This window comes from Benincasa hispida, chromosome 5, assembly GCF_009727055.1.
Source record: "Benincasa hispida cultivar B227 chromosome 5, ASM972705v1, whole genome shotgun sequence".
NCBI classification, from domain to species: Eukaryota; Viridiplantae; Streptophyta; class Magnoliopsida; order Cucurbitales; family Cucurbitaceae; genus Benincasa; species Benincasa hispida.
In genome coordinates, this window is record NC_052353.1 from 22,435,162 (window position 1) to 22,507,250 (window position 72,089).

General features: G+C 34.6%; 2 protein-coding genes across 3 annotated transcripts; one reads left to right on the forward strand and one right to left on the reverse strand.

The window, feature by feature from the left end:
- The first annotated feature begins 30,360 nt into the window (after positions 1-30,360).
- Positions 30,361-37,066, forward strand: LOC120077828 (ankyrin repeat-containing protein At5g02620-like). Its single transcript, XM_039031890.1, has 4 exons — positions 30,361-30,753; positions 30,877-31,642; positions 32,534-32,943; positions 35,579-37,066. The coding sequence occupies exons 2-4, from the start codon at positions 31,192-31,194 to the stop codon at positions 36,440-36,442; spliced, it is 1,725 nt and encodes a 574-aa protein (XP_038887818.1). The 5' UTR covers positions 30,361-30,753; positions 30,877-31,191; the 3' UTR covers positions 36,443-37,066.
- A 4,987-nt stretch (positions 37,067-42,053) lies between these two features.
- On the reverse strand, positions 42,054-48,688 carry LOC120077742 (bZIP transcription factor 12-like). 2 transcript variants are annotated; one of them, XR_005481833.1, is made up of 4 exons: positions 47,713-48,687; positions 47,395-47,466; positions 45,094-45,194; positions 42,054-42,707 (listed from the first exon to the last, which is right to left on the reverse strand). XR_005481833.1 is itself a non-coding variant. In XM_039031724.1 (4 exons), exons 1-4 carry the CDS (start codon positions 48,343-48,345, stop codon positions 42,633-42,635), a joined length of 810 nt encoding a protein of 269 aa, XP_038887652.1. In that variant the 5' UTR covers positions 48,346-48,688; the 3' UTR covers positions 42,054-42,632. The 2 variants fall into 2 exon arrangements, 1 of the variants encoding a protein (XP_038887652.1); XM_039031724.1 differs by having other exon boundaries at positions 45,094-45,123; positions 47,713-48,688.
- Between the last annotated feature and the right edge of the window lie 23,401 nt (positions 48,689-72,089).

Here is a 72,089-nt window from a genome sequence, read left to right on the forward strand (position 1 = left end):
TTCGTTTGAGAAGGGAGCTGGGTACTCAACTACAAAAGATGAAATTCACTTCTTCCCATTATTAGGGTAAGTAAATGAATTATTCCCTTAAGGATTAATTATGCGTCTTGAACAATGAGGGCCCTCACCCTCTCATTGGCTAGAGAGGGATCTAGTTATAGTGGGACTATGGCTAATTGTTCATTAGAAGGATAAGTGGTGCTTAAGGAGTTAGATGTAACTATAGGGATAAAACAGTAATTTTGATCCAGCTGTACTTACAAGCAATTTGTGAAGGGTCAATGCATTGTTGATTGGTTAAATCTAATAGACACAGAAATATATCTACAGTACAAAGACTGTAGTTGTCGGTCTTTAGTGGAGTAATCGACAGTTAATGAATGGAGATTAATTTTAAGGAGTTTAATTAATTAATCTCGTATCATTGAAGTTCTAATCTATAGGTCAGTAAGGTCCCCTTATTAGCTCAATAATGATTAATGAGAATCAATTAATTTTGGATTAATTTGAATTGTTTAAATTAATTAAAGGAAAGTAATTGTGTGAGATACAATTAATATAATGTATGTGGATACATTATATTATAAAGTTTAATGAGAGATAAATATTTGAATATGATTCATGTATTTAATATATGAATGAGATTCATATAAAAACTATATATTAAAATTAATATGAATATGATTCATATTAAAACTACACAGTTTGATGAGAGTGATTGTTATTTAAATATGATTCAATTAATAATTATACAAATGAGATTCATATAAAAACTATAGGTTAAGATTAATGTGAATTTTGATTCATATTAAAACTATAGGCTATTAGAGAGTATAGTTTGAATATGATTCAAACACATGGCATTTATATTATATATGATATAATATAAAGTTTTATGTTAATATAAAGTTCTTTAATTAAATCAATTTTTAATTAAATTAAATTAATGGGAGTTATTCCATTGGATTGATGGAGGAGTTATTGGATGAACCCCCCCCCCCCCCCCCCCCCGCCCCCCACATACAAATAACCAAAACAGAGGATTTTTTATGATAGTACGTGAACTTTTTTGTTGAAGTTAGTCTCAGCATATTGGTCTCTCCCTCTGTAACATCTCTCAAGATATCTCTCTTCGTCCCTAACCAAAAATCATAGGTAAGGCCGCACATTCTACCTTTGGTTCTCTCCTTGAGGATAGCAAGGAAGACTTCTTGGTGGTGTCCAAGACGCAAGGTGTTGTTGCGTTTGTGCATGAGGTGTTCGAATAGAAGAGAAAAGATCATGACCACCGAAGAGGAATTCATGAAGAAAGGTTCTTCAACAGTTAGTTCCCTTTCTCCTTTTCTCTCTGTAATTTATGTTAAAAAGCATGCTTTGGTTTATGATGCTTATCCTTTCTTTCTTTATTCTTTATTTTAAAGAGTTCCAAATTAAATTCTAAGACACGAAGGTGTAGTACGTATTCGATGTGCGAATTCCAATCCCTTTAATTAGTATCAAAGCCAAGTTGTGTCTTTAGAACTTAAATTCAGAGAATTGGTGGGTTGTTTCAATGCATTTTGAATGTATAGATGGTTTGCACTTTGGATGTTTCAGAAATTGACATGTAGATTTACCGCTTTAAAGTGTTTAAAGTGTTAAGGGCCCAGTGTTTTAGGCAATTAACTATTGCTATCGAGTCTGTAAGTCCATGTCAATCGTGATATAAGAGTTGTTAAGGAGAACGGTGCGAATTGGAGCAATTTTGGCCAAGGAGCGAAGCAAGATTTTTGCTTCTATGTTTAGAGTGTAACGGGCAGCATAATTGTGTCGTCCTTTACGCTATCACACAGAATGGTCAGCATTATTACGCTGCTTGGACTATAATGCTACGCTGCAAAAACTTTGAGACCAGTGTAATTACGCTCTTGGCAACGTATCGTTATGCTATGGTAACTTGGAAACCAGCGTAACTACGCTGCCAACGAGCGTCATTACGCTTCGAGTTGCTCTCATGTGCATGCAAAGGGCTAATAGATCATGGGTTCAAGGCTTGGGCGGTTTCTTGAAGTAGTTTTTTCATGTAATTTTATTGTTTTTTAATTAATTAAATTAATATAAGTTTTATATTATTTTAATTAATTGCTTAGGATGCCAATTTTTGGTCCAAAGTTGTTTTTTTATTAATTTATACATTTGATGTATGATTTATTTATTATATAGCATAATGTACACCATATAGATTTAAAATCCCACCAAGGATAAACATATTATCATGCATCATTTTTAATATGAGTGTTATATTATATAGTTGCATGATAAGCATGCTCATGCATCATATTAAATATAAATGTTATATTATATGATTGCATGTATTTATAACATATCCATGCATCATACTATATTATAAATATTATATTATATAGTTTAGAAGGTGGATGTGTTTATTTTCATTACTTTATAATATAAGTGTTATGTTATGTAATAAAAATGAAATTGTATGAAGCATGACATTGCTTATAAATTATAAATGTTATATTTCTTTAATGTCATCTAGATTCATGATTATAGGTTTTAATTATTTTATTAACTTTATAAGTGTTATGAATGTAATGAATTATACTTAAAATCTATAATCAAGAATTGCATGCAAACATAGGTTGAAATTACTTTTAAATGGTTTTAAATTTATTTCACCTAGACATATGTTTATAAACATAGGTTAATCTTTATTTTCTTTTTAATAGGATTAAAATGAAAATAAAAAAGATTAAATTTTGTAAAAATAATTTTCTATAAGGGACCTTTGTCTAAGGAAGATTCTTTTTAAGACTAGGGTATTTAAGCTAGTGGAAATGGAACACCTCTTCTTCAGAACTGACTTGGAAGGTGAATTAGACAAATATTTTATAAGCATCCAATATATGATTAAGTTTATTAAAGTGTTTAATAAACAAGAATCATATATTGTTAAACTATCTAATATAAGTGTTATATTGGGTCAATTTAGCAATACGCGTAGATAAATTTATTAGTCGGGTTTACCAGGTAATAAATCATCGGTTTTAAAATACTAAGTGGGAGGAAAAGAGGTATATGATATGTTGTTTTTCCACTCACGTTCTCCCTTAAAATTCATAACGTGAGACTTATGCTTGACCTTCAAGCTCCTTGGGAGCATCCCCCTTTGGATGATGTTTGTATGGAACAATATCAAGGTGAATGAAAAAAGTATTTATAGTAAGTGGAAGAAGGATGTTCATCAACATGTCTTACAGTCTCCTTCATTGGTTTGCATCATGAGATCTTCTTGCACGATCTCGAGGTGCTCTGAAAGCGTCCCCCTTCAATTTTTTGTACATTAGGTCAATATTAAGATGAACTCCAGAAATGGATATGATAACTTTAATTTTTGTCCCAAACGGTTTTTCCCTTTGGTTAGCTCATTGGGGTGGAACTCTAGGGTCTAAAATGGAGGGTTGTACTTACAGAAAATTGTTAAGCAAGTTAATGATTTCTTGACCAAATCAATGGTGACTAGTTATTATAGGAATAAGAGTTATTCTGGTGTAATGATTGGTTGAGAGTGTATCATTTTAGTGAAGGGGTAATTGACCACCATTAAGTGGCTTTTATCCTAACTCACTGAAGCATCATTGCAAAATTAGATGTAAAATGAGGTTCATTAAAATTTTTCTAAACTTGATTGGATTTATAAGAGTTGTGTTAAAATCTAATATAGATCAATTTATTTTATTTCAATAATATGTCAAGTTTAGTTATTTTAATGCTAAACTTTATAAATTTGACCAAAGCTAATTATACAATATGGAAAATTTTGCTTGAAACTATTTTTGTGGTTGACAGCCTAAATTTCGTCTTGACTGAGGAATGTCCTCCCGTCCCAACCCCTTATGCAATACAAAATGTTCTGATGCATATGAAAGGTGGACAAAGGCCAATACTAACGCTCGAGTTTACATTTTGGTGAGCATACCTAATGTCTTAGCCAAAAAATATGAAAGCATGATCATTGTACTTCAGATCATGCAATCATTGAAAGAATTGTTTGATCAAGAGTTCTCACAGTTCAATTAGGATGAGGTTGATTTTGATGAAACCAGTAATGTCAACCCCCTAAATTAACTCAAGTCCATATTGCATGTAAAGGGACTAATAGGGGAGGCAAATGCTGCCAACTCTAGTGAAGTTTATCAAAATGGTTCGACTTCTGAGATAAAGCTTGGAGTTTATGGTAAGAGGGTTGAAGCTGATCCCACTACTTTCCATAAAAGGAAGACATTCAATGATAGTAAATCTAATTTTCTTGTCTTGGGAATTCGTTTATTGGAGAATGATGATTTTTTGTTGGATAATTGATTCAAGGACCACTAACCGCGTCTATTCTTCCTCTCAGGGAATTAATTCCTAGAGATAATTGGAAGCTGGAGAGATGGCTCTTCGAGTTGATAATGGAGAGGTCGTTTCAACTATTGTCGTAGGTAGACTCAAGATAATTTTGAACAAGAAACAATATATGTTATTAGATGGCGTATATATTGTTCCTAATATTAAGAGAAATTTAATCTTCATTTCTTGTTTGATTGAACAAAAGTATTCTCATTTCTTTTCTGAACATAGAGTGCTTATTTTTAAGAATGGAATAGAGATAGGCTTTACTTCAATGGAAAGTAAGTTGTATGTACTAAGGCCATTAGTTACAAAGGTTGTCCTAAATACTGAAATGTTCAGAATAACAACAAAAATCAAGAGACAAAGAATTTCTTCTAAAGAAAATGTCCACCTTTGCATCTAAGGTTAGAACACAATAATCTCAATAAGACTGAGAGATTAGTTAAAAATGGACTTACAAATGATAAGAAAACTCTTTACCTGTGTGTGAGTCTTGAAGGCAAAATGAAAAAACGAAATTTTACTAGAAAAGTTATAGTACCAAAGAGACCTTAGAGCTTATATATTCAAATCTCTATGGTCTGATGAATGTAAAATTAAGAGGAGGGTATGAATATTTCATCTCTTTCATAGATGACTATTCAAGATATGAGTATCTTTATGTAATGCAACATAAGTCTGAAGCTCTTGAAAAGTTCAAGGAGTATAAAACTGAGGTTGAGAACTTACGATCTGATCGTGGCAGAGAGTATATGGACGTGAGGTTCCAGGACTACATCATAGAATACAGAATAACGTCCCAATTCTTAGCCCCTGGTATACCTCAACAAAATGATGTATCGTAAAGGAGAAATAGAACCCTGTTGGACATGGTTTGGTTTATGGTGAGTTATGCTCAACTACTCTTTTTGGGATATGCGGTAGTGATTGCAGTTTATATTTTGTACAATGTTCTATCAAAAAGTGTTTCTGAAACACTTTTTGGGCTTTGGAGAGGTCATAAAGGTAGTTTACCCCACTTTAAGATTTGGGAATGTCCGACACATGTGCGAATAACAAATCCCAAAAAGTTGGAACTTCATTCGAGAGTATACCTATTTGTAGCCTACCCCAAGGAAACGAGAGGTGGGTACTTCTTTTATCCTAAAGAGAATAAAGTATTTGTATCGATAAATGCTACCTCTTTGGAAGAAGCCCCATGAGGGACCAAAAAACATGAAGATGAAGGAAATCACAAACAGAGATCTCCATGAGCTGCAGAAGGGATCGTTCCAAATTCCATTTAGAATGAAAACAAACAATTACAGTCTTAAACACAAACAAGTTATGCATAAACCAAAATTACAATATGTTATAAGAGAATACAAGGGATAAATTATGCGTATCTTTGAAGAACCATTCTTCAAGTATCCCTCGATCAGTGGCCAATGCGTCCAACGAAGCAGCACTCGAATGCAACGAACAGAACACGAACAACACGAATGTCTGAATACTCCTCGAACCCAATCGAGTCCAACTCAATTCACGAACAGATTTAGAACACCACCCCAAGTGTTACCTTGGTATTCTTGGTATGAGAATCCAAGAGTTGTGGGCTCTGTATGATCTTGGATTGAGGAAGAATGGGGTATGCAATCGAGTAGAAAATCGAGTAAGTGAGAGATATAAACACTATCTATCGCATAGACGATGTACTCGATCGTTTATAAAATGCAAGCCTATCGCATAGACTTTGCTACTCGATTGTGTAGCAATGAACAACTGAGTAACTATCATATAGTCACCACTAAGCGATCATGTATGCTCTCAACGGCTATCGCTTGGTAAAAACACTTTTTACTTGATAGCCTTTTCGTGAGAATTTCCTGAACGGGTTAACCTCTAAATTTGGAAAATAATTTTCCTTTTATCTCACGATTACCATAAAACTTCCAATAACCTCCCACTCAAATCGGTTATTAGAGAAAAAGAATTAATTAATATATTATAAATAAATATGATAACCAACTTATCATATTATATTTATAACCTATAGTTTTAATATTTCATCATATGAAACATATAAACCATAGTTCTTTTTCTATTTTATGGTACTTAATATAAATCATATTTATATTAATTCCTCCAATAATGTATCTAATACATCACACCAATTATATCACATATAATTGAATTTCCTCTTGTTAATTTCAACACTTCAAACTAACCCAAAATCTGATTCTCAACTTGAACCCATTGAGCTACCAAGGGAACCTCATGGACCTACAGTCTGAAGCTCCAACGGTATGTGAATAACTGACTAAACTCTTTAGTCACGAGATCCACCATTGGTTAATTGTCGAGTACTTCATTAAAGACCGACAGTTGTACTCTTCTTACTACAGATATATTTATGTGTCCATATATCCAATCAACAGTGCGATAACTCTTCACAAATCGCTCGTAACTACAGCTGGGCCAATTTACCGTTTTTCCTTTGTAGTTATATCTAACTCCTTGAGTACCACTAATTCCTCTAATGAACAATAAATCATAGTCCTACTATGACTGAGTCCTCTCTTTCAAAGAGGGGGTGTGGCCACTATGTTCAAGACCTGGAATCAACCCTTAAGGAAGTAATTTATCTACTTACCCCTACTTTGGGGAAGGAGTGAATTCTGTCTTGTGTACATGAGTTCTCAGCTCCCCAATCAGACGAATCCCCAAAAAGGTGGGTTTGTTGAGTTCATCTGGCCACTCACACCCATACTAATCAAATGATCGCCCTCATAGGCAGGAGTTTCCAGAACATTCAAGATTAAGGTCATGTCACCTATGGTCATTTTAATGAAATGTAAGTCTCAATTATCAACGACGTTATATAAAGAGACTAATCATCTCGTGGTCTGGTCTTATACAAACTCTTTGTATAGGACACCCCCACTCATAGTCTCCATATGAATGGTCAGGATTAGACCATTTGTAGCACTTTACAACCCTTGTAAATATCTACAAAGCAGGTCATATCCGTAGTGTCACCAGGATAAGGTATCCTTCCTTTATCCTTATACTATAGACCATTTAGTTTATTACTTAAGACATGATCCACTTGTATGTCTCACATACATGCTTAAGTTACATGAAATAAAAATGGATTGTAGTTTATTGAATATGAGTAAATGCAAATAAAATAACATTTATTTTATTAATAACAATGCGTACAAAATGTTTACAAACTACGAGATCACTGAGAGAATTAGGATGCCAATCCCAATAGAAGAAATATAGTATTAAGTGAAAATTCTAGTGGAACTACTGAACTTTAACAAGGATTGTTGAAGAGGCTACAATAAGAGTTGTTGATGTCGGTTCATCTAGTCAAGCACATCCATCTCAAGAGTTGAGATTGCCTCAACGTAGTGGGAGGATTATGAACCCACATGTTCATTACATGGGTTTACCAGAAGCCCAAGACATCATATCTGATAATGGGGTTGAGGATTCATTGTCTTACAAGTAAGCAATGAAAGATGTTGACTAGAATGAATGGATTAAAGCCATGAATCAAGAAATGAAGTCTATGTACTTAAATTCTGTATGGGAGCTTGTAGATCAACCTGGTGAGATAAAACCTATAGGTTGTAAATGGATCTACAAAAGAAAAAAATGGTGTAGATTGATAATGGGCAAAAATGCACGTTATTACAACACAAAGATATAAAACAACGTGGGAATGCGATGGTAAAAACATGCAAAATCGTGTCCAAAAGCATTAAGTTGAGAACATTGCGATCACATGCGCCCATCGCATTAAAGTAGCTAAATTACGTATTTTGTACAGGAAAATGCCTTGGCGCAAAGCAAATTGCAATCCAAGGAATTCGGTGCCCGAGCGAATTAGAAGATTGCAACTGCAAAGCTATGCGATCGTATGCGCTCGCGAAGATCTACTCAAGAAGGTGGCCGCATAAAGACGGCCATCAAGGTGAAAGTTTAATAAATCATGATGGGACAGAAAGCTGATGACGGTCGAATCCGAATTTAGTTGACAAGCCGTTAACGACACACTATAGCAAGTACATTCAACTTTTCGGTGACCATTAATCGGTGCATCAGACAGAGATTTAATGACCTCCCATCATTGCAATCATTTGAGAGAAAAGCTCTTCACCCTAAAGCTCTATAAATACCGAAGGCCACCTTTGTTAAAGGGGTTCAAGTTCAGAATTTTGGAGTTCGTAATATACATAGTTCGCCATATGCATAGAGATAGATCATAGATAGCCGTTAGTCTGTAATTATGATACTTAGAAGGCAGAGGCAAGCGAAGAGAGAAGACGTCGAAAGATCATTCCTGGTTAGCTCAAGAGACTGCTAGGAAGCACTGAGAACGGAGAAAGGGTCAACTTTTGCGAAAGCAAGAACATTCTTTTGGGCAGAATAGAGTAAAACACAATGTAAAAGCCTCGGGAAACAAGACATTGCTATCAGGCTCCCTATCCCTACTTTCCATTGTCGTTCTATATTCTGATTTTGTTTATAAAATGGAGTTTTCACCTCTACATCTGTTCAATCTCTTCACAATGTGCATGAGTAACTAAACCTTTGAATGGGTTGAGAAGCACTTAGCTAGCAGGACCTAAGATCTTCATTTTATGCGATCATCTTGTCTTATAAATGCGTCCATCACCCTTTAGAGATACTTGAGAGAGTAGTCTAAAGAAAGAACCTAAACTTGAGAGAGTTAGGTTAGAATCTAGGCTTGAGAAAGTCAGATTAGAACCACATAAGCAAGAGATAGAAACTTAGAGATAAGTTCTGTTTGCTATCATGCATCGCATGCACCCTAGAAATAGGATATGATAGTATGCGGTCGTCTTGTGTATGTGTGTATCATTCATCATCGCATAGACAAGAATAGAGGCTTAGACATAAGTCCTATAGACATTATCATATACATCGCATGCGTCCTAAAATTAGGAACTATGGCTTTTGCATTGAGAGATGACATGCTGTTGTGTGTGTATAGCATGATCGCATGACTTGAACGCAATCTTAGGAAATGTTAGCTAAATACCTTCTCAACCTATTCCCCGCATACTCATTGTAACTTTCGTTGTTATACTCTTTACTCAATTCTACCGCATAGGATTTATATTTTAAACAACATACCAACCAACTTATTATTTTTTTCACCGCAAAGGAATCCAAATTTACCAATGCATAATATCTCATGTGTTCAACCCTGGACTTACCACGAAACCTAGTAGGATTTATACTTGGATTTTACTAGGAAAACTTGTATTCACCACCATCACAATATACATCATTATTTCATCATATTCACAACGCATCATAGATGGAAAGGTACATACCTTTAAAGTTAGACTAGTGGTAAAAGGTTATACCTAGGTTGAGGGAGTGGACTATGAAGAAACTTTCTCACCTGTTATCATGCTAAAGTCTATTCGAATTATCTTGTCCATTACCACATATTATGACTATGAGATATAGTAAATGGGCATCAAGACTGCCTTTTTAAATGTTAATCTTGAACAGCTCATCTACGTGAATCAACTAGAGGGATTCATTGAGCAAGGTCAAGAGCAAAAGGTTTGCAAACTTCAGTCCATTTATGGATTGAGACAAGCATCTCGATCTTGGAATATAAGATTTAATATTGCAATCAAATCTTATGGCTTTGATCAGAATGTTAATGAACCTTGTGTTTACAAGAAAATCATCAATAGTTTAGTAGTTTTTCTTGTGTTGTATGTGGATGATATCTTACTCATTGGGAATGATGTAGGTTACTGATAGGTATAAAGAAATGGCTAGCCACCCAGTTCCAAATGAAAGATTTGGTGAAGCACAATTTGTTTCAGAGATCCAGATCATTAGGAAAATATTGGCCTTGTCTCAAGCATTTGATAAGATGCTTGTCAAATATTTGATGCATAATTCCAAGAAGGGTTTATTACCTTTCAGGCATAAAATTATCTTGTCTAAAGAACAGTGTCCTAAGACTTCTCAAGTGGTTGAGAAAATGAGGCGAATTCCCTATGTACCAGTTGTTGGCAACCTTATGTATGCAATGTTACGTACTAAACCTGACATTTGCTATGCAGTAAGTATTGTCAATAGATATTAATCCGATCTAGGATTAAATCACTGGACAACAGTCCAAACAATCCTCAAGTATTTACGGAGAACAAGGAACTATTTGTTGTGTATGGGGCTAAGAATTTTATCCTTACAGGATACACGGACTCTGATTTTAGACTAATAAGGATTCTAGGAAATCCACATCATGATCAATGGTCATTCTTAATGGAGGAGTTATAGTATGATGAAGCATCAAGCAAGAATGCATCACAAACTCCAAATAGAAGTTAAATACATAATTGCTTGTGAAGTTGCTAAGGAAACTATTTGGCTGAGGAAGTTCCTTACTGATTTGGAAGTCGTTCCAAATATGTCTTTGCCAATCACATTTTATTGTGATAATAATGGTGTTGTGGAAAACTCAAAGGAACTTAGAGTCATAAAAGAGGCAAACACATTGAGAAGAAATATCACTTGATCTAGGAGATTATGCAACGAGGTGACCCCACGCTGATTCGTGGCTCTCACAACTTAAGTGTTTGAGAGTCATCTAGAAAGTCTAGTGTTGGGATTGGTGTCCTAATTCTCCCGGAGTCTCGTAGTCTGTAATTTATACACATTATTATGAAGAAAATAAGAGTTATTTTATCTGGCATTTACTCATATCCAATCAACAAAGCTCCATGGTTATTGTATGTAAACTTAAGCATGTATATGAGATATACAAGTGGATCATGCCTTAAGTGATAACCTAAATAGGTCTGTTGTATAAGGATTAAGGAGGGATATCTGACCCTGGTGACACTACGGATACGACCCGTTTTGTAGAGGTTTGCAAGTATTCTAAACTACTACAGATGGTAGATCCTGACCATTCATGTGGAGACATGCGAGCGGCAGTGTCCTATACAAAGAGTTTGTATAAGATCGGACCACGAGATGATTCGTCTTTGTATATAACGTCGTTGATACTGGAGACTTACATCTCACCTAAACGATCATAGGTGACATAACCTCAATCCTGAGTGTTTTAAAAACTTCTGCTTTTTAAGGTGGTACTTTGATTAGTATGGGTGAGAGTGCCTAGATTTCCAACTCAACATGCCTACCTTTTTGGGGACTTGTCTGATTTGGGAGCTGAAAACTCAATTACACAAGATGAAATTCACCCCTTCCCCAAAGTAGGGGTAAGTAGATAAATTGTTCCCTTAAGGGCTAATTCCAGGGCTTGAACATAGTGGCAATAGCTTCTCTTTTGAAGAGAGGACTCAGTCATAGTAGGACTATGACTTATATTCATTAGAGGGATCAGTGGTACTTAAGGAGTTAGATGTAACTATAGGGGCATAACGGTTATTGGCCCAGCTGTACTTACAAGCGATCTATGAAGGATTATCGCATTGTTGATTGGTTGATATGGACACATAATATATCTATAGTAAAGAGAGTTCAGCTGTCGGTCTTTAGTGGAGTGCCTGGCAGTTAACAGATGTGGATCCTATGATTAAAGAGTTTAGTCAGTTATTCACGTACCGTTGGAGCTTTGAGCTACAGGTCCATAAGGTCCCCTTGGTAGCTCAATAGATTCAAGTTGAGAAACAGTTCTTGGTGTTGATTTGAAATGTTCAAATTGACAAGAGGTAATTCAATTATATATGATATGATCGATGTGATGTATGAGATACATCATGTGGAGAATTAATGTAAATGAGATTTACATTAAGTACAATGAAATAGAAAAAGAATTTTGGTTTATATGTTTCATGAAATGAACTATTAAAACTATAGGTTATAAATATAGTATGGTAAGTTGGTTATCATCTATATTTATAATAATATTAATTATTGGACAATTATCTCTTTTTCTCTAATAACCAATTAAGTGGAAGGTTATTGGTCGTTTCATGGTAACTGTGAGATAAAAGAAAAAATTGTTTTCCTAAATTTAGAAGTTATTGTATTGAGATTTCTACTCTCAGAAAGATCTCACGCAAATGTTGTCAAGTAAATACGATATACTAAACGACGGTTGAAGAGAGACTAGACGATCGTGGAGTGATTCTATACAATAGTTCACTCAGCTGGCCTTTAGCTAAATGATCGCGGAGCTGCTTCTAAACGATTGGGCATCATCTATACGATAAACCTTGTCATCTCCCATTTCCTGAATCGTTACACGATTGTTCTTCCTCCAGTCACGTCCTCTAACCAAGTCCACACAGAGCCCACACTTCTGGATTCTCACACTGAGAATACCAAGGTAGTCATTGTGGTGGTGTCGTACTCAATTTGACATTGTCGAGGTTTTTGGAGGTCGTTCGTTGTGTTCATGATCTTGGAGATCGCTATGTTCATGGTCACGTTGATCGTGCAGAGTAGCGGTTGAAGTGTTTGAGCGTTCGTGGTTGCAGTCTTACTGATCGATCGAGCATTCGTGATCAAGAGAGATTGAAGATGAGTCTTCAAAGGTATGTGTAATTCTATCCCTTGATCTTTAGAAAAGCATGCTGTAATTTCGTATGTTGCATGACCAGTATGTTTCGTTTCTTGATTGTAATTGTGTATGTTCAAATACGGCTGAAATTTGGAACAATCGTTCCACTGTTCATGGAAATCTTCATGTATGATTTTCTTCAATTGGTATCAGAGCAAGGTTGTTCTGGTATTCCAAATTTCACTTATGTTTTGAACTTCCTTTACAGTCGTGGTGGGTTTTCTACATTGCGTTTAATTGTTAAATGCGTTTGTGGATGGCGTTATTGAATGTTTACGGGTTTAATTGCCTCTGTTTAAATCTTTCTTTAAATTACAAAGTTTTAATTTGTAAGGGCCCCTGTGTTTTTGGGCGTAATTAACATGCAATCGAGTCTATAATTCAAAGTGTTTGAGTTAGTCGAGTCGTTCGTGATGAAGTTTCGAAGCATGGAGATGTGGTTCTCAGCGAAGAAGAGGACCAAGTGTTGGTCGTGTCGAGTATGAGATACAATTAATGTAATGTATGTGGATACAATATATTATAAATTTTAATGAGAGAGATAAATATTTGAATATAATTCAAATATTTATTATATGCATGAGATTCATATAAAAACTAGGTTATGCGAGAGAGTAAAGTTTGAATATGATTCAAAACATGTGGCATTTATATATGTATGATATAATATAAAATATTATGTTAATATAAAGTTCTTTAATTTAATTACATTAAAATTAAGTTTTAAAGTAAATTAAATTAAGGAATAACTCCCTCGGGAGTTATTTCATTGGACTGGTGAAGGAGTTATTTGGGATTGGTGTCCTAAATCTATTCTCGTAGTTTGTAAACATTGTATAGAAAAATTGTTATTAATAAAATAATTGTTATTTTATGAGCATACACTCAATCCAATAAACTAAGATCCTAGGTTATTTTATGTAATTTAAACAAGTATGTAGAGACATATAGGTAGATCTTGTTTAAATAATAACCTAAACGGTTTATAGTAGATGGATAAGGCTGGATACCTTGTCCTGGTGACACTACGGATACAATCCGCTTTGTAGATATTACAAGTGTTGTAAAGTGCTACAAATTATTTGATTCTGATCATTCATTGAGACATGTGAGCAGGGGTGTCCTATACAAAGAGTTTATATAAGACCGAACCATGAAATGATTAATCTCATTATATAACACCATTAATAGTAGAGACTTACATTTCACCAGGATGATGATAGTGATGGAACGAACACATGCACAACATGGATCTAAAGTACTCTAGTTATGTTAATTTCAAAGAATAATCATGCAATTAAAATAAGTAAATAAGGATAGAAAAAATACAACCTTTGTACACTTGAATCTTCTCCAAAGTAACTCTAATATCCTCACAAACGGTTCGTAGACTACCACGAGAGTCTTCTCGACTATTCTCTAGCCTTAGAACGGGATGATGGGATCTGGTGAATGACTAAATTGGAGAGGAAAAGGTTAAGTATTTGGGAGAAAAAAATTATGAGATTATCACATAATCTCATAAATTTTCACTTTGACCAAGAGAATTAAAATTCAATAAACTCTTCTTTTTAAAGACTATTTCATGCAAAATATGCAACTTTGAGTTTGATGAGAATTTGACACTAAAAAATCCACTAACTCAAAGTGGGATTAGTGAGGCGAGTGTCTTCAAATTGAAGACAACACTTAGCAATGCAAAAGTTGGCATTTCTACTCACAATTGTTGGATCTTTCCATTAACTTGGTCAATGGTCAAAGTTTGACTCTTAAAGTCCAAAGTCAACAATTTTGAAATTTTTAGTCTCAAAGTCAAAAGTATTAATTTGACTTTCATTGCATTTTTTACCTAGTCAACAAATTTGACTTATATTGCAATTTTGACCAATTCCATTTAATTTCATAATTAATTCTAATAATTAATTTTAAAATTAAATTAATATCAAATAATTAATTAAACAGTTTAATTAATTTTATTTAATATTAAATCCAACACTAATCCCAATCAATATGAATCCCTATCATAATCTTGATATTTAAATTTTATTTAAATATCTCATAATTTCACTTTCTTTATGTTAATTAACAATTAAGACATTAGGTTAAATATATTATATATATTTACTACTTTGATCCAAAAACCGAATTTGAACACTTCAAATTCGTTCATCACACTATTCTAAAGTTTAGTCTAATATGAGCTAGTAGGGGGACCTTATGGACCTACAGATCATGGGCTCTAATGATCCGAGATTAACCGGCTAAACTCTTTAACCTAATTAACTACCATTCATTAACCACTGGGTCACTCCACTAAAGCCCAGTAGTTGCACTCCCTTCACTGTAGATATATTATGTCCACTTGATATAACCATGATTAGTAAGTCAACTCTTCAAAGGTTGTTCGTAATAACGGTTGGGTCAAAATTTGTTTTACCCCCGAGATTACATCTTGCTCCTTAAGTCCCACTAATCCTCTAATGAACAATTGGTTTATGATCAAATCACTAAACCTAGTTCCTCTCGGGCCAATGAGAGGGTGAGGCTCCTTGTTCAGAACCTGAAGTCAGCACTTAAGGGAACAACCTCTTTACTATCCCTAAAAGCGAGTAGGAGTGAATTCTGTCTTGCACCCATATTCCAAGCTATCTACCTAATCTTACCCCTAAAGTGGTAGGCTTATTGAGTCGGCGCTATTGAGCCAACCCTCACCTATGCAAATCTAAGAATAATCCCGAATAAATAGGAGTTTATATGTTTACCATTACAAGCTGCAAGTTTTAAGGACATACAACCCAACACATCGGTGACATGACCTGAATCTTGAGTGAGTTATGAACTCCTGATCATGAAGGTGTTCCTTTGACTTGTATGGATGAGAATGGCCAAATTGCTAACTCAATAAGCCCACCATTTTGGGGATTCATCTTATTGGAGAGCTGGGAACACAATTACACAAGACAAAATTCACTCCTTCCATGATGTCGGGGTAAGTTGATAAATTGTTTCCTTAAGAGATGATTCCGAGTCTTGAACAATGTGGCCACACCCTCTCTTGGCTCGAGAGAGACGGTCATAGTTGGACTATGACTTATTGTTCATTTAGAGGAATCAATGGTACTTAAGGAGTTAGATGTAACTATAAGGACAAAACGGTAATTTGGTTGAATTGTAGTTACGAGCAATTTGTGAAGAGTCATCACTTCGGCTACCAACTGTCTCCAGGAATTAAATCCTTGATAAGAAGAACATACGAGATTAGTAGCTCCAGAATCAACTATCTAGGCAGAATCATCATTCTCTACTAAGCACGTCTCCAAGGCAAATAAATCAGATTTCTTTTCTTCGAAGTTCTTCCTTTTCTGGAAAGTAGTGGGACAGCTCCACAAGTCATATCATAAATTCCAAGTTTCATCTTAAAGGATGATCTTCGTTGATAACTTCATTAGATTTAGCAACAATTGCTTTCTCTATTTATCCATTGACATTCAATGTAGACTGAATTTATCTAAGGAGTTGACATTACTAGTGATGGAACATGCAACGAAAGCAAACAGAATCAATAAACACTCTAATTACATTTAATTTGAGTTCTAAAAGCATGCTTTTGCAAGAAAAACACAAGAGGGTTTCTATTCACATACCTTTGATGAAATCTTCCAATTCCAAGCTGCTCTTCACTCCAATTTAGCTCCAAATCAATAGTGAACCACCAAGAGGTCTTCTCTACTATTCTCAGCCTTAAATTTGAGTTGTGGAACTCAAATTTGAGTGAATTTGGTGAAGGAAATTGAAAGAGTTTATGAGGAAGAAGATGAAGTAGCTGAAATGTTAACTCGAATTCAAGTATTCATATAATAATCATAGATCTTAGTTTATTGGATTTAGACTTGCAATTAATAGATTCAATAATAACTTTATTGAAGAAATGTTGAATAACATTTTTATTGATAATATAATATATTTAATTTTACAAACTGCGAGTTTTAGGACATAAAACCCAATAATACTCCCACTTGGACTAAAACTCTAATAAATCAATATATATAAATATATACAATGTTGAGTTTTGTTGGGTTTTATGTCCTAAAACTCGCAGTTTGTAAAATTAAATATATTCTATTATCAATAAAGATATAATTCAACATTGCTTTAATAAAATTATTATTGAATCTATTAATTGCATTCATAAAGTCTAAATCCAATAAACTAAGATCCATGACTATTACATGAATACTTGAACTTTATGTAGAGACATAAAGATGGATCAAAGTTCAAGTAAATAGCCAAAATGGTCTATAGTACATGATTAAGATTGAGTACCTTATTCTGGTAACACTATTGGATGCAGCCTACTCTGTAGCTGTTACAAGTTGTTGTAAAGATACTATAAATGAAGTGATCCAGATTTGTTCATGTATTGACATGAGGAGTGGAGGCGGCCTATGCAATGAGTTTGCATAAGATCGGACCAATAAATAAGTCACTCTTACTTTATAACGTCGTTTACTGTTTAAGACTAACTATTTTGCTTGGATGACCTAGGTAACTCGATCTTAATCCTGAGCTAACTATGCACTTCTGTCTATTCGGGATTATCCTTAGATTTGCATGGGTGAGGGTTGACTCAATAGCACCAGCTCAATAAGCCTCCCATTTCACGCCTACCCAATTTAGGGATAGGAGAAAGGTTGTTCTCTTAAGTACTGTATCCAGGTCTTGAACAAAGGACCCCACCCTCTCACTGAACCGAGAGGGATCCAATTTAGTGATTAGATCATAAACCAATTGTTCATTAGAGGATCAGTAGGAACTTAAGGAACAAGACGTAATATCCGGGGTAAAACAACATATTGACACAGCTGTTATTACGAACAAACTGTGAAGGGTTGACTTATTGATTATGGTTAAATCATATAGACACAAATATATCTACAGTGAGGAGAGTGGAACTATCGAGCTATAGTGGCGTGACTCAATAGTTAACGAATATTGATTAATTCAGACTAAAGAGTTTTTAGCCAATTAATCTTAATCGTTGGAGCTCATGATCTATAGGTCTATAAGGTCCCTCTACTAGCTCGTAAAACATGAACACTTTGAATTAATAAATTGAGTAAATTTGAAATGATATCAATTTGAATTATTCAAATTGAATTAGGGTTTGAATTTGAATAAATTCAAAATCAAATTAGGGTTTGTTTAATTATATTCGGTATAATTAACTTTTAATTTATTGAAATTAAACGAAATTGGAGAGTTTATAATATTTAAATATTGATTTAAATATTAATTACATGAATAGGATTCATGTTTTAAATTAAGTGTGCGATTAATTTGATATTTAATTAATTAATTAATTAATTAAATATGTTTAATTAATTAAAAATCAAATTAAATTCCTTTTTTAAATTCAATTTAAGAAATTGGATTTTTATATTTTGGATTTGATTAATTATGAATTAATTAAATCATTTTTTAATTAATTTTTGAATTAATTGATTTTTGAAATGAAAAATTAGAGAAAATGGATTGAGTGGGTTTTGCCCACAAGCACCTCAAGTAGGAGGTGTTCTTCCTACAAGCATACACAAATCCCACCTTTAATTGAAGGAGGTGCTGGCGATTTTGATGGCTAAGGAGTGCTTGCATGCTGAAGAAATAGAAAAACTCTCACAATTTTCTGAATTGAAGGAGCCAAGAAGAGGTTCAGTTGGAAAAATTAGTTTTCAACTACTTCATCTTCTTCCTCACAAACTCTCACAATTTCCTTCACCAAATTCACTCAAATTCGAGTTCCACCACTCAAATTCAAGGCTGAGAATAGTAAAGAAGATCTCTTGGTAGTTCACTGTCGATCTTGAGCTGAATTAGATTGAAGAGTAGCTTGGAATTGGAAGATTTCATCAAAGGTATGTGAATAGAAACCCTCTTGTGTGTTTTCTTGCAAAAGCATGCTTTTAGAACTCAAATTAAATGTAATTAGAGTGCTTATTGATTTTGTTTGCTTACGTTGCATGCTTGTGTATTCCATCAATTGGTATCAGAGCGTGATTTAAGCACTCAATTAATGTTAATTTGAGTTTTGCTGGGTGAATTTCTGATATTGCATGTTTTGTACTGATATGGATGGTTTTCCAGCTTTGGCATTAGATTCCTCTTTGATTTCCAAGTTAAATTTGTACTTGGCTCTTGTTTAATGAGCTTATATGTATGCTCAAGAGTCTGAAATTTATTTGAAGTCATTAGAGTTGAAATTAAGTTGTAATTGAAGAAAGAAGTGAAGAAGGTCGAGCAGCAGGAACTAGATTTTCAGCATCTGCCTAAAACTCGATGCTCGATGTCCAAAACTCAATGCATGATGTCATACTCGATGGTACTTGATGCTTTTATTTAATGATTTCATGAAATACTCAATAGTACTCGATGCAACTCGATGGTATTTTGTGAAATACTCAATCCTCGATGCCATACTTTATGGTACTCGATGCAATTTGATACTCGACAGTTCTTTACCTGGTTTAACACAGTTTTGAGCATTGGGGATCCAGTTTAAGATGGTTCGAGCGATCCATACGTGTTTTAGAGCCAGTTTGACAGAGCGAGGATAATCGAGGAGGGTTGGTTCGACCAGTTTTCTTCAGTTCCAGTCTGATTCAGCCCCAATCTGGTCCAATTCAACCATCTTTGGACCGGTTCCACCCATTTTGATACCTTGAAGGTTCGGTTCGAGCAATTTGGGTCTGGTTTGTCAATTCAAGCAGTTCTACACTAATTTGAAGTTGTTTCTGAACCGGTTTTGTAATAATTTAGTTATTATGCTTGCTTAGGATGCCAAAGTTGAACCATATCAGTATTATTTAAATAATTATGCATGTGATGTATATTGTATTTAAATTTAAACATGTATGTGCATAAAGTATGCCATGTAGATTTAAAGTCGTACCATAGGAAGCATGTTACATGCATTAAAAATATGTTATAAAATGTTATAATATATAGTATGCATGTTTAGGGTTTCAGTTAGCTAATATAACTGTTCTATTAAATATTGAATGCCTTGATGTATGTTGTGAATGTAATAGCATGTCTAATTTTTATAAGTTGTTATAAAATTGAATTAGACATTAAAATTCATAACGAAGATAAGTTGCATGCTCACGTAAGTTAATCACCCATAAAACATGGTTACAAACTCAACCGGTATATAATCTTGTCTAAGGCTGGAGGTACTTAAGTTGACAGTCTACGTAACACCTCCTACCTGAAGATTATGGCCAAATAATTTAGCGTTGTTAACCGGTTTTATAAGCATACGTGGGCGTTGTGAGGTAATAAAACAGTTTATCACCTAGACATCATAGGTTTAAAATCCATTTATAAACGTTATACTTGGATAAACCACATAGACTTAGGGATGTTTTAATTAGCCAAAATGAACCTAAGTATAATTTTACCCAAATAATAGAACACTTCAGTTGGAGTTTAATAAGTTATATGCTAAAGTTATTAGAACACTTCAGTGGGAGATTAGTAACATATACAATATGTTATTTTTAGCTCTCACATTCTTAAGAGTCCACAAACGAGACTTAAGCGATACTTCGTGTCACCCTGGGAGTGACCTTCATTCGGAAAGTATTTGCGTAAATCCAGATTTCGATGAAAAAGGAAAGTCGTTCAAAGCTAAATCAAATATATGATAAATAGATTTCACTTCCACATCTTCATATAGTTCACACCGTGAGATTCATATGACGCTCCGTGTCACCCTAGGAGTGACCTCCATTCGAAAAGTGTTTGTTGAGTTAATAACAAGGTGAATGGGGGAAGTAGTTCATAGTAAGTGGGTGAAGGATATGTGTCAACGTATCCTGCGGTCTCTTCTGTTAGTTTGGACCGTGAGATTCCTATGTTGCACCTGCTGGTTTACTTTAGGCGGCCCTTGCTAGTTGTTTAACGACGACTATCCGGGTTGTAACATAGATTCGAAACAACTTAAACTCCAGAAATGGATAAGATTTCTTAGGTCCATTCCCAACCTTGATTCTCCATTTTGGTAGCATAGTTGGGGTCGACCTCTAACATCGGAAAACAGAGGGTTACACTAACAGAATTACTAAAGTGTTAGTAATTTCTGACCAAAAAGGGTAACTAAAACAACTATAGGAATATGAGTTATTTTGGAGATAGTGTTTGGTCAAAATTGTTTTGCTTTAGTGAAGAAGTATTTGACTACCCCTCAGTAGCACGTATTCTGACTCATTATAGTATCGTTGCAAATAAATAATGGTTATGGGTATATTATTACTTGTTTTTCTAAAACTTGACTTTGGATTTAGTTGCAATTTGCTAATTATAATTTGTTTAAAATTTTTCAACATGTCGAATTCTTCTAGAATACTTGCTTCCAAATTAACTAACAGCAAAATCGAATCAACGTACAAATTACTAGCGGTTAATGGTTCTAAAAGAGTTTTATCAGAGGATTGTCTTCTATCTTCTATCTCACCTAAAGTTTTGCACAATATAGATGAGAATGCAAAATTCAAACAACAAAATAAATTCGAACAACAAAATAAATATGATTTACTTGTTATTGAAGAATGTTTAGTGGAAAATGATAAAATCTGGATAATTGATTCAGGTACCGCTAATCATATCTGTATTTTCTCATAGGAAACAAGTTCCTGGAGACAGTTAACAGAAGGCAAAAAAATCTTTAAGGTAGGGACCGGGGAGGTTGTTTCAGCTAAAGCAGTGGGAGATATGAAGTTATTTATAGGAGATAAATACAATTATTTAAAAAATGTTTATTTTATTCCTTTTATGAAAAGGAATGTAATATCTATCTCTTGTTTGCTAGAACAAAATTATAAAGTTTCTTTTGAAAATGATGAGATGTTCATCGATTCAAGAAATAACCAAATATGTTCTGAGAAATTAGAAAATAACTTGTATTTGTTAAAACTGACTGAGGTTAGAGTCGTTTTGAACATAGAGATATTTAAAACAGCTGAAACTCATAATAAGAAAAGGAGAAACGGTTAGAGTCATTTTGAACATAGAGATGTTTAAAACAGTTGAAACTCATAATAAGAAAAGGAAAGTTTCTCCAAATGCCTATTTTTGGCACTTAAGACTTGGTCACATAAATCACAACAGGATTGAGAGATTGGTTAAGAACGGTCATCTAAAACAGTTAGAAGACAGTTAATTACCGTTGTGTGAATCATGTCTTGAGGGTAAAATGACTAAAAGATCTTTTTCTGGAAAAGGTCTTAGAGTCATAGAACCCTTAGGAGCTGGTAAATTCAGATCTTTGTGGTCCTATGAATGTTAGAGCTAGAGAAGGGTATGAATATTTCATCAGCTTCGATGATGACTATTTTAGGTATGAACATATTTACCTAATACACCAAAAGTCTGAAACATTTGAAAAGTTTAAAGAATATAAGATTGAGGTTGAAACCCAATTAGGTAAAAAGATTAAAGCAATTTGATCAGATCGAGGTGGTGATTATATGGACTTCTAGAACTATTTAATAGAACATGGAATCTAGTCTCAACTCATAACCCCTAGCACACCTCAACAAAATGGTGTGGCAGAAAGAAGAAACAAAACCTTGTTGGACATGGTTCGTTCCATGATGAGTTATGCTCAGTTACCAAATTCTTTCTGTGGACACATAGTTGAAACTGCAGTGTGTATTTTGAACATGGTTCCCTCAAAAAGTGTTTCTAAACACCTTACGAGCTCTGGAGAGAGCGTAAAGGAAGTTTACATCACTTCAAAATTTGGGGTTGCCCAACACATGTATTGGTGCAGAATCCTAAAAAGTTGGAATGTCGTTCAAAAGTATGCCTATTTGTAGGCTACCCAAAATGAATGGAAGGTGGTTTCTTATACGATCCTCAGGAAGACAAGGTATTTGTATCGAGAAATACAACCTTCCCAGAGGAAGAACACATGAAGAATCATTAACCTCGCAGTAAGCTAGTACTAGAAGAAATGTCCAGAGAAATGACAAATCCATCAACAAGAGTTGTTGATGAAATTGGTACTTCACATCCTTCTCAAGAGTTGAGAATGCCTCGTCGTAGTGGGAAGGTTGTGCAACTGCCTGACTGGTACATATGTTTAATTGAAACTCAAGTCATCATACCAGATGACGGATTAAAGGATCCAATGACCTTCAAACAAGTAATGAATGATGTGGATGAAGACCAGATTAAAGTCATGGACCTTGAAATGGAATCTATGTATTTCAATTCTGTCTGGGATCTTGTAGAACAACCTGAAGGGATAAAATCCATTGGTTGCAAATGGAACTACAAGAGAAAATGAGACCAAGCAGGTAAGGTACAGACCTACAAAGCTAGACTTGTGGCAAAAGGGTTTACCCAAAGAGAGTGGTAGACTATGAAGAAACCTTCTATCCAGTTGTCATGATAAAGTCAATTAGAATACTCTTGTCCATAGCTGCATTTTATGATTATGAAATATGAAAAATGGATGTCAAGACAACCTTTCTGAATAAATATCTTGAAGAGAGTATCTATATGTCTCAACCAGAAGGATTTATTGAACAGGGTCAGGAGCAAAAGATTTGCAAACTTAATCGATCCATTTATGGGTTGAAACAGGCATCTAGATCTTGGAATATGAGATTTGACACTGCGATCAAATCTTATGGCTTTGAACAAAATGTTGATGAACCTTGTGTTTAAAAAAAAGTCATTAACAAAACTGTCGCTTTTCTGGTTTCGTATGTTGATCATATTGTACTCATTAGAAATGAAGTAGAATTTCTAGGTGACATTAAGAGATGGTTGGCTACGCAATTCCAATTGAAAGATTTGGGAGAAACACAATATATTCTTCGGGATCCAAATAGTTCGGAACTACAAGAATAGAACTTTAGCACTATCTCAAGCATCTTATATAGACAAAATGTTGTCTAGATATAAAATGTAAAATTCAAAGAATGGAACTTTGTCTTTCAGACATAGAATTCATTTGTCTAAGGAACAAAGTCCTAAGACACCTCAAGAGGTTGAGGGTATGAAACGAATTCTATAGGCATCAGCAGTAGGGAGTTTAATATATGCAATGTTGTGTATTCATCCCGATATATGCTATACAGTTGGAATAGTCAGCAGGTTTCAGTCCAATCCTAGAAATGATCATTGGACTACCATTAAAAACATTCTCAAGTATCTTCAGAGAACGAGAGATTATATGCTCGTGTATGGTGCTGAGGATCTGATCCTTACTAGATACACTGATTCTAACTTCCAAACCGATATTGATTCAAGGAAATCAAATTCAGGGTCAGTATTCACTCTCAATGGAGGAGCAGTTGTGTGGAGAAGCATCAAGCAAAGTTGTATTGCTGACTTCACAATGGAGGCTAAGTATGTCGCTGCAAGTAAAGTAGCAAAAGAAGTTGTATGGCTCAGAAAGTTCCTGATTGATCTGGAAGTAGTTCCTAATATGCACCTGCCTGTCACCCTCAATTGTGACTGAAGGAACTCTTATCAAAGAGAACCTATGAGCAGAAGCATGATCGATCCAAATCCAATGTGACAGAATTAAAGGCATTCACAAACATACAAACTAGTTATGCATCTTAGAACAAATTATGACATGCTTTAGAAATTAAATACAAAAGGAACGAAAGACATACCTTTGAAGAACTTTTCTTCTACTGATCTCTCGCTCTCGTGAAAAACTTGGACAACAATATCTCGCTCTCGCCCAGATCGCCTACCTAGTCGTCTGGTCAATCTTTCATTGTCGCCTAGATCACGAACAAACACCCTCTTAGACACCACCACTAGGTGACCTTGGTATTCTCGGAGTGAGAATTCAGGAGGTGTGGCTCTATTGGATTTGATAAAGGGATGGAGGAAACAACGGTCGAACTATATGGCCAAGCAAGTGGGAGAGTATATTATCTATCACATAGACTTTGTGTGCTTGATCGTTTAGTAAAACTCAGCAGGTACACAATCGTTTAGAAAAAACAGGCTTGATCATTTACACGATCGTTTAGAGAATCTTGCTATTTACACGATCGTTTAGAGAAAGGCACGTTACACGATCGTTTAGAGAAAGACACGTTACACGATCGTTTAGACTCTCGCTTAGAAGGATATCATATAGTCTCTAATCAACTAAATAATTGGTAATACTCTTAATGAAGCAATCCCTACAAAATAAAAACGTTTTTCATTTAATCCTTCAGTTATGAAAATTGATCATAACCTCCCACTTTCACGCACGGTTAAAGAAGAAACCACCCACAATTATCATATAATTGTTTTAATTATAAATAAATATAATAACTAATTTATCATATTATATTTATAGCTCATAGTTTTAATATCACATCATATGTAACATTTAAACCATAGTCCTTTTCTCCTTTACTTAATAATAACATATTTATATCAAATTCCTCCAATTAATGTATCTCATAACATATATCATATATAATTGAACCAGTTTATATCAATATATAAAATCTTTGTCAATTTGAACACTTCAAACTGACTCGAAAATTGATTCTCAACTTGGAATCCATTAAGTTTACCAAGGGGACCTTATGGACTTGTAGCTCGAAAGCTCCAATGGTACGTGAATAGCTGACAAACTCTTTAATCGCGAGATCACCATTCATTAACTGTCGACACCCCACTAAAGACGGACAACTGCACTATTCTCACTTACAAATATATTATCCATATATAACCAATCAACAGTACGATAACCTTTCACATATCACTCATAAGTACAGCTGGGTTAATTTACCATTTTGCCCCTGTAATTACATCTAACTTCTTAAGTACCACTGATTCCTCTATGACAATACATCATAGTCCTACTATGAGTGGACACCTCTTTAGGCAATAAAAAGGTATGTGGGCACCACATCGTTCAAGCTCGGAATCAACCCTTAAGGGAACAATCTATCTACTTACCGCTGCTTCGGGGAAAGAGTGAATTCCATCTTGTATAGTTGAGTTCCTAGCTCCCCAATCAGACGAATCCCCAAAGTGGTAGGTTTGAGTCGGCAATCTAGCCACTCGCACCCATGCAAACCATAAGACCGCCTTTATAGGCAAGAGTTCCCAACTCACTCAGGATTAAGGCCATGTTACCAAGATTAAGGTCATGTTAGCAAGATTAAGGTCATGTTATCTATGGTCACCCTAGTAAAATGAAAGTCTCTGTCATGAACGACGTTATATAATGAGACTAAACACTTCATGGTCTAGTCTTATACAAACTCCTTTGTATAGAACACCTCCCCTCGCATGTCTCCACATAAATGATCAGGATCAGATCATCTGTAGTACATCACAACACTTATAACTATCTACAAAGCGGGTCGTATCCATAGTGTCACCATGATAAGTTTTTCCTCTTATATCCATATAGTACAGACCATTTAGGTTATCACTTAAGGCATGATCCACTTGTATGTCTCCACATTTTTGCACAAGGACCTTCATCTATTCCCCACACTCCGGGCTCCAACAACCACCTCCAGGCTCCAACAACAACCTCCAATGACAAACTCCAACGACCAACTCCAATACGACCAACTTCGGGATTCAAACAACCACCTCTGACTACAAACTCCGATGAAAATCATCTTTGATAATCAACTTCGACAACTACCTCCGACTATTATAAGACTACTGACTCTTAAAGCATATTGTAGGATTGTTGATTATATAAATAATAGTATTTTTTCTACATTAAGTACAATATCTATATAATTCACATATTAAATGAGTGTTAATAATATTTGAAAAAGTATTTATGTAGTTGAAAAGTATGTAACAAATAGGAAAAAACATAAAACAATTGTGTGTGTATGTATATTTATTTATTTATATATAACTAGTTGCCCATTTTTTAAAGGGGAAATAGACTTAAATGGTCCCTCATTATCTTTTCATTTGACACTATCTTCATTAAGATATTAAACTTCACGCATGAACCTTCATAGTAAAAATAAACAAATCAATTTTATAAAAATAAAAAAGGGGGAAATTTTCAATTCCCATATCACCATTTCCGTCAAAGAAGTTAAATTAAATGAAACAAATCTGTAAAACAAAACAATGAGTTGGTTGTGTGTGTTAGATCAACGACGATGTCTGTTAGTGAACGACATTTCTACTATTGTGGGGTGATCTCTAAGATTTTTCTATTGACATCATCTCCTCCCAAGAGTTGGTTGTGTATGTTAGAGCGATGGGTTGCCACCACTCAAAATGGAGATAGAAAACAATTTTTATTTAATCCCATGTATAATCTTTTCTATATGTAGTAGAAAAATATCTTAAAAAATCTATTAAAAAAAATAACACATGATAGATTTTTATTGAGTATTGTATGGGCTGCACAATAGATGAGTGCAACCTCACCCAAATTTCTTTTTATATATCGGTATAACGGGTCAAGAAGGAGAGAGGGAGGAGAGAGGAGAGAGAATGGAAAGATGAAAAGTTGATATATCCATTTTTTATTCTAAATGTCACATCAACATTAAAAATACTAAAAAAAAAAAAATGCATTCCAACTAAGTCAAGTTAAAAAATAAAGTGAGGAACCATTTAAATCTATTTCTCAAAATTTGGAGATGAAAATAGTTCATTTGATAAGTCAGAAAATATGAAACTATCATTGAAAACTCACCAAAAATGTTATTTTCTCTTCTTAAAATTATGAGGTTCAATAATATGAGATTGAATAATTATATCGCACATTCTGTATTCAAGTTTCTCTTTAAATATATATTTTTCGTTTAAAAATACTATAGCAATAATTAAATTGACGTAATATTTAAACAATTTCACATGTTAACCATTTTATTTATAATATTTATATTAATATGTTCCAATATGCAATAAATTCTTTTTGATAATTGGTAAAGGTATAATTTTTTTTAAGCATGCTAAAGATATAATTTATTATTTATTATTACAACAAATATCAATTCCTGCTATGTTATGTTTACTCGAAAAAAAATAAACTTTTTTAAGTATAATTGAATTAGTTACTGAAAAATAGTTTCGCTTTACCTCAAACAATTAATTTCATCAAATAGAATTTTAAAATAAGAGAAACGTTGTACCTTCCGTTTGACTTCACCTACTCAAGGAAAAACCTTCTAGAATTTATTAATTTCAAGAAAATCAAATCTCAGCCATGTTAATAAGGATATAATTTGTTGTTTTTTATATTTGGTTTGACTTTACTGTTCATCAGTTTCTTTTATTATTTAAAATCTAAATGCAAAATGAACGAAGAAGGTCTAGACTAAATGAATTTTTTGTCGAAACGAATATATTTCAATTGATATAGTATTTGTATTATACATATTGAAGTCAAAAGATTTTGTTCTCCATAATAAATAAAGAAATACCGAGAATGTTAACCTATAAACTTTATGCCATAATTATCCACAACTAAAAAGTATACATGGATGTAAATATGAGGTTTTTAATAAAAAAAAATTAGGTATTCCACCTTTAAATTCTATTGTCTTGTTGTCTTTTAGAGATGTCTAATTTTTCTATGGAACGGCCCCGCAGGATTCCCCAATTAGGCGGGGAATGAATTCTCCGTCCTCGCCTCGTTCCTGCCGATTAGTTTCTACATATTTATTTAGTATAGTTATCTAATGTTATGTTGTTATTATTATTATATGAATATTACATTTAAATTTCAAATTTGATTAATCATTGCGAAAGATAATAAATATGTTTAAACTGAATATTTAAATTTAGATTATATATGTGAATAATTTGATTTATATTTATTTCTTTTTACTAAAAAATTTTAATTAGTTTTTTAGGCCAAATTTTGAATAATTTATCTCTAAATTCAAATTGTAAAAAAAATAATGGAGAAAAATTTCCGTGGGAAACTCAATCCCCGCAAATTCACTACAGGAATTCCGCTCGATCCCCATGAGGAATTTCACGAGAATAGGGAATGAAATGGGGAGCAGAGATGGGAAATGACATCCCCGGCTCCGACCCTTCCCGTGGACATCTCTTTTCTACAATCTTAAAAAATTAATCTAAGTTTTGAAAACTAAAAAGTAAAATTTATTTTTAAAAGTTTGAAATTTAGTTAAGAATTCAACCTTAGAGAAAGATAAATTTTAGTTTAAAAAAATGGTGAGAAAATATACCTAATTTTTAAAAATTAAAAATCAAAATAGTTGGTTGAATCAAAAGAGTAAAATAGTAAGATTGTTTGTATTTTAATAAACCCAATAAGTATTATTGTTGATAATATTGAAGTCAGACAAAGCTTTAATATATAATGGAGGCTTTGAAGCTTGAGTTCATTAATTGAAGTCCTATTTAATTTGTCTCAATCAATGGTGAAAAGTGATACAAGTTTGACCAAACTTGTCTAATTTGTATGTTTGGTCCTTTGTTTGTTGACCATTGAAATAGTTGGATTCATATCCAATCATCTCTCTTCCTTTTCTTTGTTTTTTTTTAGTAACTCACTTCTTGAAGAAAGTGAACTTTAACCACAAACAAAAATGTGCAACACTAACATCAAGACCGTATTTGAATTGATTTTTGAAGTGCTTGTAAATATATTTTTCACTTTAAAAATACTCTTCTAAAGTACTTAACAAACCAATAATCAAACAAGTCCTAAATCTTTACTAAAAAATTATGGTCATGTGTTATTGATTAGAACGAGAGAGTATTGTATTTATTTAACTTAATTATACTAGTATTGTAGGTGTACTCGTGCTCCTTGTCATATTTTACTATTCTATTAATAAGTCAATATTAAAAAGAGTAAATTATACCGATATGAGAATAGCTCAACTTATTAAAGGAAACATATGACCTTGACTAAGAGGTCAAATGTTCAAATACCCTCACATCAAATGTTGCATTGAACCGTATATATATACTCACACATAAACTTTAAATCTCTCCATTCATAGCTTCTATAATCATTTACCTAACTTTCTCGACTCTTACAAAAAAAAAAAAAAAGAAAAAAAAGAAAAAAAAATCAATACTGAATACAATTGAAAAACCAAACTCGAACAAAACAATTTGACATTTGATCAGAACATTGTACAATGATTTGAATACTTTAGTAACAATCTTAGAAGTCTATCTAGTATCTTTACGATGTTGTGTTAGTTGACTTATACTCACTTTAATAGTGTTTAATAGTAGTTAAAGAACCAACCCACATGCGAAAATAAAAGTAAAAAAATAGTAAGATTAATTAGTAAAACATGGTTATGAACATAATGATAGCTAAACACAAAGACAGAGAGAAAGACATGGATGGTAGAAAGAAACCCAAAATCCCATAAATTGAAATCCCTTGAGAAGGCGTGTTTGGCTGAAAAAGTTGAAAGCTACAGTAACAGAGTGATGCGTGCGATTCATGTGGAAATGGTGGTTTTGGTCTGTGGATGATGATGGTGCTTCTCACTCTGTATTTGGATATTCTTCATTTCTTATTACTGACAGTATCTATCATCTTTCTTCCCCTTTTTCGTCTCTCTTTTTACTCCTTCTTTGGATGTATTTGATTGGTTCCATAAATTAAACAAAAAACCAAGAACGAAACCCCTTCATCTTCCATTTCTCATCATCTGCTGCGACCTCAAAACGTGTTTCCTCTTCTTCTTTCTGTCTTATCTGATTTTTCTTCGTTTTTTCAATCTGGGTTTATGATTTTTGGCTGTTGGAAGCTCCAAGTCGAGGTATTGGGTGTTCGATTCTACTCTCTGATACTCTGATTGTGGGTTTTTTTATTTCTTGTTTTGAGCTGTTTTGCTTTCATGGGTTGCTGTAATTTTTGAAGTTGAAAATGGGTTTTATTGCAGGAAGGAGATTTTGAACTGGAATAATTTGAAATTTGGAATTCTGAAGCTTAACAAGGGTTGTTCAGGAAAGTACCAAATCGATTGATTTTGAAGTTTTTCTTCAATTAGTTACTAAATTAAGCGATCTGAGATTTTAACTTTTGAGAATCGATCGTTGATTGATCTCTAGTGTTGGGTTTTCTCCGCCCACCATGGGCAATTAGCGTTAGGTTTTGAGGCTGTGAAATCGAATAATCGGTTTCAACCGAAGAGAGAGCTGGTTTAGTTCAGATTTACTTGTAAACTGATTTGCTCGATGTTCTTCTGAATACGATCATGGAGAATAGTTTGAAAGAGATATCGTTAGAGAAGCAGCCAAGCTCTCGCGTGGTCATGGAGAAGCAGAAAAGCTTTAGAGGATTCATGGAGAAGCAGATGAGCTTTCGGATGGTGATGGAGAGGCAACTTAGTTTCATGGGCGGCGAGAGGAAGAAGACGAAGGAATCGCCTGGGAAACGTGGGGATTCACCACTTCACTTGGCAGCACGAGCTGGAAATATAGCAAGAGTCAAAGAGATCCTTCAGAATAGCAATGATAAAAATGAGTCAAATGCTTTATTGTCAAAGCAAAATCTCGAAGGTGAGACTCCTCTTTATGTAGCAGCTGAAAATGGGCATGACTTCGTCGTTGCAGAGATGTTGAAATATTTGGACCTTGAGACTGCATTTATGGCTGCCAGAAATGGATTTGATGCTTTCCACGTTGCAGCAAAGCATGGCCATCTCAGTAAGAACCTCTATTAGATTAAACTATTGCGAACAGATATCACATTCGATCATAATAACATGTCTTAATGTCAATGACCATAGGGATATGCCAATTGCTTGATAAATGTGTGTCTATGTTGCTGACCTTTTATCAACTGTCAAATAGTCTTTGGGTTTATGATTCATCAAATAGCCCTTTACTCCTTTTTTTTCCTTCTCAAATTGAAAAAGTATATTTATTCTTTTTGTTGATTATGTAAGCAGTGAGGTGTCTTTATTAGTCTTGCATCTCAATAATGGTTTACGAAGAGATCTAAGAAGTACAAACGCTTTAGTTTGGGTAACTTATTGTTTGTGTTTAAACATAATAGACTAGTGTTCGACTCGTCTCATGAACAGATGTCAAACCCTTGTTGGATACACAACTAGAGTTTTCAATCTTTTATTTATTTATTTATTTACTTTTAAAAAAAGAATTGTCATGCAAGAAATATAGGGCAAAAAGCATATCTGATAGAGTTTTTCACCTTAAGGTTTATCGTTGTTTTTGGGTCATCATAGAAAGCCCTTTCCTCTGTGTCAGAACTATATTCAGCTATTGGATTTTTGAAAATAATTACCTATACCTTTTATTTTCTGGTTTTTATTTTTTGACTGCATAAGATTTTTTTTTTATCAACGTTTTACTTCTAATAGTCTGCTGGCCCTTTTTCTTTCCTGTTTTACTTTTTTTACTTTTCACAAGGTTTTATCACCTTTTCAAATTTATCAACAAAAAAGAGCTGAAATAATACGAGGAGAATCAGCAGATATCTTCTTCCTCAGGATATTACACTGTGATATCAACCTTTTGTTGTTTTCTTTATAGTTATCTCTTCTTGATGTCCTTCTGATTGAACAAATATTTCAGAGGTGTTGCAGGAACTTCTTGATGTATTCCCCAACTTGGCCATGACCACAGACTCGGTCAACTCAACTGCTTTGCACACAGCTGCTATGCAGGGGCACATCGATGTGGTAAATCTCCTACTTGAAACAGACTCAGAACTAACTAAGATAGCTCGAAACAATGGTAAGACTGTCCTTCATTCAGCTGCCAGAATGGGTCATGTTGAAGTAGTAAAATTATTAGTAAGCAAGGACCCAACCCTCGGTTTCCGAACGGACAAGAAGGGCCAAACCCCACTGCACATGGCTGTAAAAGGGCAGAACGATAGGATTGTGATGGAGTTACTAAGACCTGATCCTTCAGTTTTGACTTTGGAAGATAACAAGGGTTATACAGCATTACACATTGCAGTTTTGAAGAGACGTACTGAGGTAAACAATCTATTTTGTTTATTTCATGGACTGCAAAATTGTTCAACTGATGCAAGTTTCTTTATTTGTTTGATATCGCATGGATACTTACGAAGGACCATGATTTAATGAGTCATTTTTTTCTCTGATTGTTTTCCATGACTTGTCAAAATGATACTAGCCTACCTTCTATTGTCAACATAATCGGGTTCCCTGAGATTATGTTTAGCGATGGGTAATAATTGTGTTCAGTGTCTTGTAAATGTTTTTTAATCTTGAAAATCCCATTACTTGGGTGGATGCAGGTTGAATCTTGATTAACTTCAAATGTACTTTGGTATATGGTGTAGCCCATGGGTATAATTTTGTTATCATTTGGACCCCGTTGGGTAATCATTTTGGTTTTGCTTTTTGAAAATTAAGCTTATAAGCACCACTTTCATCTATCAGTTTCTATGGTTTGTTGTCTATATTGTAGGAGCATTTTCAAAATCAAAGCCAAAATTTTAAAACTAAAAAAAAGTAGTTTTCAAACACTTTCCTTTTGTTTTTAGAAATTTATTTTTCTATTTTTAAAAAATCTATATAATATAATATATATATATTATATATTTTTTTTTTTTGGGGGGGGGGGGGGGGGGCGGGTGCTGGGATCTTAGGTGCGCTTGCTCATTACAAGAATCCATAGGAAGCACCAACACCTATAAGATTTGAGTGTGCAAAACTTTAAACCCTCCTATTCCTTTCTAACTAAATGAACCAACCCACATGCATAATGACACCGAGGGGCCTTGTAAAAGAGCCACCCACATTGAAGTCAGAAAAGGACAAAGCCACAACAGATGATTCATATCCTCCAAAACGTTTTGCACAACACTTCCCAGTTTGGACTCAACCTGATAGTTAAAAACCTTTGATGACATCAACAGTGTTGATCAGGGGTGGATTTAGTTAAGGCCTAGGGCGGCTCGAGCCCCCTCAACTTTATGCTCTCTATATAATATTAAAATTATTAGTTAGCCTAGTGGTAAATTTATCTTCTAGCCCTCTCTAGACTCATGTTCAAATCTCACTCCTTTACATTTTTTATCTTTTATTTTTTACTTTTTAATATAAAGCCTCCCGTCGACAAAATTTCTGGATCCGCAGTGTTGATTCTCCCACGAACTACCAGCCAAGGAAAAAACAACCGAATTGTCTTTCAGACCTCCAACTTCAAATGATAGGTTATAGGAGAAGGAAATGCACAAAGATTGTCATTAGAAAGCACATCATCAAAACCTAAAATCAAAGTAGCCCAACAGAAAAGATAAGAATATCAATAGAGAAATAATGCCTGGTAGAGAATAAAGATGAGTAACAGAACTGGATAGAGGAGCATTGTTATCCCATGATCCTTCTAGAATCAACATCATGAGTTCCATCCCACCTGCAAACTAAAGAGAGATGCAAAACCCAATTAGTCAAAGAGATGTTCTTTCTTAGCAAGTTCCAAATATCCAGATGGCCCTTGTTCATTTTCTTTTCACCATTGACCACATGAGGCCAACCTTTTTCAGACACTCCCTAAAAAAATTGTTTATCAGTTTCCAATCCTTCTAGAACAAAGGGGTCATAAACGTTGACATGAAATAGTGAGAATTCCACTCAAAGCTAAAGAAGAGTTAACCTACCTTTTGTAGAAAAGAAGGCATTATTTTTTGGAAAAAAGATGCTTCCTACAACTTTTTTGGCATTAGTTCAAACATAGGCTCCCGGGATTTTAACCAAGTGCAACCCATATACACTGGGAGCTTGTCAATTGCACATTAAATCTTATTTGCTGGGCTGTCAACCTTATCTTATCAGCTTCAACTTTGACACTGACTTAGGAACATTTGTATCTAAAACTACTATAATACGTGAGGGCCCTCCCAAAGTTGTCAAGGACTACATTAAGGCACCTATATGACTCAATTTTCCGTCAAGGATTGAAGATTGTATTATCAATAAATTGCAAGTTGCACTTTGTACCTGATCTGATTGATCCTAAATACTCAGGCGTGGCCCATTCTCTTTCTTTAAAAGCATTCTTTTGGGAGCATCCACAATCAAGGTGAAAAGAAATAACTTCCTTTTGCTAACATGATTGATAAATCCTCAACAGTCATTTTAGCACATGAGAACTTGTTCGTGGATGTCTCCCTGCTGCAAGAGGTCCCGAGACTAACGGGCTGAAATTCTTCACTTTAATTGCTTTACCTCAGAAGACTATAAAAGTCTTATTAGATGATGACTGAAAAACCTCCCCCAAAAAATTTTGAATGACTCTGAATCCTCTCCCAATTACTCTGATAAAAGGCAAATCCAAGATCATCAGGACCAGGACTTTAGACAACCCTTCTAATTTGGTCTACTGAATAAGCTACTCCTTATATCTCTCAATTGACTGTGATGAAAGATTATCTTAGAAAAGACTTGGCTAGAACATGCGAAGAAGAGAAATAACTTGTGAGTTGTTTTTTCTTTTTTAACTCCTCTTAAGCATTCTCTATTTTCTATCAAGTTTAATGCTGATATGCATTTTGTATGTCTAAATTGAAGAAAAAGTTCACTTTCAATTTTTAATTCCCATACTGGATGTTGGACTTATTTTTAGATCTTTATATCATTGCAGAATGTCCGTTGCCTAATATCTGTAAATGGTATCAACATCAATGCCATCAACAAGAATGGAGAGACCCCACTTGACATTGCGGAAAAATTTGGATCTTCAGAACTTGTAAACATCTTGAAGGAAGCTGGGGCAGTCAATTCCAAAGACCAGGGTAAACCCCCAAGTGCAGCCAAGCAACTTAAGCAGACGGTTAGTGACATAAAGCATGATGTTGAATCCCAACTACAGCAGACCCGCCAAACTGGTTTTAGGGTTCAGAGAATCGCGAAAAGGTTAAAGAAACTTCACATTAGTGGTCTCAACAACGCCATAAACTCTGCAACTGTTGTGGCTGTTCTCATTGCTACTGTTGCTTTTGCGGCCATATTCACAGTACCCGGTCAGTTTGTTGAGCAGAAAACGGGTGATGCTACTCTGGGACAGGCACATATCGCTACAAATGCAGCTTTCATCATTTTCATGGTCACTGACAGTATGGCGTTGTTCATTTCCCTGGCAGTTGTGGTTGTCCAAACTTCTGTGGTTGTGATCGAACAGAAGGCAAAGAGACAGCTGGTTTTTGTGATTAACAAGCTCATGTGGTTGGCTTGCCTCTTCATTTCAGTAGCCTTCATTTCAATCACATATGTGGTTGTTGGCTCAAAGCACAAGTGGCTTGCCATCTGTGCAACTGTGATCGGTAGCACAATAATGCTTACAACAATTGGCTCCATGTGCTATTGTGTCATTCAACACAGGATGGAGGAGTCGAAAATGAGAAGTATTAAGCGAGGCGAGAGCAGATCACGTTCTTATTCCATGTCTGTCGTAGCATCAGAATCGGAGTTGTTGAATAACGAATACAAAAGGATGTATGCACTTTAAGTTTAAGGTGATTGATATAGAGATAGAAGAAAAAAGCACGTAACTATTACCAGGTGATGGTTTATCTTAGGTCGTAGTAACCGGTTTCTGCCACTCATCAACTCAGTGATATGGTGCCCGTCGTCAACAGCTATGAAGCCATAGACATGCAACTGGGAACATGGATTACTCGATGGTAAGAAACACCGGTAAGGTTGGTCCATGTCGGTCTGTTATCTTTTTGCATGACGCTAAAAAAAGCATAGCTATGAGGATAATAAATGCTAGAAGTTCAATGCCAGATGATATCCAGATATTAGAGTATGGTAACAAATCAGTTATGTATATGTATATGCATATCTACCATTGCCACACGACGATGGCACCATCAACACTGGGTTTATAGAGGTATTGGGTGCTGTCAGTGATCGATACCGTCACGTACTGGGTTTGTAGATATTCCATTGAATCTTCATACCATCACATACTGGGTTTATAGATGCTGCCTATATATTATTGATAGCCTCTGCTATCAATTTTCCTGTATATCTCATCATATGGGAATTTGATTGCCTGAATATTACTTTTCACTTGGTGTTTTTGATCAGTTTCTCAATAAGGCTTTCATCTCAGTCTCACTTAAAATAGTTTCAATCAGGCTGGTGATGGTGATGGATGGTGGAAAGAGAAATTTTCATTTATCCTGTTAATCACAATTTTGTTTGGGTTTAAATTCTTCAAGCATTTAGAATAACCGAAAGAGAGTATTTTGTCTTCATGTTTTTTGTAATCTTTCTTGCACCAACTTATGTAATATCACATCCTATGAACGACCATCTTTTCACACTTTTTTTTTTAAAAATAAAAAAACACTTTTTATCCTTTGAAAAAAAAGTTCAAAATATTATAAATATGTTAAATTATGTGTAATTTAGATGTCCATTATTAGTGCCCATTGGTCATTTGTCACTTATCTATTACTCCATTTGTTGCTCATGTGACTCAAGATTACACATTATTAGTATTCATATAGTCCATCTTCTAATAGTAATTGGTGGGTTTTGAAAGAAACACATATTGATGATTGGTCCAAAAAGATAGGAGAAAGTAGAGAAAATCATTTTTTGTTATTTTGTTTATTTTATATATTTGTATGTTATATTATATTTATTTTATTATATATTATTATAATATTATATTTACTCCATATTCGTGTTCTTGTTGTGCGTTGTTGTGTGTCTCAAATTCACAACACGTTATCAGTACGAGCTCCCATCGTTTTCCTCGTTAAAGGTAGATCTTAAAAGTATGTCGGTTTTTCCCATCTCGTTATAATTAATAAAACAGTTTTCAAAGGTAGGTTCTAAAGATAGGTTCAATCGTTTTAAAAAATTAGTACCTAAATTAAAACTAAAAAATGTATTATTTTTAAAAATAAAGCAGTTTTAATTCAAATTTCAATTTATGAAAACACGATCTTGTATAAATATATTAAAAAAATGATAATAGTTTGCAAACAAAATCTACCGTAATTTGATATAGTAAGATGATATTATTTAATTTATTTTTTAGATTACATTTTTTGTAGCAAACTAATTCAATAATCACATATAAGAGGAAAAAAAAAATCACACAAATTTGTCAAGAAAATGGCAAAAAATGACACAAAACAACAAAAAGGCTAACCCATTATCATTCATGTACATATGGCCGAAAAGAAAATTGATAAAAGCCAAAAGAAAAAATGCTACTTTTTGAATTATGGATATCGATATCATTATTGATATAGATTATTGACGTGGATATGAATATAAATCTAGATATCATGAGGATAAGAGGAAGAAATGCTAACTTTTTAGTTATGGATATGAAAATCGATATGAATATAGATTATTGATATAGATTATCAATGTTGATTGTTAGTATAGATTACCGATGCTGATTATTGATATAGATTACCAATAATAATTACAGATACTTAGAGGAGGAGGGGGATGAGATTATGGATTGGGATTGTGGATTTAGGAATAGTGCCCACACTTTGGTTCTAATTATAAAGTTTGATATATACCAACAATCGTAATAAATTTTCTTATTCCCATTGAATGATTACGACTACTAGTACATAAACCTAGCCTAATATGGATAGATACTCTCACACTATATATATACACATACACACTCTTGTTTTCTCTCTATTTGTCTAATTCTTTTACCAATTTTCTCAACAATCATACAATGCTCAAAATTTCAAGTCATAGTGTAAAATCCAATAAAATCTTATAGAATCTCAAAATCAAAATCTTCTCTCAAAAGCCAACAAAACAATATATTGCCAAGTACGAAAAGGGGTTATAAAATGAATATCACTCCGACCATGGTGAACATTCTTAACTGATCACAACAAATAGACTAATTTGTACCGCAAAAAAGGATCAATAAAATCTTCATTGCAACAAATGTAGATACTCTTTGTTCTCAAAATTATGACTCAAATTCTCAACCAGTCTCTTTTTGTGTATTAAACTCAAACGATGTATTAAAACGTACTCAATTACTACCGTAAAACTTTCTTATATCAGTTAAGTCCTAAAGTTGTGGCGGTTTCATTATTTTCTTTTCTTCTTGCTAGTCTAATATACCTTGATTGAAGAGACGTAAGAGATTATTGAAGAGAGAGAAAGAACATGTAAAATAGGAAAATATTAGGTGGAGTAGAGAAAGAGAGAAAATGGAAGAGGGATGTGTTGGGGTGCATATAACCCATCTCTATGTTTGCTTCTCCGGCCACCGTATTGCAACCCACAACACCATTGCCGTTACCTCCGTTGTCGCCACCAATTGAATCCCATCTTCGTCGCCTAAATTTGTGGTTGTAGTTAAGGTTAGTTTTTGGTGTCTTTGTGGATTTTTCTTGAATGAATCTCGAATACTTGTTGAGTTTTGGCCTAAAAATATGTTTACCCATAACATTTGGGGTCTTAGCTAGATTTGAGATTTGGAGGATGTTAGCTTCCTATTCAACATTTTCGATGGTATTTTAGTAAGATTTTGATAAGTATTATGATTTTGGAACCATTTGGATTCAATATTTGATTACTAAGTATTTTAAGTAGTTGTCCTTTTCTTTACACTCTTTTTAAGTAAGGACAAGACTGTTCTAGGTGTTTGACGAGGTGATCTATTAACAAATGTATTGGACCTAGTATTGTCACTTCTGTGCATATTCACGTCTTCGAGTTTTTCAGTGTTTTAATGTAAATCTCTGAGTTGGTAGTTTTGGCTTAGGTTGATTTTCTTTCTATTAACAATTTTTAGGAATCTCGAACCAAAAACTATTTCTCCTTGTATTTAAATTATTTTATTGATATTTTTAAACTTTATTATTAATTTCTTTATTTGAGAAGTTTTATCTTAAGTTAAATGACCAAATGGTTTTGGTTTTGAAATCGCAAGTATGTAGTTATAATGATGCTAGTTAGAGGCTTCAAAAAGTTGGGTAGTTAGAGTCGTTCACTTATATATTAACGATAAGGAATTTTTTTTAAACTTCTTTTTAAGATGGGTAATAATGCAACTTTTGAAAGTTCATGTGTACTTTTTAAACTGGATACTAACGATATCTGCCTGTATACTAATGATAATTATATTGTTTTGACACTTTTTGAAAAATTTAAATGTATTATTAAAACTTTTGGTAGTTCAAAGGTATTTTTGAAATAAAGTACTAACGGTTAAAAGAATTTTTTTAAAAGTGTAAGAATACTTCTGAAATTTTTAAAAAGATATTTTTGAAGCAAAGTGCAAAATTCATGCTTCATGGGTGCTTTCTATAATAGTAAAAAAAGTCTCTATTAGCATTTTCTTTGTAAAAATTTTGAAAATATATTTCTGTAGTATCTTTTCTTTCATGAAAATTGTTAATATTATTTAATCAATTATGATAAACTTAATTTTAAGATTTGTTAAAAGTATTGGAACTAATTTTGACTAGAGAAATATTTAGACTAAAATGAAAATAAATTATACATGGACGAAAATAATGTTTTAGTTGAGGTGATGTTATAAGATACTTTTAAAATAAATTGTTTTTAAAATAAATTGTTTGAAAATAAACTCAAACTACTATGGTATGGTCTTTAAAAAAAGTTTGATTATTGCATAGTTTTTATTTATTTCATTATTTTTTTTTAATTTAGTAAATGTGACAGAATAAGAATATTTAACTCTGAAAAAGATATCTAATGACTTAATATGCTCATGTTGACAATTAAGACTGCACCATTAATGATAAGAAAGTTTTACTTTTAATGATTTAAAAATGATGGGAAATCAAAATTTTTGGAATTACTATAAATTAAATTTTAAAGAATGATAAGATTTATGAATATTAAATTGAAAGCGTCTTTTAAACTACTAGATTTATATGTTCATGATGATTACCTATATTCTTGGATGTATTTCCATATTATACTAGCTTAGCTAAGTTATAGGAGATGTAAGGGAATGTCGGGTCCATTGGATGTTAGATGCAAATTCTAAATTCTATCCAAGTCATAGATATGAAATATTACAAATGATAGAGATTGCTCTACATGCGTGTAAGATTATATTGCTTAGATATATGTCTTGAGACTACTCGATATGTAGTATGACCAGATTTGCTTTATTATGTCTTTTAAAATTACTTGATACATACAATAACCAGAGATTGCTTTGTTGTGCCTATTGAAACCACATATGTAATATGAGTATATGGCCAAGACTCGAATACAAATTTGGCAAGGAATTTTACTAGCCTATGATTACATGTTTCATTTTAAGAATTATTTTACAGATCTCTTGATCGTTTAAATCATCCTGGATGATTTATATTGTGTTACAAAACTTGAGTTTTTATTAGACTGAAAAGAATTCTCCTCAAAATTACTTTTTCTTTTGAATTAAGTTTACCACTTATTAGATTTTCTCTTAACTCATTATTTCATCTTTATTTTTCCACTAAGTTGTTCGTGAGGTTCAACTGATAGTAGTTGATCAAAAACTTCTACTAGTCTCACATGTTTTTCACGTATTATAGCTAGACATCTATCGTCACTATATAATAATAAGGTAATTTGGATTTGTAGTAATCATAGTTCTCATACAAATAAATATTTGTAAATCCAACCATGATTTTACATATTATACTACTTTTTATTTTTTAATATTTAGCATAAATTATGTCATCAAAATGAGTGAAATACGACTAATCAAGATATTACTACTTTCATAAAAGTTATCGTACGGATAAAGGATGAACCTCTAATCTCAAAAAATAAAAACATATCAATTAGCATTGAACTAAGCCGACTTTAGAGACCTTAAAATTGATTGTCATTAGTATTTATAAAGGTTATCCCTAAGTGACATTTTTTTTTTGTAAACTTATATCCAAACATTGCTATTTGATTTTCAAAAACTGAATCCACCAAACACTACCCAACTTGAATTATTATCATAAAACACTTCCCCTTTCATCCGTTTAAAAGAAAAAATCCACTCAATTGAAGAAACATTGAAAATATGAAAATTAGAGAAAATACTTGAAGAACTAAATAAATTTAACCAAAAAGTAAAAATAAAATTTGATCCTCATTATTTATAAGGAAAGGAATTTGTAAGGCATTCACAAATAGAGCAAATATGGAAAGCTCTTGGATGCAGTAACATACATAAAAACAAATTATATTAGTAAAAGAAATTCAGATTAATCACCACCACCCCAACCCCTCTTGTCACCAGAAAGGAAAACCAAAGCCATATATTATGAGATAACTTCTTCTATCTATACTTATCCTTTTTTTTCCTTTTCTTCAACACACGATGATAAAACCAGACGCAACACGAACAGTTAGTAGAGCCACAAGTGGAGTGCAATGCAGTGACGCTCAAATCTTCAGCATCATCGACCACCTATTTTCGACATCAGGTTCAAAAGTTTCAGTAACTGTAAATGACGAGTTCATACTTGGCACGTTGTCAACTACTTTCTGTATTTACTTGGTGGGCAGTTTTTGTGTCTTTATTCCCCAAATATCTCTCTATGACATGACTAACTTGGTTATATACCTTTATTAGCAGGCAGGCAACCCAGTTTTATATTATTAACAACTGTAAGTAAAAACGCTCATCCCTTACCCCCCCTCCAGAGAATAATACACTACCACCACTATAAAGAATTCACTCTTCTAAGAATGCGCTGTGGTCGTCGCTTCTCGATGATTGGAATGAGTTTCTTCTTGAGCTTCAATAAAAATAGATCAGTTCGTCAGTAAGACTAGCCGTAAAGAGAATCAAATCAATCCAGGAGCAAAGAGTAATAGGTAGAGTGGCTTGCCATATATTGCATTTGGATGAAAGCAAACAAAACAACCATAGGATGCTAGTGGAGTTTTGATCAAGCAAATTCTACCTAAGTGCATCTTATGCTGAGGAAACGTTAACAGTCAATTCAAATCTCAATTACCACGAAGCTCAAGAACTTGTGGGAAAAACAAAAGGCCATCGAAGAAATCAAGCAATAAGCTTGGAATTCTTGATTATTCTATTCTTGTGAAAAGACTGCAGCCAATACATGTAAGTGAATGTAATTTCAGGCAGGTCCTATTTGGATTATAACTTGTATGCTGCATTTGGGTCAATCCGGGGCTCAATGAACAAATTTCAGAATGGTTAAAGAAAAATAAACCAGGCATGAAGTTTTTCATTCCTCATTTTGAAGAAAAGATCGATAATAAATTAAGAAAATCAGTAACTTCAATGAAAACTGTGATGTACGAAATAGTCATGTCTTTTGTGATAAAAAAATATAGTATCAACAATAAATGACATGTATAAAAAAGAAAACTCAGCATACAAAAAAGTCTTATCATGTTACAAATTTAAACTGACAAGTATGATGTAAACACATGACAAATTTTTATGTACCAACTACCAAGTGAAATTCTGTTTGAAGAGAAGAAAGAATTCGAGAGGGTTGGTAACTAATAGGCAGTTTAGGATATCTAAAGAATCTTAGAGCACCTAATAGCTGATAGGGACAAAGAGTTATTCAAGTCAAGATGATGAATAAATATCAAACTATTTTGCAGTTTGATTTTCCAATGAGAATTCTTCTTCTGGGATCACATGCTAATGAATCCATTACTCCGGGTTTTACTGATTAATATATTATTCTGGGTTTTATAAAAACAGTATACATAGAAAAAGAAACTAATGCAAATATCACCAAAGCACCTGTATGAGCATTAAATTGTTTTTTCAGACTTCTTAACAAGAAATTTCTTAGTGGTTGTTTCCATATAAATTAGTTTAAAGCTCTAGAATTTGGTTCTATTTCATAAAGAATGCAATTAGAGGACAATGCTCGAAGAAAGAGAGTTGTCTTTTCATATGGTTGTCACAAGACTAAATAACCCAGCATAACTAAAATAAAAAAATCCTAGTACATAGAAACCGTTTCTTATACTAGAGTAGTTCAAAGATGAGCTGGACATTAATAACTTATTGCAATCCACAAAACGATTATAGCTACTTTTTGAAAAATGTCTCTTTCATTCCCAATTTTCTCAACATCCCGTTGACAACAGGGTTTCAAATGAAGAATTTACAGAACATATAAATTAAGAAGACAAGTTGCTTTAACATTTTTCTTTTCTTTTTTTCTTTTTTCCATTAATAATAGACAAGGCAAAAAAGAAAAGAGAATAGAAGCCTACAAAGAGTAGACTTCGAAAAAGAGAAAGCAATGAGGATAAACAAGAACAAGACTTGGACACAACATAAAAAGGGATAAAAACCCATGAAGCTACATGAATGCTCAATCTTATTTTCTTAAATATCAAGTTTTATCTTCGTGCTTGTGCTTATTTATTCTCCAACAATCATATTGCTTGTTGAGATAAGATTAAATATTCATGTGATTACTTAAAGAAGTTTGAAATTTATTGATACAAAATATGATCACATTTCTAGATTAGTTTTCGTCTTGATTAAGATTTCTTTGGCAGGAAAAAGGAGAAAAAAGCTCGATATACTTATCCATCATATTTAATTTCTTAGATGCATTTATTTAATAACCATCAATAGTCTAAGCTGTCTTGTACATGCCTTGATTATTGCCATTGAACAAACAGTTCAATCCTACAAATTCTAAACCAAAAACTGGGACCTGAATCATTGTATATGATAGTACTGCTACCAAACATCTGAGTTATAAACGCAATTAAACTAGCATGAGACTAGTTCATAGATACCATATAAACATGGTTATGTATCATGTGATTTGGCATTTAAGTACTGTTTAAGATAAGCTTTTGGTTCAACTCTTGAATGTGAAGTGTTAATATGTCGAGAACTCATCATATATACTATACACTTCCCAAGAAGTCCACCTCAAAAAAAAAAAAAAAAAAAAAAAAAAAAAAAAAAAAAAAAGGAAAGAAACATGAAGGAATAAATAAATAAAAAATAATACAGCTCCTGAATTAAGAACATAGACAAGAATATTAAAAGGGTATAAATCTACAAATATTAAATCCCAAATAATGCTCTCCTTTAACACTCTCAATCATGCATCATCAACTACTGGACAGAAAAAAGAAAACAAATGTCAAACAATAAATACATACCTGCTTAGACCGTTCCTTGATGTGCTCAGCCTGCATTTTAGAATTTGATTCCTCAGAACTTCTGAATGGATGATGATTTAGACTCGACACATACAGAAATCCTAAGATGAATCCAGCATGCAGCGGACCAAAGTCATCAAACAAGTCAAGAACAATCTAGTAAAATGAGCAGAACTCATTGGCATATCGTGACCTAGTTCCAAAAGTTATGGCCATGGAATGACATTTTTTATGGATTAATAGTGCAAATAATGTAACTAGCTACAGAGAAATATATATTGAAGTTGGGGTTAGCAGAATAAAGGAAAACAATAATTTGTGAATTGTGATTAACTTTACTGAATTAACAGCTGACCATAATGTCCCAAAATTACTGTTACAGATCACATTTACTGGGGACTTCCGCATATTTCTTTTGAGTAGAAGAATGTCTGTGTTTGTTCTCACGGAGAATGAATAGACACAAAAGTTCAGGAGAGTTAGAGCCTTTGGTATGCTTCTGGAACTTGGATGGAAATAGAACCAATTTTCAGCCATGGCTTTCTCTTCCTCTTGAAAAAGAAAATAAGGGCATTGCTGGACTCCAAAGAGCCAGCAACTCCAACGATGAAACTGGTGATACCATCAACATCCCTGAAGATATATTTGTCACACGTGGGCTTGATTGCTAGTCGTGCACAACGTAAACTTGGAGATGGTCGTTCTACTTTATTCTGGAAGGATTCTTGGTAAAGTAGTGGTGTTTTTGAGATTGTGTGCCCCTGCTTGTTTAGTCTTATTTCTAATTCAACTGTTACGGTGGCAGATGGGTGGGTTGTGGCAACTGAAGAATGGGACTTGAGCCTTCGTCAAAATCTTATTGGAATGCAAACAACTGAATGGGCCAATCAATCACACCTTTTGTCTACTTTTAGATTTCACAGCTCTCCACATGGATTTGGCCTCTTGAATCTTGTCTACTTTTAGACTTCACAGTTCTCCTGACACATGGACTTGGTCTTTTGAATGTTCTATGATCTCTTATGGAGAATTAAGTGGGTACTGTCAATCCCCTATTACAACACGGCCTTTATACTGTGATCTGGAAGGGCACTTATCCTAAGAAAATTAAAAAATAAAAAAAAAATTGGGAGCTTAGGGCTATTAATTTGGTTGACCATTTACAAAGTCGCATGCCTTATATTGCTTTATCTCCTTCTAAGTTCAGTATCTAATGCAGAGACTCCATGCCATCTCTCTATGCACTATCCTTTTGCTTCTCGATTTTAGGCCATTATTTTGGAGGCTCTTGGATGTCTTTACCTTTTCCGAACAGCATTTTGCACCTCCTGGCAAGTATTTGGTTGGCCATCCTTTTCATGGTATTACAAAGGATCTTTGACTTGTTTCCAGTCGTGCTTTCCTCTGGATTCTTTGGAGTGCTAGGAATATTCAGTCTCTTCTGAGAGGTTTCCTACTCCTTTGATCATTTTCTAGACCTTGTACTCTCATCTGGTTTTTTCTTTTGGTACAAGAACAAGCAACTATTATAGCTTTTCTTATTTAATCTCCAATTGGAGAGTTTTTCTTTTGTAATCCACCTGCAGGTATTTGGAATTTTTACTCCTTTATTTCACTCTTCAATGACACGGTTTCTTTATCCCCCCCCAAAAAAAAAAAAAAAAACTCAGTCACAGTAGGGCTGGAGGCTATGATTGATGTTCAAGTCCAGCTCATGCTACTTACATGCAACTTTCTTATATCCACAATACATGGAGAAATTTTCTTATATTTACCATGTTTTAGCCAATTCAGGCATCTGAATTAACTTACAGAACCCTGAAGAAATGACTGGGTAAGCCTCTAGTTGCCCCCCCTGATAATGATTAAAACGGGTAATAACCCCTTTTAAGAGGAAACCCTGGATACTCTCCCTCCGACTGCTTATGTTCTGAGACTTCCAAAACCTTTCAGGAAAAGGATGGTCAAGATCAAGATCCTCTCCACCTTTAGAGTCAACAGGGTCAGTGTGGTTTTTCCTTCAGCATCAGTTTCAGAAAGAAAATACAATAGAACCAACTGAATATTACTGATTTAAGAAAAGAAAAATCGCAAGTATCACTTGAGAGTCATCTCCTTGTGTGGCACAAACGGGCATTAGAGCACACAGTCCAACTGGTTAACCAATCGATAGGTATTATGGTGGCAGAGCATGAAAGGAAGGGGTGACAAATGTAGTGATAGTATAGTTGATTAAATGTGGAAAACAACTACCAAATATCCACTGAAAGAAAGAATAACACAAATTTCATTCAGAGGTACCTCTTCTCTCAATAGCCTTGCATTTTCCTGCTCCAGTTGGGTCACGAGAGACTCTAGCTCTAGCGTATATGCCTAAAACATAAACGCATTAAATTAAATCTCGTCGGAATGTTCAAATAAAAAATAGAAAATCCATCTCACTTTCCAAGACAACCAAAATAACGACACTCTTTTGCAGAATGAGTGATGCATTGAAACAAATAAAAGAGGATTTTGAAGCAGCTCGGATTGCGAAACCCAGTTACTCTATTCCTCTCAGAAAGACGGGAAAACAATAAGATTAAAGGAGGATTTTCGATATAAGATGAAATCAGTAACCTGCTTGCGTTCCCGAGAACGAGCAGCGGATTCCCTATTCTTGATCATCCGTCTCTGTTTTTGCTGAGTGGCTTTGTCAACCGGCTCCTCAATAGCCCTTCTTTTTCCTCTTCCAACTCCAACGATTCTCCCATCGATTCCACTCGCATATCCTCCCACGATGGGACCTTCCAACTGCTGCGACGGAATCTGAATCTGATTATTAAGCGTGGAGTCCACACCATAACCCCCAGGTTCAGAGATGACAGGAACCCTCACGTCCTCATCACAAACAGCCCCAGCCTTAGACAGAAAATCTTCAAGAGTTATTTCCTGATCCGTAGTAGGCTCCCGCCTCTGATCACCCCCAGCAACGATCTCCTTCCAAACCTCCTCCACAGTCCTGGTGCTCAATTCCTTAGGTAGCGGAAAGTTCTCTTGAGGCGAGATCGACGACCCAATAATGGGGTTTTCATCCTGCACTTGATTGTGAGTTTGAGCATCGGAATAGATGTTCTTAAGCAGGTCATCCATGCTCATGGAAGCCAAATTCCTGGAGGGATCAGTATGGTGTAGATCAGCGATAATTGTGGAGATAGAACAAACAGAGGACTCACGCGGGAGATCCGGATTGGTCTTGGACGTGGATGCCATCTCCACATTGGAGGAAGCCGTGCCGAAATTCTAGGGTTTCCCCTTGTTCTTGATCAACCCAGTAAGTCAAATTGAGGAAATTGGAGGTGAAAATTGTGGAAGGTTGTTGAAGGAGGAGGAAGAAGAAAGAGGTATGAATCTCTGCAGCTAACAAAGGCTTTTGAAGGCTAAAGTGATCGAAATGGTAATTTGGAATTGTGAATTTTGAAAAGGAGTGTTGAAATTGAAGGGAAACAGAGGAAAATTGGTTGTGGGTTTGAAAAAAGTGAGCAAGGAGAGATGAAGATGAGAGACTAAAGAGTAAAGACTATACAATTAATACATACACACATAATTATATATCAACCGCTTGCAACTGGTTGCAGATCTTTTCCTCCACTTCTATGAATCCACTTTTCATTTTTACTACTATATTATATTCAATTTCCATCTCCTTTGTGGGCCTGTCTTGAATCTTTAATTTGGAAATATTTAGCGTGAGTATATTAGTTGAGTTGGGTTGAAGGTATTTTTTTTTGGGCAAATTCGAAAATTCGGATTGGTTGGATTGACGACCAAATGATCCAAATAAAGTTTCCAACCCAACCCTTAAAATTTGGGTTGGTTTGGGTTGTCGGGTTATAATTTTTTTTTTATTTTAAATGAAAAATATGTAAATTTACTATACAACATATGACTATTAATTAAAATCTCATAAAATTCAAATGCTAAATACAGAATATCTATGATATTTATTACAAACTTTAAACAAAGACAAAAATATGATAATAATTTTAAGAGAAAAATATTAAAAATTCACAAATTAATCATTACAAAATAATCAAACTTTAACAAAAAGAAATGCATACATGGGTTGGGTTGGGTCAACCCAAAATTTTTTTAGCCAACCCACAACCGAACCCAACCCAATAAAAATAGAAAAATTCAATCCAATCCAACCCAACCCTTACATTTTGGGTTGGGTAGTCCGGGTTATTGGGGTTCTCGGGTTATTTGAACACCCCTAGTGAGTAGTCTGAATTTAAGAGAACTGTATGCAACAAGTTCTGAAAGTCTGGATTTAAGAAATATGTATTTGGAGTAGAAAGTGATTAGATTTTAAATTGAAAAATTGCAATGGATGTCGATTTTAAAATAATATTTTGTATGTGTATCTTTCATATTTGTGATTTTGCAAATATGACAATTTTCTTTTAAATTTTGCTATTTTGTTTATTTTTCTACTAAAATTTTTTGGCATGGTTAAATTAAGAAGCTTTACCACTAACGACAAGGTTAATGGTCCATACCATCCTCTTTTTGGGTGTCTTCACCATTCTCTGTTCATATCTTCATCAACTGATTCTGAAATTATCTCGTCTCTTGATTTTTTCCTCTAAATATATGTCTTATTATTTGTTTGTTTTTTTTTAACAAAAAATTTGTTAGAATTTGTTTTTAATTTACTCCTTGAGTGAGATGTTAACTTCTTGAAAATAGTAATTAGTGTAATTAAGAATCAACATCAAATAGTAATCAGACATAATTAATATCATTGACAATCGATGTCAAATAGTGTACCTCAATTAGATAACAATCAAGTTTATTAGCAGTATATCAATTAAGTGTCAACATTATAAAAGAGTGGATCATTATCAAATTTATAAGGCAAGTATATCAAGTTTACTGACATATAAGATATTAAGTGTATATTCAACAATATATTAGTACATATCAAATAACATTCGAGAATATGAATAGTGTATTAAGTGTATATTATAATTGATCAATTTTCGATATCAAACAAGCAAACAACTTTCAAGTCTATCAATAATATGTTGACAATATATCAGATGTCAATCAACTTTTAATGACTTATAATATGATATTTCTATTGTATCAAAAGTATATCATATATAAGATATGAGTGTATCAGACATCAGTCAGTAAATAATTAAAGACTTGAATGTATTAATTGTACATCTAATATTCAACATTCAATAAGTAACTTATTTTGAAATAAAACATGTGTGTTTCATTTTATAAGCATGATATTTCATGCATATAAGTAGCATATCAAATATAATACATGGGAGTATTAGACACCAATCAGTAAATGCTTGATTAACTAATATAATTAAAATGAAGTATATCAATAGTATATCATCTATGTATATCAACTAATATAATTATACTTTCAAGAATATCGATCGTATATCAGATATCAAACAACTTTCAAGTCTATCAAAAGTATATCAACAATATATCACATATCAAACAATTTTCAAGACTATTAGTAGTGTATCAGTTGTATATCACATATCAATCAACTTTACTTGTATGAATAGTATTTCAAGAATATATCACATATTAATGAATGTATCAACATTATATTAAATCTATCAACTTTCAAGTCTGGTGTTAACATAGTGCTATGTTCTTTTGTTTATAATAATAACTTTATTTATTTTTAATTTCTTGCATTTCTCATTGACAAGTGTAGGGTCTGTCTCTTATACACATCTAGATGTGTATAAGAGACAGATAGTAGATGGATAAGATTAGATACTTTATTTTGGTGACACTACGAATACGACCCACTTTGTAGATGTTATAATTATTGTAAAGTTCAAATGATCTGATCCTAATCATTCATGTGGAGACATGTAAGCAAGAGTATTCTATACAAAGGAGTTTGTATAAGATCGGACCACGAAATGACTAGTCTCATTATATAACGCCATTCATAATAGAGACTTACATTTCATCAGGATGATCAAAGATGACATGACCTAAATCTTGAGTGAGTTATGAACTCCTGCCTATGAAGGCAGTCCTTTGATTTGTATGAGTGAGAGTGGCCAGATCGTCGACTCAATAAGCCTACCATTTTGGGGATTCATCTGATTGGAGAGTTAAGAACACAACTACAAAGATGGAGTTCACTCCTTCCCCACGTCAGGGTAAGTAGATAAATTGCTCTCTTAAGGGCTAATTTCGGGGTTTGAACAATATGACGCCACACCCTCTCTTGGTCTGAGAGGGGTTTGGTCATAGTTGGACTATGACTTATTGTTCATTAGAGGGATAAGTGGTACTTAAGGAGTTAGATGTAACTATAGGGGTAAAACGATAATTTTGGCCCAACTGTACTTATGAGCAATTTGTGAAGGGTCATCGTATTGTTGACTGGTTATATCCAATGGACACAAAAATATATCTATAGTGCGAAAAGTGCAGCTGTCGGTCTTTAGTGGAGTGCCCGGCAATGAATGAAGGTTGAATAATCTAATTAACGGAGTTTAATTAATTATTCAAGTACCATTGAAGCTTCAATCTACAAATCTATGAGGTCCAATATGTAGCTCAACAGGGATTAAATGACAATTTTGGATTAATTTGAATTGTTCAAATTAATTGATGGAATTAATTATATGTGATATAATTAATTTTACTTAATTATATATATAATATAATTATTATAATGTATATAATACATTATTTGAGAGAAATAAATGTTTGAATATGATTCAAATATTAATTATGTGAACTGGATTCATATAAATAAAGTTAGTATAAATGAGATTTATGTTAAATACCATGTCTTAATGAGAGAATGAAAACTATAGGTTATATTTTTTTTGATAGAATATTAAACTATAGGTTATATGTTATATTTGATATAACATATAGTTTAATATATACTATATGATAAGGTGATTATTATATAGATATATATTAAATGGTTTATTAAAATAAATTATTTTAATTTATTTTGAAAATGTCTTTTGGGAGGGAACTCCCTCCCCCTATTTCTCTCTATTAACGCGTGTGTGTGGTGGTGTGGAATGTGTGCTCTTCCAATTCCAAAAAGACAAAAGTTATTCCAAAAAGACAAAAGTTTTTCTTTGGAAAAACACAATTTTCCTCTAAATCTCTTCCTATCTTCCAAAAATCTAAGAGTCCACAACTCCTTAGTGATTCTCATCCCAAAAGAGAATATAGGAGGTTCTTATTGTGGTGGTATTCATTTGGATCACTTTTCCATTCGTGACAAAATCGGACAAGTGAATTGGTTTTTGAGAAGAAAGGTTCTCCAAGGGTAAGTCTTTTCTCACCCTAATTCACTCCTTTCCATTTATGTTTGTATGCTGTAAATTTGTAACTTTACATAATGTTTGTATTCTGTAATTTTGATTCTGTGAAAATAAAACTTGGACCGATCTCCACGCCTCGACTCAAGGACTTTCATAGTTCCTTCAGGTTCAACAACCGTTTTTTGAATTCCATCGTCTTGGCTAGCTTTTGACGACCACCCTCGCCAGGTCGTTGATCTTTTTCGCTTGCACACATGTTTCCTGCTTTTTTTTTTTTTTTTTTCTATTTTGAACATCGTTTTCAATATTGACATTCCAGGATTGATAGTGTTTAAAGTTGTCTTTCAAGATCGTATGAACAAAATGGTCACATGGAATGAAAGAGATAAAACTCCCTACAACTAGTTCGATGTCAAACACAATTATATTTTCAATAGTTACATTGTTCTGAAGTTGCAATTCCTTCAAATAGTCACTTGCCAACAACAACTTCACTGGTACAAACAACTTTGCTCTTTCTTACCTAGGAAGTCCATCGATGTACACATCTATAAGTTTTTAATGATCCCCACTGCTTGATCATCATCTTCCTTCGCATACACGCGTTCTATAGGCAGTTGGAAGCGTTAAGGACCATTTTGGGTGATTTTTAATTTTTTCTTCTGGAATGTTTAGATACTGCGTATTTGTGGTTCTAGCATGTTTATGTAGAGTGTATTTGTGGTATTTGAGTTAATTTTTAATTTCTCCTTATTGTTTACATTCTCTTTTGTACTTAATTTTATTGTTTTAGGGTAGTTTTGTCATTTACTAATTAGTATTTTCTATTATATAAATTCGTTTTGCTATTTTTATAATTTTGAAACCTTTTTGTCATTTTTCCAAATGAAACTTTAAAATTTGCTATTTCTCTTATCAGCCCTAATCTATTTTGCCAATCCTACAATTCTTTTAAATTAGTTAAAATTTATCATCTTAATTTTTTAATATAGTTAATTGTTTGGATCGCAAATGTTATTTCACATCTATGATTTAAATGGATAGTTTTTTTTTTTTAGTATTACGGGAGTACCATACTTATTTGTTGAGATTTATGTCCTAAATCTCGTGGGGTTCTATAGTCTGTAATTGTATTGTACAAACATTTTATTTATGTAATAAAATATATGATGTTTTATTTCAAAATTAGTTGTTTTAACCACAAACCAATAAACTAACATCCAAGGTTATCTTATAGCTTAAACATGTATGTAAAGATATATGGATGGATCATGTTTAAATGATAACCTAAATGGTCTGTAGTAGATGAATAAGGTTGGATACCTTATCCTTGTGACACTACGAGTATAGTCCATTTTGTAGATGTTACAATTGTTGTAAAGTGTTACAAATGATCTGATCCTGATCATTCATGTGGAGGCATGTGAGTGGGGATATTCTATACAAAGGAGTTTGTATAAGATCGGGCCATGAAATGTTTAGTTTCATTATATAACATTGTTCATAATAGAGACTTACATTTTATCAGGATGATCATAGGTAACATGACTTGAATCCTGAGTGAGTTGTGAACTCCTGCCTATAAAGGCGGTCATTTGATTTGTATGGGTAAGAGTAACCAAATCACTGACTCAACAAACCTACCAATTTGGGGATTCATCTGATTGGGAAATTGGGAACACAACTACAAAAGAAGGAATTCACTCCTTCCTTAACGTCGGGGCAAGTAGATAAATTACTCTCTTAAGAGCTGATTCCAGACTTGGACAATGTGGCATCACACCTTCTCTTGGTTCGAGGGGAGTTTGGTCATAGTTGGACTATGACTTATTGTTCATTAGAGGGATCCGTAGTACTTAAGGAGTTATATGTAACTATAAGGGCAAAATGATAATTTTGGCTCAACTGTACTTACTAGCAATTAGTGAAGGGTCATTGTACTGTTAATTGGTTATATCCAATGGACACAGAAATATATGTGTAGTATGAAGAGTGCAACTATCGGTCTTTAGTGGAATGCCCGACAATTAACGAATGATGAATAATTTAATTAAAGAGTTTAATTAATTATTCACGTACCATCGGTCAAGCTATAAGTCTATGAGGTCCCCTCGGTAGCTCAACGAGATTTTATGAGAATCAGTTTTTCGATTAATTTGAATTGTTCATATTAATTGAGAGAATTAATTATATATGATATAATTAATTAAATTTTAATTATATATATGATATAATTACTATAGTGTATTTGATACATTATAATATTGAGTATTTATTTGAAAGAAATTAAATATTGGAATATGATTCAAATATTAATTATGTGAATTGGATTCATATAATTAAATTTAATATAGATGAGATTTATATTAAATATCGTTGTTGAGAAAATAGGTTATATTGTATTGGATACAATATTAAACTATAGGTTATATGTTATATTTGATATAACATATAGTTTAATATATATTATATGATAACTATATATATATAAAGATTTATTATTAAAATTAATTTTAATTTTTGAAAAAACAATTTTAGGGAGGGAGTTAGAACTCCCTTCCCTTTTTTCTCTCCACAACGTGCAGAAGTGGGAGAATGACTTCACTCTTCTTCTTCTTGAAAGAAAAAACACAGAGAGATTTATGTGATCTTAAAAAAAAAAACTCTTCCTCTTCCTCTCCTCTCCTCTCTCTCAATTTATCCTATCCCTCTTAAAATCCAAAATAACCAGAGCCCCACTTTTCCTAGATTCTCATCTAAAAAACACCGAGGTAGCCTTTCGTGGTGGTGTTCTTCAGTTGGAGGGATTCAGTTGAAGAATCGTTCTTCAAAGGTAAGGGTTTCGAACATATTTTAATTCTTCTGTTATTTGTTAAAGCATGCTGTATTTTTGTTAAATGCATATCTTTTGTTGTTTTACTGTAAATTTTTCATTCTGTGAAATTTGGGAAAAATTGGGACGATCTACTTTTTCTTAAGAACCCTAACAAGCTTCCTTCATTATTTTGTTCACATTATAAATTTATCTTCATAAATATTTGTGGACCCCATGTTAACGTCAGTGGTTACACCCTATTTTTAAAAAGCATATTGGCGTGAACACAATAAGTGGAACTAGTATGGAAAAGTTTGTTGTGTAGAAAACCAAATTGATATATAAGTGTAAGAGTGTATTAACATGCAGTGGAAGTAACAAGGATCAATAAGCATTCAAATTCACTAATTTTGGCAGAAACTAAAGGATGCTCATCTAAATAAGTGGGTTTTAGATCATACCTTTGTAGAACTCTTCAAGATCTCGATCAATCAGCAGCAGTTTATTGAATTTTATGTCCTAAAACTTGCAGTTTGTAAAATGATAAACATTTTCTATAATCAATAAACTTATTTTTAATTTTATAAATTGTATGAAAATCTAAATCCAATAAACTAAGACCCATGACTATTACATGAGTACTTGAACTTTATGTGGAGACATAAGAGTGAATCAGGTTCGAGTAAATAGTCAAAATGATCTATAGTACATGAATAAGGTTGGGTACCTTATTCTGGTAACACTATTGGATGTGGCCTAGTCTATAGTTGTTACAAAGAGTTGTAAAGTGCTACATACGAAGTGATCTTATTCGTACATGTTATGACATGAGGAGTGGGGGCGTCCTATGCAATGAGTTTGCATAAGATCAGACCAAGAAATAAGTCACTCTTTCTTTATAACATTGTTTACTATATAAGACTGACTATTTCATCTAGATGACCTAGGTAACTCGATCTTAATCCTGAGGTAAGTATGAACTCCTGTTTATTCGAGATTATCCTTAGATTTGCATAGGTGAGGGTTGGCTCAACAGTGCCGGCTCAATGAGCCTCCCATTTCAAGGATAAGACCTAATAGATAACTGGGGACATAGGGTGCAAGACGGAGTTCACGCCTATCCGATTTAGGGATAGAAAGGTTGTTCTCTTAAGTGCTAAATCTAGGTCTTTAACAAAGGATCCCACCCCTGTCTCTTATACACATCTAGATGTGTATAAGAGACAGACCCATGATCTATAGGTCCGCGAGGTCCCCTTACTAACTCGTAATTGAACTAGCTTTAGAATAGCGTGATAAGTTAATTTGAAACGTTCAAATTAGAATTAAGGGAATTAGTAATTATATGAGATATAATTACGTGTTTAATTTGAGAATTAAACGAAACAGGAGAACTTATATTTAAATATGATTTAAATTTATAAAGATGGATGTGTGTAAAAATTAATTTAATATTTGATATTAAATTAATTAAGTTTTATTTAAAAATAATTTATGAAATTAGTTTTAAAAAATTAAAATTTTCCGTTTTAAAATCAAAATGAATTTAAAAAAAATCAAGTTTTGATATTGAGATAAAATTGGAAAATTGGAAAAAACAATACACAAATGGTCACACATTTTTCCATTATCCATCTTCTTCATGCTCACACATTTTTCCATTTCCTCTTCTTCATTAAATTCAATTATGAGCTGCAACTCATGCAACTCTCTTCCTTGCATGATGATTTGCAATATATTGAAAAGTTTGGAGTGAATTTGAGGCATGCAATCAAGAGAGAATTTTAGGGAAAATTCGTGTTGAAGAAAGTGTCCTTCAAAAAGATTGCTGCTGTGAGCAATTCTCCATCATCCCTTGATTCAAGCTTGTTTTGAGTCCCACAGCTAAATCTAGAGCACCAAGTGAATAGTGAGAAAGATCTTAAGGTGGTTTGCAACAAGATTCGGAGAAGATTATAGCTGGAGATCGTGCTTTGAAGAGGTTTTACAAAGGTGTGTCATGAAACTCACTTGTTTTCTGCAAGAGCATGCTTTATATTTTTTCAAAATTAATGAATTAGATTTCTTAAATGATCCTTGTTGCTTCCGTTGTTGCTGATACATTCCTACACAGTCTTCTCCAAAGATCACCATGAACCATCTCAAGATCTTCCTCACTATCCTCTTGGAACTTTAGACCGAGTTGTGGGACTCAAGAACAACTTGAAGCAATGTAAACGCAAGGAGAAGCTCACAACAACACTCACTCGAAGAACACTTCTTCAGTTGAAATTTTCTCTCAAATTTCTGTAGAATGCATGCTTCAAAAGCACTCCATTCTTTTTTATTTATTGCAGGTGAACATGCAAATAAGAATTCTGCGTGGCTTGCAGCTTATGCTTGGAGTTAATGAAGAAGAGAAAATGGGTTTTGTGCGAGCATGAAGAAGATGATAATGGAAAACTTTGAAATTTCATTTTGTGCATGTATTTCAAAATTCCAATTTATCTCAAAATTAAATTTTGATTTTAAAACTGAAAATTTTTAATTTTATAAAATTAATTTCTAAATAATATTAATTAATTTAGTATCAAATATTAAATTATTTTTTGTACAAATCCATCTGCATATATTTAAATCATATTTAAATATATATTATCCTATTCTTTTAATTTTAATTTGAACGTTTCAAATTAATTTCTCAAGCTACTCTAAAGCTTAACCATTTACGAGCTAGTAGGGGGACCTTGCGAACCTACAGATCATGGGCTCCAACGATTCGAGATTAATCGGCTAAACTCATTAGACCAATCTAACCCCCATTCGTTAACTAATGGGACACTCCACTATAGCTCATAGTTGAACTCCCCTCACTGTAGATATATTATATCTACTTTATATAACTATAATCAGTAAGTATCCTTCAGAGGTTGTTCGTAATCACAACTGGGTCAATATAATCGTTTGACCCCTGTGAATACATCTTGCTCCTTAAGTTCCCATTGACCCTCTAATGAACAATTATAATTCATAACACCTATGAATCAAATCCTTTCTCTATCATGAGGAGGTAGGGCCCCAATTGTTCAAGACCTAGAATCAATACTTAAGAGAACAACTTATCTGCTAACCCTAAATCGGGTAGGAGTGAATTCCATCTTGCAAGGCTATGTCCCTAGCTATTCATTCGGTCTTATTGATAACTGGTAGAAACACAAGTTATTTCAGCTCAAGTAAGTAAAACAATGAGAGAAAGTGATGGTAAAATAGGCAATATCATGTCCGAAAGCGCTAAACTGAAAGGAATTGTGATTGCAAACGCTCATTGCATAAAAGCAGTTTATTCACTTATTTTGTGCACGTACAATGCGATGGTGTGTATGGAATTGTGATCCAAAGGCACAATGCGTCAACGCGCTTGAAGATTGTGATCGCAAGTTATGCGATCGTGAGAAGTTTCTTAAAAAGGCGGTCGCATAAAGACCTCGCATCAAGGTGACAACATAATAAATCATGATGGGACGAAAAGCTGATAACGGCCGATTTTGAATTTAGTTGACAAGCCGTTAAAAGCCACACTATAGCAAGTACACTCAACTTTCGGTGACCATTAATCAGCGCAACAGAGTAGGGGAATGAATGTCGTCCATCATTGCAATCATTAGCAAGAAAAGTTGCTTCACCTTGAAATCTATAAATACCGAAGGCCACCAGTGAAAAAGAGAGTTAGAGAGTTAGTCAGTTAGTTAGTCTGTTCACGCACATACTTATACATATGCATAGAGAACGGAGGGAGCAAGGAGAGGAGGAAAAGCCAAGAGAATCGCTCTCGGACAGATCGAGAGAATTCCAGAAAGAAACACAAAGGAGAGAGGGTCAACACTTGCGAGAGCAAGAATACACACGAGAATAGAGTTGAAGTGACAAAGAGAAGTGTAAAAGGCCACGGGAAGCAAGACATTACTTACCGGGCTTCTCATTTCTCAAATCCATTTGTTATTTTGTATTCAGTACTTTATTTTCATAAAATGGAAACCTTATTTCAATCTATGTTCAATCTCTCCATACCACTCATGAGTAGCTAAATTTCTGAATGGGTTGAGAAGTACTTAGCTAGCATGACTTAAGATTTACATTTTATGCGATCATCTTGTCTTATGCATGCGTCATTCACCTTTTGGACATACTTGAGAGAGTAGTCTAAAGATAGAATCTAGACTTGAGAGAGTCAGATTAGAATCTAGGCTTAAGAGAGTCGGATTAGAATCACATAAGCAAGAAATAGAAACTTAGACATAAGTTCTATTGCTATTTACATATCGTATGCGCCCTAGAAATAGGAATGATTGTATGTGGTCACCTTGTTTTATGTGTACATCATTCATCATCGCATAGGCAAGAGTAGAGACTTAGGAATAAGTCCTATCGACTGTTTCGTATACACATCGCATGTCCTAGAAATATGAATTATGGCATTCTACATTGAGAAATGTAGTACTAATATTTGTGTATAGCATGATCGCATAACTTGTGCACGATCTTAGGAAATGTTAGCTAAAACCCTTCTCAACCCCTTCATCGCATACTTATTGTAACTCTATGCTTTCATCAACTCTGTGTTCAACTCTGTCGCATAGGAAACATCTAATTCAAAACACTATCCACTTCATTTGTTTTTACCACCATAATAGAATCAAAGTTTTTGTCGCATATGTACTTAGTAATCCCTGTGTTCGACCTTGGACTTACCAGGAAACCTAAGAAGGTTTATACTTGGGCCTTGTTAGGAAAACTTGCATGATCACCGAAAATTCACACCATAACACATCATAAATTCCACGTATCAAGTTTTTGGTTCTGTTGTCGGGGACTATGGTATATATTGTGCTAACAACAAACCTTTTTGATTTTCTTTACAGCTTTCAACCTCTGTGCAGTGCCATTCCTTCGGTAAAGGAAGAAGCAAGAGTCGCATGAGCGAAGGACACGCTCCTAAGCCCAATTACGTCTTAGAGATCGAAAGAACATTTCGAAGAAGACAGAGAAAAAACCACCGACAACAACAAGGAAAAACTCATAGAATGGTTGAACAACCGAAAGAACGAGCTGCGAATGCAAACAACATAATGGCAAATCTTATCCTACTAGCAAATGGCCGAAATAGACCCATCTGGGACTATGCGTCACCAAACTTGTATGATTTTTCCCTAGGAATCATGAGGCCAACATTGGATGGATTGAGGTTCAGAATGAAGCCAGTGATGTTACAAATGATCCAAACAGTAGGACAGTTTGGTGAACGACGTGGCAAAGATCCACATGCCCATCTCCAGAGCTTCATTGAAATTTGTACCACTTTTGTGTTCCCTAATATCTCCGCTGAAGAAGTTTGACACATGCTATTTCCATTTTCGTTATGCGATAAAGCAAGAAAATGGACATATTCCCTCAAACTATGAGAGATAACTTCATGGGAACAGGTTGTGGAGAAGTTTATGAAGAAGTATTTCCCTCCTACAGAGAATGCCAGAAGAAGAAAGTTAATCACAAATTTTGAACAAGAAGAAGATGAATCGCTTAGTGACACGTGGGCGAGGTTCAAGAGATTAGTGCGCGACTGCCCGCACAGTGGATTACCAGACTACCTCCAGATGGAGATTTTCTATCATGGATTAAATCCTGCATCGCAAACAGCTGCCAATGCGGCAGCAGCAGACGGTCTGCTAAACAAGACTTATGATGAGGCAAAGAACATTCTTGATCGCATATCTAAAAACCATGAAGATTGACAAGAAAGCGATCAACGAGTAAAACCCAGAGAAGGTAACACAAATAATGGTGCCATCGCATCTTTGGAAAATCAAATGAATGTTCTTTGCCTCAACAATCCTGGAACACAAATAAATTTGTTACAGGGTATTGCAATCAACAATCCTGGAATGCAAAGAGGACAAGTCAATGCAATAGAACAGACAAGCACCAGTTGTGCTACATGTGGAGAATCGCATTCTGTTGAAGAGTGTCCATGGAACCCACAATCAATTTACTTTCTCAAGAACAACCCTTTTTCAAATATGTACAACCCCGGGTGGAGAAACCACCCTAATTTTTCTTAAAAAAATAACCAACAACAAGGCTACCAACCTATGGTGCAAAAAAAAGGTCCACCAGGAATTTTCCAATGAACTAAAGGTCAACAACAACAACAAGCCAGCAGCTCTCAAGCACCGCCATCATCCTCTCTGGAGAACCTGTTCAAACAGTACATTGAAAAGAATGAGACGGTCCTCCAGAACCAGGTGACTTCTATCCACAATCTAGAAATCTAAATATGATAGATTGCAGGAGAGCTGAAGAATAGACCACAGGGGACACTACCAAGCTTAACTAAGCTCCCATGCAACCCGGGGAACACAGGGAAAGAACACTGCCAAGCAGTCACCCTGCGAAGTGGAAAGACGATGACAGAAGTTAGGAAGGAGCCTAACAGGACCGATTCAAATGCGATGGAATTAAAGAAACCGTTGACGCAAAATGATTCAGAAGAGCCCAAAATGAAGGAACCTGAAGTTGCGACCACCTCTAAGCCTCTAGACCATGGAACAATGAAAGTACAGCTACCGCCATTCCCACAAAGACTGAAAAAGAAGCAAAATGATGAAGGTCAGTATCATCGCTTCATGGAAATATTAAAACAACTACACATCAATATTCCGTTTACAGAAGCAATAGAGCATATGCCGAAATATGCCAAGTTTTATAAGGATATGGTGTCGAAGAAAAGAAGCACAGGAAAATTTGCTACGGTGGCATTAACACAAAAATCAAATACTATAATGCCACCGAAGATGTGTGACCCAGGCAGCTTTACGATACCCTGCTCAATAGGAGGGATCTACATCGGTCAAGCATTATGCGATCTTGGGGCAAGCATAAATTTAATGCCCCTTTCAATCTTCAAACAATTGAATGTAGGACAGCTGACACCCACGACGGTGACTCTCCAGCTTGCAGACAGGTTCTTAGTACACCCTAAAGGAAAGTTGAAGGATGTCTTTGCCACAAACGATAAATTCATTCTATCTGCAGACTTCATCATTCTAGATTATGAGGTGAACAAAGATGTGCCAATCATATTGGGGTAACCATTCTTGTCTACTAGTTGTGCTCAAATAGATGTGCACAAAGGAGAGATCACGATGAGCATCAATGGAAAGAAGCTCAGGTTTAACAACATCAAGGCGATGAAGTTTTCAGAAGATGAAGGCCTATAAGAGTCTGACGATGAACATAGTTGCGATGAAGAATTGAAGTCTGAAGAAGAAGATGAACAAAGAGAGGATGCGACAACATCCTTAGAAACCTGCCATGTGATAAAAAAGACAGTGAACAATGAAGAAAAGTTGAATTTGAATGAAAAGAGAAAAACACAGAAACCTTCCTTAGAGCAACCACCTACCCTGGAGCTGAAAACTCTGCCAAATCATTTGAAGTACGTTTTCCTTGGCCAAAATGAAACCTTGCCAGTGATAATATCCTAGGCGCTACCAGAAGAAAAAGAAAACGCGCTGCTCAGTATTCTGAAGAAGTATATTAAAGCAATCAGATGGACACTAACAGATATAACAGGTATTAGCCCGACATACTGCATGCACAGAATTCAGCTCGAAGAAAACCGGAAAGGCTCTATAGAACCTCAACGTAGACTAAACCCTGCAATGAAGGAGGTTGTTAAAAAAGAGATCATTAAATGGTTAGACATCGACATCATATACCCTATCGCCGATAGCACGTGGGTCAGCCCCATGAAATGCATTCCCAAGAAGGGCAGAATGATGATAGTCCCAAATGCAAACAAAGAGTTAATCCCCATCAGGACCGTCACTAGCTGGCAGATTTGTATGGACTACTGGAAGCTCAATGCGGCGACAAAGAAAGATCATTTCCCTTTACCTTTTATTGATCAAATGCTAAACCGACTAGCAGGAAATGACTACTTTTGTTTTCTTGATGGGTATGCGGGCTACAACCAGATTATGATCGCACCAGAAGACCAAGAAAATACCACATTCACCTGTCCATATGGAGTGTTCGATTTTCTCCGCATGCCGTTTGGATTATGCAATGCGCCGAGCACGTTTCAGAAGTGCATGATGGCAATCTTCTCCGAGTATCTCAAGGACTCAGTGGAAATTTTTATGGACGATTTCTCAATTTATGGGCAAACGGTTGAAGTCTATCTGAAAAACTTGGAGAGGATACTAAAAATATGCGAAGAGATCAATCTGGTGTTGAATTGGGAGAAATGCCACTTCATGGTTGAAGAAGGAATTGTGCTCAGGCACAAGGTTTCAAAGGAGGGGCTAGAGGTGGATAAAGCAAAAATTGAGGCCATTGAAAAACCTCCACCTCCAGCAAATTTGAAGGTTTTAAGGAGTTTCTTAGGACATGCAGGGTTCTACAGACGATTTGTGAAGGACTTCTCTAAAATAGCTCGACCGTTGAATACGTTGTTAAAAGCTGACAAAACTTTTAAGTTTGATTCACAATGCCTTAATGCATTCAAAGCATTGAAGGATGCATTGATTACAATGCCTATTTTGATCGCACCCGACTGGATAAAGCCATTCGAGCTGATGTGTGATGCCAGTGGTTATGCGATGAGGGCAGTGTTAACACAGAAGGAAAAGACAATATTACATCCCATCGCATATGCGAGGAGAACATTGAACTCCGCGCAGGAAAACTGCACTATCACAGAGAAGAAGCTTCTAGCAGTAATCTTTGCGATTGAAAAATTCAGACCTTACTTATTGGGATCCAAAGTTATAGTTCACACCGACCACTCGGCAATAAGATATTTAATGACCAAGAAAGATGTGAAGCCGAGGCTATTCAGATGGGTTCTCCTACTTCAAGAATTTAACATGGAGATAATCGACCGTAAGGGAACAGAGAACCAGGTTCGCTGACCACTTATCGAGATGAGAGAATCCTGAAGTGAACCGCATTCAGTCAAAGGTGAACGCATCCTTCCCGGACGAACAGTTGCTTAAAATTGAAGAACTACCGGGTATGCAGATATTGTCATTTCTTGGTCTGGAAACAATTTTTTGGAAAAATTACACATCCTACTAAAGAAGCGGCTCATTCATGAATGTAAATCCTATTATTTGGGCACGAGCCCAATCTCTACCGAAAGGGGACCGAACCAGATCTTGAGACTTTAATGTGCCAGATACTGCTTTTCAGCGCATACTTTTTCAATGTCATAAACTCACCCTATGGCGGACATTTCGAGGGACAACATACAATAGCAAAAGTTTTACAAAGCGGGTATTACTGGTCGATCTCTGTTTAAGGACGCATGAGACTATTCTATGAAATGCGATAAGTGCAAACACACCTGGACAACATTTCCAGAGAAAAATGCCGAATTGCGATGAACATCAATATTGAATTGGAACTTTCGACGTTGTGGGCATAGAGTTCATGTGACCATTCCCACCAATCAAAAGGGCATAAGTACATTCTGTTGGTTGTCGATTATGTTTCAAAGTGGATTGAAGCGGTATCATGCGTCGCAAACGATGCAGCAATAGTTTCCAAATTCTTACAGAGAAACATCTTCACTCGTTTTGGCACCCCACGTGCCATAATAAATGATGAAGGAACCCACTTTTTCAATCACATCATTAACAAACTGCTGCTCAAATACAATGTCCATCACAAGATCGCCACCGCATATCACCCCCAGACAAACGGACAAGACGAGGTTTGTAATAGAGAAATCAAGCTGATTCCAGAAATGGTGGTGAATCCCTCATGAAAGGACTGGGCCATGAAACTTGATGATGCCTTGTGGGCATATAGGACCGCCTATAAAACACCCATAGGCATGTCCCCGTATGCGTTGGTGTTTGGGAAGGCATGTCATCTGTCGCTGGAATTAGAGCATAAGGCGCTGTGGGCAGTGAAGAAGCTTAACTTTGATCTAAAGGTCGCAGGGGACGAGAGAAAACTTCAGTTACTTGAGCTAGGAGAATGGAGACTTTAGGCGTATGAAAATGCCAAGATCTACAAAGAACGTACAAAGCATTGGCATGACAAGCGATTGTGTGAAAAGAATCTCCAGGTAGGTCAGAAGGTCTTACTATTCAATTCTCGGCTACAACTCTTTCCGGAAAAATTGAAATCACGTTGGTCCGAACCATTCATAATTAAATAAGTATTCTCGCATAGTGCAATCAAATTAACAAATGAAGAAGGGACCAGTGCATTTAAGGTAAATGGACAAAGAGACAAGATGTATCATGGAGCATATTTTCAATGCGAGAAAACTCCATGGACCTGATGAATCCAGAATGAAAAAGAAAATTGTAGTCCTTACGTTGATAAGCAACACAAACTCATCAGGGACAAATCCTTTTTTTGAACATCCTTTTGATATTTTTCTTTCATGAATTTATCTTACTTTTTGCATAACCACTACTCTTGAGAATTACTAACTCTTTCTTTCATACTTTTTTTTCCTCTTGATACTTAGCACTGATCGTAGTGAATGATTGCAATGGAGCAAAGTGATAATCTCAAACATGTGACCAGTTCGATCAGCCCATCGCAACCAAGGAATCAGCCCACTACAAGAAAGAATGCGATTAAAGATGATGCAGACGACAGAGCAAATTTTGGAGGTTATGACTCATTTTATTTCAATTTTGCACTTCTCGCGTTTCATTTTAATATTGCTAAATTCTACTATCGCATCCTCTTTAGTCTGACTCAATCTTGAATTTTTTTATTACTTTATTTAGTCACTGCATTCACCCGTACCAATTATGACTTCAATGATGAAATTCATGCCTTTATTTCTTACCACATGTACTAGAGTCGAATTAATTTCAGAACAATCAATTCATGAAACATTTCTAAAATTTAGCGGTCCACCAGCTTTCCTTCAAAACGGGTTTTACGAAATTTCCTAAGTTCATCGCATGAGTTATTTCGTCTCTCAGCAATAGGGACATTGTTGTGTGTAAATTTGGGGGTGCTAGTATTGTTAGCCTTGTTACCTTTAGAAATTCATTTGAATAAAAAAAATTATATAACATTGAGATCGGATCCTGCTCGTAGTTGGATATCCGCATGACACCTGTATGGGCAAGCCAAAACGAAGGTAGGAATCGTGATCAATATATAAACTAAGTGATTGCAACTCCGTTGCCAAATAAAAAAAATATGGGCATGAGTTTTGACTGAGAAAGAGCGCCTTACCCATAGTTGGATATCCGCATGATACCCGTGGGGGCAAGGAAAAACGAAGGCTGGGCACTTGGATCAGCTCAAGATTACAAAAAGAATATCTGAATCATGCAAGAATACCTCGATTGGAGAAAGTTTGAAATAAATCATGCGATGTCCTGGAAACAAGTAAAGTTTTTTTGAAGGGTAAACTTGCGGTCCCTAAAGATTAGAAATATTTTAGGAAGAGATCAGGATAGAAATTAATAAGGCATTGGTTCATGAAATTTGAATAAGGCACCTTGAGAAGTCAAGGTAGAGTAAAGGCGGTCGACTTTTTTTTTTAAAAAAGAAAATCTTTAGTTTATGCTTGAGGACAAGCATTGTTTTAAATTTGGGGGTGTGATAACTGGTAAAAATACAAGTTATTTCAGCTCAAGTAAGTAAAACAATGAGAGAATGTGATGGTAAAATAGGCAATATCATGTCCGAAAGCGCTAAACTGAAAGGAATTGCGATCGCAAACGTTCATCGCATAAAAGCAGTTTATTCACTTATTTTGTATAGGTACAATGCGATGGCATGTATGGAATTTCGATTCAAAGGCACAATGCATCAGCGCGCTTGAAGATTGTGATCACAAATTATGCAATCGTGAGAAGTTTCTTAAAAAGGCAGCCAGAAAAGGAGGACAAAGGGATGGATGACAAAACCAGTAGTGTCAGTTTCCAAGATAACCTCTAGGAAGAGAAAGAAAGTGTTGCTGACTCTGTTAAAGTTCATCGATGAGAAGGGTTTTCTACAATGGAACTTGGAGTTTATTTAGGTTCTGATACTAATTCCACTACTCTCCAAAAGAGGAGGAAGTCTAAAGACAGTAACTATGATTTATTAGTCTTGGAGACGTGTTTGGTAGAGAATGATGATTCTACCTGGATCCTTGATTCGGGTGCTACTAACCACGTCAGTTCCTCTTATCAAGGATTTTGTTCCTGGAAAATGTTGCCACAGGGAGAGATGACTCTTCGAGTCGGTACTGATGAGGTTGTTTCAGCTATTGTTGTGGGCAGACTGAAGTTAATTTTGGACAAGAAACGTTATTTGTTACTAGATAATATTTTCGTAGTTCCTCATATCAAGAGGAACCTCTCGGTTTCTTATCTCATTGAACAAGGCTATATCTCTCCTTTTCTAAGATTAAAGTGTTTATTTTCAAGAATGATATGGAGATTGGTTTTGGTTCAATGGAAAATAACTTGTATGTATTAAGGCTGTTAATCATAAAAGCCTTGCTAAATACTGAAATATTCAATACGGCGACAACAACTAAAAGACCAAAGGTTTATCCTAAGGAAAATGCCCATCTTTGGCATATAAGGTTAGGTCACATCAACCTCAATAGGATTGAGCAATTGGTGAAATGTGGACTTCTAAAGAGTTTAGAAGAAAACTCCTTGCCGATGTGTGAATCATGTCTTGAAGGCAAGATGACCAAATGATCTTTTACTGGAAAAGGTTACAGAGCCAAGGAAACCTTGGAGCTTATACATTCTAACCTCTGTGGTCCGATGAATGTTAGGGCTCTGGGTATGAATATTTCATCTCTTTCATAGATGATTATTCAAGGTATGGGTATCTCTACCTAATGCAACGTAAGTCTGAAGCCGTTGACAACTTTAAGGAGTATAAGGCTAAAGTTGAAAACTTGTTAGTAAGAAGATAAGAACACGACAATCTGATCATGGTGGAGAGTATGTGCCCCTTGAATTCCAGAACTATATGATAGAACATGGAATTACGTCTCAACTCTTAATCCCAGGTACACCTTTGTAGAATAGTGCATCAGAAAGGAGAAACAGAATCTTGTTGGACATGGTTCGGTCTATGATGAGTTATGCTCATCTTCCAGATTCGTTTTGGGGTTTTGCAGTGGAGACTGCATGTTACATTCTGAACAACATTCCCTCAAAAAGTGTTTCTGAAACACCTTTTGAGTTGTGGAGAGGCCGTAAAGGTAGTTTACCCCACTTCAGGATTTGGGGATGTCCAACCCACATGCTTATGACTAACCCGAAGAAGTTGGAACCGCGTTCGAAAGTTTTCCTTTTTGTAGGCTACCCCAAGAAAATGAGGGGTGGATACTTCTATGATCCGAGTGAGAACAAAGTGTTTGTGTTGACAAACGCTATCTTCTTGGAAGAAGACCACATTAAGGATCATAAACCACGAAGTAAGCTTGTTTTACGTGAGACTACTGAGGGTTCAACAAGAGTTGTTGAGCAAACTGACAAATCAACAAAAGTTGTTGAGGTCGGTACATCTAGTCAACCAGCTCAAGAGTTGAGTCTTCCTCGGCGTAGTGCGAGGGTTATGAATCCATCAGAACGCTACATGGATTTGACTGAAGCCTCCGGAACATCATTTCTAATGATGGGTTTGAGGATCCATTATCTTTTAAGCAAGCAATGGAGGATGTTGACAAAGATGAGTGGATTAAGGCCATGAACTAAGAAATAGAGTCTATGTACTTCAATAATGTCTGAGAACTTGTGGATCAGCCTGATGGGGTAAAACCTATAGGGTGTAAGTGGATCTACAAGTGAAAATGAGGTGTAGATGAAAGGTGCAAACCTTTAAGACTAGACTCGTAGCAAAGGGTTATACCCAGGTTGAAGGAGTGGACTATGAGGAAACTTTCTTACCTGTTGTCATGTTGAAGTCTATCAGGATACTCCTATCCATTGCATTTTATGATTATAAGATATGGAAAATGGACGTCAAGACTGCCTTTCTTATTGGTAATCTTGAGGAGACCATCTACATAGCTCAACCAGAGGGGTTCATAGTTCCAGATCAAGAGCAAAGAGTTTGGAAGCTTAATAGGTCCATTTATAGGCTGAAACAAGCGTTTAGATCGTGGAACATTAGATTTGACAGTGTAGTCAAATTGTTTGGCTTTGATAAAAATGTTGATGAGCCTTGTGTTCATAAGAAAATCATCACCAGTTCAGTAGCTTTCCTGGTACTCTATGTGGATGATATCCTACTCATTGGAATGATGTATGTTTTCTGACTGACATTAAAAAGTGGCTAGCCACCCAACTTCAAATCAAAGATTTGGGAGAGGCATAGTATGTTCTAGGGATCTAGATCGTTCGGGATCGTAAGAAGAAGAGGTTAGCCTTGTCTCAGGCATCGTACATAGATCAAATGTTGATCAGGTACAAGATGCAGGATTCCAAGATGGGTTTGTTACCCTTCAAGCATGGAATCGTTTTGTCTAAGGATTATTGTCCTAAGACACCTCAAGCAGTTGAGAAGATGAGATGAATTCCCTATGCTTCAGTTGTTGGAAGCTTAATGTATGCAATGTTATGTACCAGACCTGACATTTGCTGTGCAGTAGGGATTGTCAATCGTTATCAATTAAATTTAGGATTAGATCACTGATCGGTGGTCAAGACAATCCTTAAGTATCTTCGGAGAACGAGGACTACATGCTCGTGTATGGAGATAAGGATTTAATCCTTATAATTGAGGGGTTGTAGTGTGGCGAAGCATCAAGCAAGGATGCATCGCGGACTCCATTATGGAAACTGAATACGTAACCACTTGTGAAGCTGCTTAGGAGGCTATTTGGCTGAGGAAATTTCTTACAAGTTTAGAAGTTGTTCCAAATATGTCTTTACCGATCACTCTCTATTGTGATAACTGCAGGGCTGTGGCAAATTGAAAAGAACCTCATAGTCATCGTCGAGGCAATCATATCGAATGGAAATATCATTTGATCAGGGAGATTGTGCATCGCGATGATGTGATAGTCACGAAGATCGCGTTAGAGCACAACGTTGCTGATCCATTTACAAAGGCTCTCACGGCTAAAGTGTTTGAGGGTCATCTGGAGAGTCTGGGTCTACGGGACATGCGACATCTTGTCTAGGGCAAGTGGGAGATGATACTAGGGTATAGAGTATGCCCTAGTTTATTGTATATTGCACTTGTTCTTTTCATGTATTATACATTAGTCTCCTGAGACGTTAGGACAAGTGGGAGATTGTTGGGATTGGTATCCTAATTCTCCTGGAATCTCGTAGTTTGTAATTATTGTACACATTGTTATGAATAAAATAAGAGTTATTTTTATTTTGCATTTACTCATATCCAATAAACAAAGATTCGTGGTTATTGTATGTAAACTTAAGCATGTATATGAGATATCCAAGTGGATCATGCCTTAAGTGATAACCTAAAAAGGTCTGTAGTATAAGGATAAAGGAGGAGTATCTTATCCTGGTAACACTACGGATACGGCTTGCATTGTAGAGGTTTGCAAGTGTTATGAACTACTACAAATAGTCTGATCTGGACCATTCAGTGAGTTTGTATAAGACCAGACCACGAGATGATTAGTCTCTTTATATAACGTTGTTGATACTTAAGACTTACATTTCACCTAAACGACCATAGGTGACATGACCTTAATCCTGAGTGTTTTGGGAACTCTTGCCTTTAAAGGCGATCCTTTGATTAGTATGGGTGAGAGTTGCCAGATTGCCAAATCAACAAGCCTACCTTTTTGGGGATTTGTCTAATTTGGGAGCTGAGAATTCAATTACACAAGACGAAATTCACTCCTTCCCCGAAGTAGGGGTAAGTAGATAGATTGCTCTCTTAAGGGCTGATTCCGGGTCTTGAACATAGTGGCCACATCCTCTCTTTGGAAGAAAAGACTCAGTCATAGTAGGACTATGACTTATATTTATTAGAGGAATCAGTGGTACTTAAGGAGTTAGATGTAACTACAGGGGCAAAATGGTAAATCGGCCCAGCTGTACTTACGAGCGATCTGTGAAGGGTTATCACACTGTTGGTTGGTTGATATGGACACAAAATATATCTATAGTGAGAAGAGTGCAACTGTCGATCTTTAATGAAGTGCCCGACAGTTAACGGATGGTGGATACCGTGACTAAAGAGTTTAGTCAGTTATTCACGTACCGTTGGAGCTTCAAGCTACAGGTCCATAAGGTCCCATTGGTAATTCAATGGATTCAAGTTGAGAATCAGTTCTTGGGGTTGATTTTAAATGTTTAAATTGACAAGAGAAAATTCAATTATATATGATATAGTTGGTGTGATGTATGAGATACATCAAGTGGAGGATTAGTGTAAATATGATTTATATTAAGTACCATAAAATAGAAAAAGAACAATGGTTTATATGTTTCATAAGATGAAATATTAAAACTATAGGTTATAAAGGTTATAAATATAATATGGTAAGTTGGTTATCATATTTATTTATAATAATATTAATTATTTGATCATTATCTCTTTTTCTCTAATAACCAATTGAGTGGGAGGTTATTGGTGGTTTTATGGTAACTGTGAGATAAAAGAAAAAATGTTTTCTTAAATTTAGAGGGTTGCCACTTTCAGAAATAACTCACGGCAAGGCTATCAAGTGAAAGTGTTTCACTAAGCGATAGTTAGTAGAGAGACTAAACGATCGTGGACATAAACTATACGATAGTACACTGAACTGGTCGTACCTAAACGATCGCATGGCACTGTCTATACGATAGGCTGCCATCTTCTACACGATCAAGCATATCATCTATATGATAGATAGC

Bases quoted from the DNA above. Each gene is read 5' to 3' on its own strand.
- LOC120077742 (XM_039031724.1), bottom strand. From the start codon at position 48,345: ATGGCATCCACGTCCAAGACCAATCCGGATCTCCCGCGTGAGTCCTCT. The intron at 45,124-47,394 runs GTACCTCTGAAT...TCTAAAATGCAG, and splicing joins CAAGGCTATTGAGAGAAGAG to GCTGAGCACATCAAGGAACG. The intron at 42,708-45,093 runs GTATGTATTTAT...TTTTTATTGAAG, and splicing joins TCAAGGAACGGTCTAAGCAG to CTCAAGAAGAAACTCATTCC.
- LOC120077828 (XM_039031890.1), top strand. From the start codon at position 31,192: ATGGAGAATAGTTTGAAAGAGATATCGTTAGAGAAGCAGCCAAGCTCT. The intron at 31,643-32,533 runs GTAAGAACCTCT...CAAATATTTCAG, and splicing joins AGCAAAGCATGGCCATCTCA to AGGTGTTGCAGGAACTTCTT. The intron at 32,944-35,578 runs GTAAACAATCTA...ATATCATTGCAG, and splicing joins TTTTGAAGAGACGTACTGAG to AATGTCCGTTGCCTAATATC.